This window comes from Onthophagus taurus, chromosome 7, assembly GCF_036711975.1.
Source record: "Onthophagus taurus isolate NC chromosome 7, IU_Otau_3.0, whole genome shotgun sequence".
In the NCBI taxonomy this organism is placed as follows: Eukaryota; Metazoa; Arthropoda; class Insecta; order Coleoptera; family Scarabaeidae; genus Onthophagus; species Onthophagus taurus.
The window spans coordinates 13,660,712-13,732,800 of NC_091972.1; the positions used below are offsets into that span (position 1 = coordinate 13,660,712).

A 72,089-nucleotide genomic window follows, 5' to 3' on the forward strand; every position below is an offset into this window, starting at 1 on the left:
TCGCATGCAGATTTTGTAATACCCAGATATGTTCATTATGGTAATTATTTATACCATCTCGTGTAAAACATGATTCATCTGTCCAGAGAACTAATTTCGTAAATAATTGAAATAGAACATATGTTCATTAAAAATTTTTGTTTGTAATTGGAGTAGCTATCATATGTCAAAGTTTGATTCTGAGTTAATAAATTATCCTGTATTTAACCTTCAATTCGGCAAGATTATGTGTAAAGCAAGAATTTCGAGAAATAATTACTGGGGCTTCAAGGGCATAATGAAACCCCATCAAAACAGAACTGTCAAGACAGTAAAAAAAAATCATTTTCTATTCGTCAATCTGACGAATGTAAAATGATTTAAATGAGTCTGACTGAAAATAGATAATTTTTTCTTTTTGTGTAAATATTAAATATATTAAGCAACTTCTAACTAATTTGTATTAGATTACTCAAAGAATAACTTTAAATAGATAAAAAATACATAGTTCTAATGATCTTTAAATCATACCTACAATGTTATTAATATAAACCAACAATAGTGTACCATACGCAGTAGTATTAACTTTCACATAGTATCGATTGTCCACCATTGAGGTAACCATGAATATATGTGCTTGTAGTTAATTTGCAGGCGTATTCGATTACCAATTATTAATTCCCACGTGCCCGGCCAAACGCTCAATTACTAGTGTTTGGTTCCTAACTCTAACAGGTATACAAATCAGATATTATTGAAGCTTTGGAATTTGCGGGATGAATGTTTGCTCTACATTAGAAATGTTGAGATAACAGTTGAAATATTAAAGAATTGTTTCTGTTATGTACAGAGAGAAAAAGAAATGGTACTCTTCTAGTAATTACGGTAATAAACATTTGCCCTTGTAGTTTAATGCAGCTAGCAGACAGTCATTGCCGGGCGTTTTGTTCGCAGCCACATCGCTTTTATTTCCCTTTATTTATTTTGGTTTGTATACGTGTGTGTGTGTGTGTGTGTCGGGTGCGTCCACCATCGTGTCGACGGTTTGCGCGGACCGTGAAAAATGCAAATGCGACGTGGAATCGGAAAAATAGTGATTTGCATGCTGGTCGTTCGCATTTTAATTCGATATAATTAATTTGCGGAAATGGCATGTCAGCGAGCGGCGTTTATTTATTTTATTTTTTCAATTTCGTATCGGAACCATCCCGCGTCCGGCCGTTTTGCACGTCAAATGCACACGTGTCCGGGTACGTATAAAAAAAAATAACTTTCGGGGTGCGGCTTTGACCTTTATAACTTGAATTCACCATTTACCTTAAATCATACGAGTGCGCACGGCCCTATACGCGGCTTTAAGTTGCACAACACATGCGAACTATTGTATCGGACTATTGTTGTAGCGCCTTAATCTATCGGCAGCAATATATTCTGGGTTACGACACGTTTACTTTGCACCGATAAGTTCACCTTTTTGCCTCGGGCCACCATTATCTCGACATTGCGCAGTGTCTTTTTTCCGAAGTCCATCTGTCCGGACTAAATGTTGTGAAATAACCACTCGTTTATTTTTTTTGTTTCACAAATCGACTAAACGACAATAATCTAAATGGAGATTACGCGGAAATACTGCGAACAGTGGCTTATTTACTGTCGTTAGTGTTGAAAGTCGAAACTGAAATCATCGCGCACACGAGGAGGTGCCATTGACCGATAAAACACCAAAACCAACCATATAAAAGAAATAATAATAACCACAAAATGTGTTGCATTAATTGGAATAAATTAATATAATGATTATGATTATGGATCTTAAAAATTTTATACTGTTTATCGAGACCTAATACTATTATTTTACGATGTTGTAGGTCAGTTTTATAGCATAGATTATTTTTCTTTGAAATCGTAAAAGATAACTGCAAGTTTATAGGTTGCCTCATTAAGCAAAGAATGTTGCTACCATATTATCGTTAATGTTTTCGATTTAAGGAAATCATAATATGTATTTTGTAAGTTTCTTTTTAATTTGAATGAATAATCGATCGAACAGCCCTCTAAGACAAACAAGAGCGAAATTGATCAAACACAAGCACCTACGTGCTTTCCAAGACTACGTTTATATAGGAGAATGTTCGACCCGAAATATTATCCAGGGCTTGGTCGAAATCATCTATATGTATATATGTAATCGCTATGCAAATATGTCATCGGCTGAGTACCGACCGGGTATTCACCGAAAACGGGTAAACTAAATATTTACGCGGCGTACAATTATCAGTAATAATAGAGGTCGTTGATTGATCAATTTTATTTGAATATTTCAACCGTTCGCCGCATAAGTATACACCAAGCGACGACGTCGGCGTCTGGGCGCTGCTGTCCCATTTAAAATGCATGTTAAATTCATGGAGTCATCAGCTTGTCACGTTTGCCGTTTCGCACGGGTCCTAGCCTGGTTTCTATGGCGGTTTGGGTTATTTATGGACGACGTCCTAAGCTAAGTCGCATAATCGGTGTGCTAGTTCCGAATCGGGTGTTCTGTAGCCAGGAAAGACTCAACCGACCATCTGGATTATAAACGATCGACTTCCACCCATACAATCCATCATGATAAATAATTTTAATTCAAATTAATATTAATATTAGTTTTCAGGAGTCGGTAACAATGAAATCGAACGTGGTATCACTCATTTTAAAGTTATATATCGGTGCATTCGTTAAACAAAAAATAATATTCGGTAAAAACTGACTATAACATCCATATATGAAAACATGCAGGCTTTTTATAAGCATTGTTTGGAAATGAAATAAAAAAGTGCCGGTATGGTAGTACTAAATATCTGACGGGATATCGGTTTATCTAGAACAAAACCACAAAAAATTGTCGAATAAAAATTAACGGTAAGCTACCGGAGCGTTATTGAGCTTAATTAGACTTAACCTCAGTCTATTGCGGTGTGCTTATTTATCATTACAGTAGTGGGTGATATAATTGCTACGTAGCCGCAGACGGTAAAATTAACTGTTTTAATGGTAGTGTTAACCGATATTTGATATCTCCACGTCTAGTGTCATAAGGTGAATTGCAATCACGAGATGTATTTTCTATATTATAACGCCATAACGGAACTGTTCTTACAAAGTACTCGATCTCGTAATTGCTTTTCTTGCTCTATCGGTGGACAAATTGAGGTTTTTGTTCTCATTTGTAACCATAAATGATAAGGGAAATCTTCGTTTTCCATTAGGCCGCAGTCCGAAATATCACAATAACGCAACACATCATCCCGAATAGCGCATAATAGCGACTCCTCGTTCCATTACAAGCGATGCAAGGCGGAGGTCGGACAGTAAACCGGGTGCGATGCACCCATTACGGCCAATTCGTCATGAGGATGACGTGGTCTGGGCCGTACGAAACGTCGCCGTGCACGGACTAAACAAGTCTAATGTTGAAAGATTAAAAGATTAACAGTTATTGCCTCGGTACTTCAATAAAACAAACTTTATTGGTCTCGTGCGGTCGTTCGCTTCGGCTGTTTAAAAAGAATCGTGTTTCATTTTTACGACACGGGTATTAATACGACTGCCCTCTGTCGACCACGACCTCGTACTATCGCAAAATTAACGTCTGCGGCAGAATCAGAGTTGTCATTAATACTAAATAACATCGCTTCCTTTTCAGTTTTATTTTCTTTTGGAAGTAAATCCCACCAAGATACAAGTTATAATAATAATAATTCAGGTTAAATATCAGTAATGTTATCATAAGACATGTAAAACTTGTTGAAGTTCTTGACTAATAAATTCACAATAAATCTAACAATAATATGAAACGAAAAAGATATTCCAAACAAAATGATAGAGCTCAGATTATATTTGAACCTCACAAAGGAACTATTTTTTGAACAATTTATTCCACAACTAAAAATCAGTTTTGAAACAGATTGAATATTATAGAATCTAAGTATTCACACTCCATCCTTAGCAGACTTCTTGTATTAACACTTGGGCTTAGCTCGCTTGGGCTTTGCATCCCCACGGAAATGTTATTATCTCTTTTACCTATAGAAAATAAATGTTTCATGCTACTATACAGCATCATGAACATCATTACTTAGTATGTTTAAAACCAGAATAAAGTTACCGACAGATTTCTCCACCGTTCCCTGAGACAATTTGATGCCTATTTGAGTTTCTTACTCCCTAAGCGATCTATTACCATGTCAAATATAATGCCTTAGTACTGTCCTAATTTCATTACCATCAACGGACTCACACGAAACGATTACTACGAAATGAAAGCTTAAAAATGCTTTATCGCAATGATATCCTCATGGTTTACACTACAGTGTCGATCAATGGCATTAGGGACATTTGTTTCGGCAAAGAAGCCATTCCAGTATATGGGGGACAACTTAATTCTTTGGTTCTACAATGTGTGCAAAGTTCAATGACTTCGGCAAGGTCAGCATCCATTGCTATCGTTTTCTCAACCGGTGTGTCTGGCGTATCAAGCCCATCCCTTCTTGTAGATGAAGGACTTGTCAGGAACTTTATCTTGAACAGAAATGGTGTTGATAGCATGTTAAGATTTTCCTATATGTCAATAATAAAGGCGGACGATCCCAGTAGTAGCAACGTGTTTGGTATATTGGACGAACGCAGATAGATATTATTGATGAAGATACATCAACTCCTCTTTCTGACGCTTTTGGTTCCAATTCGTGGTATTAATGTTTTCTAAGCGTTTAACATGTTAAGACATTGCGCACAAGACCTCGCAATAGACTTTAGTGTTGCCGAGTAACATCATGACTTTCTCAGCTATCTTGCATTTAGTTAGTGCCATTTGAAAGGCTTCGATGGCTTCCTTCAATTGATTTTTGATAGCAATAGAAGGAGGATTAAGGTATTTACGGTCTCATATGTAGGGTTTCTTCTCTTTGAAGGGTTGGTAGGAATATTTTTGTCTCCAGTGGTCAAGTTTTTGTTCTTCTTGTTGTATTCTCATGAAGTTTAGTTTTGTAAACAATGATGTTGTAATATTTTCACTAGCACAGGGTTTTCATCGTTGACCCAGCTTTGAACCCCAGTTTGACTACATTCCTTCAGGTTGATGAGCTTTTTCAGGGCTTCGCTGTTGACCTTGAGTAGACTGCCAGAGCATGAGGCATTCCAGAGTACGCATTTGGCTTCTGTCTCCTTAAGAAGCTAATACGGCAAGGATAAATTTGGTTTGGCGCATTTAATGCATTGAGAAGTCGTGTGATAGTTATGTTGTTTGCACATATGACTAGGCACGCCGACTGTGTGATGTCCATCTAGGCTAACCCATCAGCTCCTCTTTCCGTTGCGTTTGCTTCCACAACGCGGTGTTCATGTTGCCGAATATCATTATTCTGACTTCCTCAACTGTCTTGCATTTAGTTAGTGTCATTAGTAAGATTTCGATGATGTTCTTCAGCTGATGTTTGATAGCCATAGGAAGAGAGGAATGAAGGTGGTTCCGGACCCAACAACGCTATTGAGTTTTTATCATACATGGCAGTCTCCCTTTATTTTCTGACTAACAATAAGTGTCTTGATCGATTGCATCAATAGTGTACACTCTATAACTTACAGATTATTCTCACACGCGATATCATCATTGATTTTCACGTCAAGACATTTTTACGGAATAAACAAAGCGTAAAGATTGCTTGTAAAGCTGCGTTTGTAATAGTAAATGCATTCATAATGGATTCTTACCATAATGCGAATATTCCGATCTAATAAAATTGTTTTAAGCTGTTTTATATTTTCTCCTAATAATTGTTTTAATATTACAACGTATTACATTTTGTAATACCTATTATAACAAAAATATCCTCATCAGCATAAAGTATTGAAAACATCCAAAGTAATTTTGCTGATTGTTTCAAAATACTCATCTTAATGCAGTAATACTACCTAGAAATTTTATAGCTCCATTATGTGCTGTGATAACGCAATTTCAATTCTCTGTTTGCACACAATGCATAAATACTTATCTAAAAATGCGTCAACGGGTCTTACGATTGCACGTAATCATCTTGGTTGCTCAACCGACGTAATTGTAATGAGAAAATCGTTATCTAAAGAGTTCTTGTTTGCGTTTGGCTTCCTGAATGCAATTTCTATAAATAAACACGCATTTGGTTAAAACGATAAAATCGAACGGACTACTTACACCAATATCGACACGTGTCTCATAGAAAAAACTCTTCTTATCGCTTGCAAATACAGACTGAGAATTCGCAGTCGCTTGTGCAAATTTACACTACTCGTTGTCTTATCAGTATCGATATTTGCTTTTTTTATTAATCCACACGAAAGAGTATTTTTTTAAGTAAATATATCAGGTTTCGTGTGGGTGATGTGAATCGAAATGTCAATTTGTAAATAATAACTGGTTCAGTTATGTTCATGTATAAATATTATTACAAAATAAACAGTCCCTTATACAACCACAAGAAGCAAAGCAGAATAAACAGATAAACGCAAACGGACGTAGAACAAGATGTTCTACGTCTTTTCAAGCAAATTCAACCACAACTACCTGCTTTTTCGAGGAGAATGCCATCGGGGTTGTTCTTTGCTGACGTTAATATTCTCCTTCAAATAAAAGAGTGACGTCAGAAAATTCTTAGCCACAATTGTGTGTAAATCGGAAGTGGGTATTTATAAATTTCTACCTGAAGTTCTATTATACAGAGCGATTCAAAATGAGTTCCAGATAAATACATGTTATACCTTGTATTATATTTAATATTGACAAAACATTTACAAAAAACAGTGCAAACTCATTACTTATATCTTCTAACCGTTGATGTAACAAAAAAGCTGAGTCTTTAACGAGAGTTTTCAATGTTTATACAGGTGTCGTTTAAACAAATGAGTCACGATAAAGTTGAATACGTACTGATATACTAGCTTTACAGCTGTTAACACTAGATGGATGCATGTACAAATGATTGTGTTTTAAATGTGGGTTTTATCTTGGTCACCTTGGTTAGGTGAGGTATTTATCAACAAACGTAGTTTTTTTTCAACGATTTAGGTGGAACTTTTTGATTGTGAAACGCTGCAAATATTGATGAAGTTACGGGTCACTTCAGTGAAATAAAAAAAGTAGGGTAATGATGCAACGCAATGTCAATTAAGATAGCAATGGAATTTCTGTGTTATTATTGTACAACTACTTTTTAATAATCACTTATAGTAATAAAAAAAATTGTTGTAAAGTTTTGAACCCGGTATCGAGAAAAGGCAGAAGACAAGCGCGACGAAAACGCAATTACCATAATTAGACCCAATTACAAAGTCAAACTAATTCACTCCGCGAACTGAAGGAAAGTTCTAAATCGAATAAAAAGCGTCAAACTAAACGGCTTCCCTTCGAATTTATTCGCACAAATCGCCGATTTCTTTCGACAAGTTCCAAACGACCCGCAATTAGCATACGGTTTCCATTTATTACGCGAATCATTAATACGAACGAAGATTAAACCCTGGTCGGGTGGTTTACACTATTGGCAAAAGCGTACTGAGCGAACCGTGACGGACCAGCCTTTTTTCGTCAAATCAATTTCCTTAATGCTTATTAATGCCTGCCGAAGTGATTGATGATGTTTCCTCCTACCGCCTCCTGCAACGAAAAAAGAAGAGCGTCGCGCGGAGTTATAGTTAGAAGCGGTGCAGCTCTTATACGCGGGGATGCAAATTCGTCGATTGAAAATTGCTGAAAATTGAAGTAGGAGAAGGATATTGATGATACGACATTTCGAAAAGAGATGGAATACATTAGTGCAGGAACTAGGTTGCCATTTATAACGTTTCCGTTGATGTAATACGTGTATGTACATACACGTAATGTAGGTCTGTTGATTTTAGCGAAAGCTTTCAAGAGCTCACCAATTCTACAAAACAAACCATATAATTTACAATTTAACGAATAATTGATTTTGAATTATTAGTTCATTTCACTTTATCATAAATAAATTTCTAAATCAAATACTAATTTAACCAATTAATTAATTACAACAACCAAACAAATTCTTTAACATTAGTGGTTATAATTCCCATTTCCTTTGTTTATAGACGAATGCATATTGTTAAAGTAACTTGGTGTAAATAATGTGTAATAACCATTTAAGGTTTTAGTACTGAGAGTGGAGAGATTTTACGAAGATTATATCCGCTGTAAGGAAAAGGCCAAAAGGTTGGAAGGCTGATTTGGAATAACACTTTGGTTTAACGTCGACGAAATAAACCACGGCACGACGCACCTTTCACGTTCCGTTATTCCCAATTTAGTTTCGGAAAAATCGCGTCATCCGTTTCAGTCGAGCTACGATTTAGAGGCAGTTAAACAAACGACCGCAGAGCGTGCGTTTTCCATCAAATTAAAGCGTCTCGTACAAATTGGAATTGCTTGGGGCCGGAGCGAGACGTTTCCGCAAAAATGGTATTACGTTTGACATCTTTTAACAGACACAGCTCTAGGGACAACGTTATGGTTATTGTAACGGAGTGCTCGAAGGCGTTCCATCCCATAAATTATAAGGAACGAACTGTTAAGTTTTTATTTCATATTTAACTCTCTTTATCTGAAAATCTAATTCAGTCGAAACTAATTTGAAGCAAATTCATGTCATCATTTTAATTTACACGTAGCCATAAATTTTATTAGTAAGACGAGAACATAGCACAAGAACGTTCATTAAACAGTCCCGGGCGTTCACTTGCTCGTTGTCGTCGCGGTGAATCTCGTCGACATTAAGGCAGGTCGGAGTCGAGAAAAAATATTTATTCAAAACGCCGCGCCAGGGAAATATTTACACAAAAATTAGCTTGCTGATAATCTCGACGGAGCAAGACGTTGCCTTTAGAAATATTACCTTGTGCGTGTGACATTGCACACATGGTCCACGAGACGTGAATATAGGAAGATAAAAATATTTATTTTAACAATTTAAATAGCCCACGGGCAATAACCGCGTTTTTGACACAACTCTATATCGCTCTTCGGAGAACTTTTCGTCGATGGCGCAATATTCTAAACAATCTTTTCGTTTTGCGCCTTAAAATATGCTTTGGTTTATTTTTGCAGACATGTAAACTCGAATAGTACCAGATGTTTACTATAAAACGTATCGGGGAAGTATAAAACGCGATAAGAACGTCTCGTACACATTTTATGGCGAAAGGTCCGATAAATATTCTAATCAAGTTGTTTTTAATGCGCCATATGTTTGGGAAGCGTATAGGAAATGTTGCGCAATTTTTTACACTTAAATATCAATTAATTTGATTATTTTAGTTAATTATGTGCTAGGCGAAGGTTATTAGATCAACAGTATATTAATATATTAATACGTACTTGTATATTTTCGCTTTGTATTTAACAACAATGAAATCCTTATTTATTATTAAAAAAATGAAGGTTCAAAAAATATACAATTTTATTCAAATTTAATATCGGGGTTTTAAACCAGTGCATTTCAGCAACAATTGTTTTTCAACCTACATACTTGCTAATATCTCCGTTATCTTTGGAGATAGCGTACTAATAAATTACGCCACTAGAAAACCTGATATGCCCCATATAAAAGAAAGGAGACAAGCTTGCATGTCGAAACTATCGTAGCATTGCGTTGTTATGTACGGGGTATAAACTGCGACCTTTTGCCGAAAACATCATAGGCGAGTACCAAGCAGGATTTAGAAAGGGAAGATCCACCATAGACCACATATTTACCGTTTAGCAGATAATATATAATGGAATAAGATGTCGACGTGTATAATATATTTGTGGACTTTAGACAGCCTTAAGACTCCATTAATAGACAACAGCTGTTCAAGATCATGGAACACTTTGAAATACCAGTAAAGTTGATACAACTTGTTCAGAGCACACTGGCGGGCATCAAAGCGTATGAGCTGGTGGTGGAATATCTAATAAGAAAAATGGGGTTGGAGAGGACAGGCTTGCTAATCAATAAAATCAGTGCAGTTGGCGGCGTATGCGGACGACATGAACATATTGAGCCGAACACAAAGCGCAGCAGCGGGGGCGTATGAAATCCTGAAGGATGGTGCTGAAGCAGTTGGGCTTAGGATCAACACGGAGAAGACAAAGTTACTGCTATAGACGAGGAGAAACATCAGTATCGAGACAGCGACAAATGACAACATAGAAGTGGTGCCTCACTTTATATACCTTGGTGTAGAATTATCTTGGCTGGATACAGAGAAAGAAGAAATCAGAAGGAGATCAGTCCTGGCCAATATATCAGATCTAGGGATATACACCGAAAAACTTCGAGAGAAGGATCATGAGGAGAATATTTGGGCCAGTTCGGGAGTATGAGATTTATAAAGACGATAGGCCGGCCACGTGATCAGAATTGGAGAAGAGAGAGTGCCGGGATGACTGGTCGGTAGAACAATGCAAAGAGTGAGACCGAGGTCCGAGATTGAGATGGGAGGAAGCAGCCGACCCAGGGATGAATGGAGAAAGAGGCTAAGGGAGGCCAAGGTTCGATACGGGCTGTAGAGCCATATATGAATAGAAAGCCTGATCATTCCATCTATTAAAACAGGGTCTTGAATTGTCGATATGTTGATATCAACATCAGCAAAAATAAGGAACTTCGCCTTATAGCGAATACTCCTTAATGTTATCAAAGTTCAAGCTTGTGCGTTATAGAACCTTAACGAACACATTTTGCACTCTCACTCCGCACAAAGCTTTGGTTTTTACACACCACAACAACAACTGAAATAGTTTTGAACCTGAATGAATGAACGTGGAAGATTCATTTCATCTTGGAAGGCTCAACTTAGGCTCCAGAGTCATGCGTAAATATTTTGTGCTGTTTTTCCAACTTTTGTTCAGTTAATAGTCAAAGGTGGAGGGTTAAGTAGTTTTTGTTTGTGTAATTTATATGTGATTCATTCATTTTTATGTTGCATCTTTTGGTCCACGCACATAAATGATCACTAGCTCTCTGCAATGCTTGACTGGAAGTTGTCAGGCTTGGTAAGAGTATGCTGTATCATCTGCGAATATAGTACTATATGGTGTAAATCTGGTTTGCATTTTAATCTTTGTCTTTTATTGTCTCGTATAGCTTTGCCTTTTGGGTCTCAACTCTGTTGCTGGCTTTTCACAGCTTTTGTCTTTGATCCTATCACCTATTTCTAAAAAATATAGGGAAAAGAAAATCAGATTAATAAGCCTATTCAAGAAAACGAAAAAAAAACAAGGTAATAAATGCAATCTTTGCTTCTGAGGTTAAGGTAAATGGACTAGCATATGATGATCGAATTAAATGAACTTCAAATCTGACAAGAATATTTCTAGCGTTAGATTAATATGAATTCTGATAAGATTCCTTTGTAAAAAAATTGTAACCACATTAACATTTTTATTTAAAGTAGTATTATTTATTAAGTTTAAAGGTAAAATTTTTGTAAATTTTGAAAAATATGTTTTATAAGACTAAGATTGTTTGAGTATTTTCCAGTTATAGTTTCTAGTGACCTCCACTTAAACCTAATCTTCAGCATTAAATTTCACGTTTGTCTATTATCGTAATTTGGATAATTAAACTTAAGGAGCATGTAATTCGCGGTGTGCGCTTGGGCGAGATCAGCCGGGAGCGCTCGAAATTGCTCCGGCAAACGCGGCCACGCTGCTTCTTACCCTCGAGTGTTCACGTACTCGACTTTTAGACTAGTTTCCGTTACCAGCAATCGTGACTCTGTGGAACTTTCCACTCCTCGGGATTTGATGGCCTCCGTATCTTCGACCGAGTTTTTATTGACCGTTTGTTTACCGTTTCCGCCGTAGCTAATTCCTCCGCCTCGTTGCAACCACGTGCAATTTCGAGTTGACGCCGAAAAATGACGATAATCGTTTTCCCACGTACCAATTATCTAGTCATCCGACTGGTCCCTTTCAGCTAGTACCGAATAATTATTTAAATCATAGTGTGTTATCTTTCTTTCGCCTCCTATGTTTCTTCTATTCTCGATGACAAGATGAACGTAGACGTTATAGGAGCATTCAATAAGTGTTGTGTAGGCAGGTATCTTTCGTAAAAACAAAAATCGTGTGGCGGTCGTTTACGTCGTCGAAGCAACACTGATAAAAGTCCATATTGAGCGGCCATAAGCGAGAGGCGCGACGGAACGAACGTACGATCGTAAACTAGAAATAAAGATACGTCACCGCGTTCGTATACGTATGCCTCTCGCCCGGGATAAACATGTTTATACATGAGACAGGTCGCAAAATATGTACCGGGACCGTATACGTGATTCGAAAGCGTGGAAGGGGCGAGAGGTGCAAAAAGAAAAAAAAAGTGCGAGCAGATCTTACGCTCCGACGTCGAAAGTTTACGTTCGCTAGGTCCGATATTTCATTTCCATTCGGTTTACGTGAGAATAAGAGGTGTTCACTTTGTACCCTGGTTCGCTAAAGACTTAATAAATATGAATAACCCTGCGAACATTTCAGGGCCGCATCAAGATTACGTACAGGATTCCTTTTTTTATTTAAATTAATTTTACTTTCTAATTAATTACTAAATACATATTACAGGAATGATGGATTAATACATTAATATTATTGGATAATTATGGAATTAGCTAATCGGAGATACATTGATTATGCGTTATATAATCAATGGATTATATGGAGCTTAACAACACCAATATAAGTACGTTGAAAGTTTAAATAGACCTATAGAAGTGTGAATATTATCTAGTATTTCTCATAGTACTTGTCATTCGATTCGTCGTAGCTTCTTCTATCGAAATCTCAATACCCTTTGTTTCCCGTTAACCTTATACAGTCCTCGGAATGACACCGTCTTCAGCTTGTTGTTTAGCCCCTAATAATAAGGAATTAATTCAAGTTAAAACAGTTATAATTAAAACTGTACAACAGATTTTAATGCTTTATATTTCAGTTGAAAGTATCATGCTTAGTGAATATGGACCACTGTGGGCCAACACCAATGTGTAGAGTGATGATGGCCTATAGTTAGCGTAAGTAGTGAATGATGGAAAATGACTCTTCTTCACTATGGCTTATCATGGCCCTCTAGAACGGTGACTATGATGATTACCATTGATTCTGTTTTCAATCACCACCCGAGATCTGAACAATTCTTGATTGAATGTTGACCACTGTGAGCCAACACTAATGTGTAGAGTGATGATGGTCTACAGTTAGCGTAAGTAGTGAATGATGGAGATGGTAAATGGCCCCTCTTCACTAAATAGAAAAAATTAATTAATCGGATTTTCAGTCAGCAGGATTAAAAGTAAAATAACTTTTTTAAAATAGATTTTACAAAGAAAAAACGTAAGTCAAGCAACAATATTTAAGAAGCAAATAACATAACTTACTTGTAACTCGAAGTGGCGTAAAATCTCAAAATTCGTCAAAAGTAAATTGATCAAAAACATGTTAAAATTCAAAAACAATCAAAATTGAGTAATGAACCATTAAAAACTCGAAAAATTTAATATTAAAACGTTACACTTCGAGTTACAAGTAAGTTATATTTTTTGCTTCTTAAATATTTTTGCTTGACTTACGTTTCTTTTTTGTAAAATGTTTTAGCAATAAAATGCTCTGAAGAAGATTGTAATCAACAATCGAAATATTAGTTATTTTAAAAAAGTTGTTTTACTTTTAATCCTGCTGACCGAAAATCCGATTAATTATTTTTTTCTATTTGCTGCTCACGTTGTGGTCGATGATACTTGCTGTAATACCTCTTCACTATGGCTCATCATAGCCCACTAGAATGGTTACCATGACGACCATAGTTGATTCCAAAACGGTTTTTAACCACCACCCCAGATCTGACCAATTCTTGATTGAATGTTCTTTTAGAGGAACCCAAGGCGTGGTGTCCAAGAAAAGGCGTCATAATATGTTTGTTGAGTATAAATGCTTCATCACCCATAAATACATAAGAGATAATGCTATTGCTATCGGAGAGGAAGCAGCGGGTGGTTAGGTTTATACTGTTTGTTAGCGTTACTTCCCTTAAAGTACTTTGGATAATACCCCATCATCCTAATTCGTTGGGAATCTATTTCAGCATACATGAAACAATAAGAATGATCTAGAAGTATAATACTAAATCCTCCTTTGTATTTAAAATACTCAGTTGCACTTGGTTGGCGAGTCGAAACATGTTTCTATCCAAATTGAAATCCAATTGCTTTTGCGAGCCATTCCTCTGTAGTATTAGGGATCTGAAAAAGAAAAAAATAAGTAAACATTTTTTTTAATTTTTTTGTTTTTTAGGTGATACATGGTGGATGACAATGTTTGTCAACATGTTATGTTGGTTGTCGATACCTGACGCCGCACCAGATACAGCACCAGATTATAACCGAACCTCAGAACACATCACTTTTAGGTAGTCATAATTTTGATGATTTTTTTCCAAAAAATGTCAAAGTTACTTTCATATTGGCCATATTTATGATACTGCAACTTACTAACTTATCTGATGTTTGTGACATTTAGTATGCTATGTGAGTTGCACTTGAAGTGAGATTTGCGTTCACTTCTCTTAGCACTGTTCTAAATTGGGTATTTGTAACCCTTTCCGTCGTCAAATGGCTTGTCAATCCTGTGCAGTACGATATTCATCGATTAATTTTTAATTATGTCACAATTTAATGGCAAGGAATCCCAAAAGATGTCTCGCGCTTTATTTACGTAGTCGAAGTATTTTAATGATCCAAGATAATTCATTCTTTTAACGTTAAAAGAGGAGGCATCTAAAGAAATTTAGAATATTAGATAAGAATTATCATAGTCAAAGTAAAATATTTCATTTTAAAATATTTTGTAGTTTAAAATATTTGTTAAGGATGTATACGTTGATAAAGCTTCAATTAACTTTAAGAATGTACTGATCCTTAATGCAACTAATTAGCAATATTAATTCAGACAATCCTGTTTTCATTCTCACGAATTTAAAGCTTAAAACGTAATATAAATGATGAAGGTAAAGTTGTGGTGGGTATTTGGATTGATTAATTGAATCCATAGTTAAACTTGTCAAAGAATGCTGTACCAATGATAGCTCTGTTGCATCAACTTTGATAAAAATAAATGAGTCTTTTATATAAATTCAATAACACTATTACCAGCATAGTCAAAATATATACTTGTACATTCAGGATCTTTTGATTGACATATATGATCTATTCTCTATATTGACGTCGAATCAGAAGTCTAGTGATATCAAAGATGTATTTCTTAGTGATTTGAGTTTAGCTAAGTTGAAACAAGATTGCGTCCTCATGAGTTATTACGGGTATGTTGTATAAAAAAGGTTTGAATCCGTCTCTGACAGTAGCAGGGCCGCTCCTCGCCCCCCGTCGAGTACAAACATGTCTCACGGCCAATATTGCGGAGTGAATATTTTGAGTTATTACGCCGACCACGGCCTCCGTCTTTTTCTGTCTCGTTGCGGCGACCGACGCGGCGTCGCCGTCTCCGTACGCGGACGAGTTGTTTTGCTCCTTAGCATGCGGAGCAGTGAACTGAGCGGACTTTTGCAATCGTACGTGGCATTGAAACATCAATAAAGCTATAAAAATAACTATAATTGCGTTTGGGCATGTTGCGCTTGCCTGTTCGGGTTTATTTACCTCGAGGTAATTCTACCGTCCTCGCGCGCTCTCACTTTATTTTTCCTCGTTGCCCTGCGGTTTTTTCGCGTTTCACATTTTCGTTTTTGGAAGCCGTACGTATACCAGCCAGTCGACGTGTTGTTTCTCGCCCGGAAATTTTATGTGCTCTTTACGGCCGAGCTATAGCCACCGCGCCGTGTCGCTTTTCTCGGAATTGATTCATTTCGACACGTGAAATGATCATTACGACGCGGCAATTACTATCGTTCTTATGTAGTACCTCGAATGGGAAGTTTTGTTGACACGGTATAATAAAAATGAAATTGTAACAAATATCTTGATAAATTGTTAAAACTAAACTTTAGTTCAGTAAAGTTATTTAACAGAAATTATTTTATAGTTTGTTTGTAAATAGAATTATGAATAATGCAAAGTTTGTTTGCCGGCCAGTGAATCCGTTGTATTCCGATAACGTAAGTCGAAAACAAACAAAAGTACATAATCCAAAGCTGTGTGGCATAACGCTATATATACGGATTGGAGCGTGGTATCGACATTAATTAAGAGGCGTCGTAATTTTACTGGCAAACTCGAGCAACTCCTTATCGGGGTAAACAACGTAATTTCGAATAAAAAATAAAGCGTAATACATAATATCGAAACCCAATTATCGGCCGATCAACCCATTTCGAAGCCTACATTTTGATGTACTACCGCAGCACTCGCTCTACACTAAATTTAGACGACCTAACCTAACCTAACTGACCCGAACGGAGCGCGGTTGAGTTCCGTTCGCGTTTTCAATTTACGTAGAGCGCTAAAAATAAACAGCCCTATTGTTTATGTCGGCATTCCGTTGCTGTTAGTGCTTCGTCTAGTCATCAACAAAATTTTGAATCAAACGCAGAAATTAAAGTAATTTTAAAATTACTTAAAGTTTCTACAACAAATATTTTCTCAGATATGTGGCTGATAATTATTAAAAGCTTTACATAAACAATCGTTACGTTTTATTGTTATTACTTTATTATATTAGTTATTACTTTATTTACTGTTTTGTGTTTGTGATAATCAAAAACACTCATTATTATTTTTTTTTGTGTTTGTTGACTGTAATAATATATAATTAATCAATTTAGGTAAATATGTTTACATTATGTGCATCTTAGAGGCATTCATTCTTGAAATCCTGAAATACAGAACTATTAACTGCTATAACACTACATAATGGACTAATACTCCAGAGATTATTTCAAGAATCGAAGATATCAGCTATTTCAATGAAATTGGAGACCTTATTTCTAAGGCTGAGAATAATGTGATATCAAACTAGTTTACCAGGCGATAAAATTATACTAAATAATGCCACACAACAACTAAACAAAGAAATTCAAAAATTAAACTATCTTTGTGAGTATGATGATTGTGAGTATCAGATGACTGATACACTAAATATCTTGAAAAGATTTTCCAGCCAAATCAGGGTGAAGATATTCTCGAATGGGAAAATCTTACTGAAGAGGGAGGTGAGATCAGAAAATCAAAAAAATATTGTCACTAAACTATTGATCAGATTCACCGGATTACAAATAGACTTGCAGACACAGTGGTGTGCAAGGACTTCAATACAAATTAAGATCTTACCTAGTCAGCTTAAAGCAATTGCTAACTTAAAGCAATTAATACTGGAATACCAAGTCAGCTTACTAGGACCAACCCTAGAACCAGCAATATTCTGAATTAGATCATGATACGATAGCCACTTTTAACTGTGGGCAAAAATCATGAAGAAGCAGAAATAAATACAAAATTAGCAATTGGCTCAAGTAATGGAGAATTAAGTTAAATTAGACTATGTCTGCACACATTAATTTTGCAAAAAACGGGACCAACATGTCAGCATAAACAATATTTAAGCACTATATGTCGATAGAACAACATATTTGGATATAACACAAGATGGTAAAGATATCAAAACAAGGTATTAAGAGCATCCCTCAAAACCCCTTAGTATTGCAAAAATAGTGACCAATACCGACTTCTTCATCACATTGATGTCGAATATAACCAAATCACCGACATTGCGAAATGGATCAGAAGACACAAGAGGACGAAACCCTTCGAAATGGCATACTCTGTGTTAGTGCAAAATCAGATCAGAGTAATATTGGTTTAATTATGATATTAGCAAACAATGAGAAACCTTAATGAGTAGGTTCTTGGTCATAAATTTCAAAGCCGTTGTAGATTAGGTTTAAAAGTTGGAGCAACCTCAAAGCCCCTTAGTATTGCAAGAATATTGACCCCAACACCGACTTCTTCATCACATTGATGTCGAATACTACCAAATCACCGACAATACGAACCGGTTCAGAAGACACAAGAGGACCAAACTCTTCGAAATGGCATACTCTGTGTTAGTGCAAAATCAGATCAGAGTAATATTGGTTTAATTATGTTATTAGAAAACAATGAGAAACCTTAGTGAGTAGGTTCTTGGTCATAAATTTCAAAGCCGTTGTAGATTAGGTTTGAAAGTTGGAGCAACCTCAAAGCCCCTTAGTATTGCAAGAATATTGACCCCAATAGCTACTTCTTCATTACGTTGATGTCGAATTCAACCAAATCATCGACAATGCGATCCGGATTAGAAGCCACAAGAGTACCAAACCCTTCGAAATGGCATACTCTGTGTTAGTGCAAAATTAGAGTAATATTGGAGTAATTAAGTTATTAGAAAACAATGAGGAACTTAGTAAGTAGGTTCTTGGTTATAAATAGATCAGATTTGAAAGTTTACTCGTTGATCTATCTGAGTCATGATCAAATGTCTACTAAATCTGACACTAATACCATTTATAAGAAAGTTAGTAGCCCTTACAACACAATACGACTCTTTTCAGAGATTACGGAACTAACCAGCTGTTTGGGATCTCGTCTGAAACTTAATAGTTCCCTTTCATCCATTTCCATGTATTGCAATAATCGACTTAATAATTACTTTTTTTGGAAAGTTACTACGTTAACTCTTCCCACGTACTTTTAATTATTGATTACTGACATCTAATCTACATTTTCTGTCCAGCAACTTTACAAAATCGCATCACAGTGTCTGTACGTTCTATTCAAAGCAAAGTACCCAAACGCCAAGTACCTAATAATTTACCTATTACTACTGCAGTGTTGTCTCTTACTACTTCCAATTCTTTATCTGAGTAGTTAGAACCATCAGAATCCTCTGGAGTAGGCGGTAATATTCATTTCGCCTTCCCATAAACTTTTTTACCTAATAACAGGCATAGATTTATTATCAATATTTCGCCAGAGATTCTAAAAAAGCGTCATCATTATGGGGGATCATATTCCAATCATGCATAAGTAAGATAATAAGTTAGTTAATATCTTGACAATGATTTTCTCCCACTAACACTATTAAATTTTATACTTTACTTACCAATAACAACACCAATTTGTTGCACCGTTTCGCTACTAGTATGCGTTAGTTAATATTGCGTGTAAACAGATCCTGCTAACAGTTCCTAACCCTTAAATGACAATCTATAAACTATTCTCAACTTGAAACTATACTGTTTCCACACAGGCAATGCGCATAATATAAATTTTAAATTCAGACTTACTTTTCTAATCTCTTACTTAGAGAAGATTATTTTTTCTTATGGTTTACGTGTTGTTTGCATTAAAATATAAACAATCTTTATTTACTCATAGCTGCAACTCTGATAATAAATTCTAAGAAAAACCTAATATTAATTGAATACAACTAGATTTAACTTTGATAACTAATTAATTTATGTTGTTTTTTTTATAGTTTCGTTGTTATTTTATTTATTGATCAAACTGATTTTATGGGGACGTCACATAGATGTTTGTGCATTAGTATTTTTAGATACTTTGTATTGGCACGAGTTCTAGATACGCGTTGTAAAAATTATGTACGATATAATCGGACTATTGTAGTCAACAAGGAAGTGTTTATTCGACTCCGATGCTTTACGACTACGACGGTTTCAGCGCATTCACGTCTAACTTAATCGTAATAAAATGTAAGAACGTTCGAGTTTTACGGTTTTGTCGGTTTCCGTTCTTAACAACAAAAATAACTTGGCCATAATAAAACATTGATGATTCGGCTGTATAATAGAAAAGGATTACCTTATTATAAACTACTAATCTATCTTATCAAATGAGCGCGTGCGTGAATTATCAAACAGGAAAAATAGTATTATCATAAAATCTCCTGCTATTTGTTTACAGTGGGGTTAATTAATTTGTTTTTATTTATAAATCAATTACTTTGAATTTTTTATTACGATTTCTTTCAGATGTTTGTCAGTTCGTTCGTAGTTGCCATGTATAAATATACGATAATGTGTGTTTGTCGTGTCTAGAAAGTATTTGTTGGGAATATTTTCGATCGCAACAAGTAAAAAAAAATCACTCGTACATATAATATTTATAATATCTATATCTTACATATGTATAATGATTGTATTTGTTGTAATGACTGACTACAACTAGTTGAATTGATTATTGTTTTTAAAATAGATCATTGTATTATTCAAACATAACGTGTGTTTAGATTATTAAATAAAAATGAGCACGAGTCAATTACAACCTAAAAAAAATTAATTGTAAGTTGACAATAGTTGATAAGTAAATATTTGTGGGCACGAGCTAATCGATAAGATGATTCTCAATCATCTTATTGTTTTTAAGACGATATAATAAATAAAAATGACACGTGCGGAAATGCTTTTGCAAAACGATTATTACAAATTTTAAAAGTATAGATGGATTAAAACTTGTTTGTTTGTGAACAAGTCTATTTTCTTGTCGTGTCACTTCTCGCGGTCCACAATTAGTTCGTGTGATACATCTTGTAACTATATCTTGTATATTATCCTATCGGGAATGCATAACAATCAAAACGGGTTCTGGTCCTGAATTCATGCCGCTAGCCGCCCTCAAAGACAAACACCAGACGCTAAACTGTGGCCAGCTTTCCTCGGCCCTCTTCATTCACCGTCCGCGGAATCTCCAAAGTAAACTAACTTGTTAGGGCGAAGGCGCGTGTTCCGGACGTTTTGCGGCGCTCGGTAGTCGACCGACGGATTTCGCGTTTATTTTTAGGGCAACGTTTTCGTTCATCAACAGTTCATAAAATTCACCGCCAGTTATAAATACCATGGTAGACGTTTCATATCACAAAATAAAATTGTTTTCGAGTTATTTTTTTAATACGAAAACAAATACAATTATAATTTTCTCAAATTTGTGTTAACACAAGTTTGTGTAAATTTGTATCAATACTTGTAAGTAAATTAAACAAGATGAGTTTAAAAGAAAAATTCTTGATATATACATATATAGAAACTACAGATAGAAACTGCTTAGATATGCTATAAAACGCTTTCTATTTAATATTGATATCTCAAACAGTTTTAGACATATGATTTTTTCAATTTTGTATTTCTATTCCTGCTATAAGTAAATTTGACAAGATCAATTTAGAAATATCATAACATCCAAATATGTGGGAGTATAGAAATGATATTTTACTCATCAATTATCAATTAAATTTACTTTAAAACGATTTTTATTACCTATTAATATCTTAATTCACTCTTGAGATACTTGGAACAATGTACAGAATTGAATTAAAAAAATTATATCGTCATGATTTGTAGGAAGGAAAGAATAATTCTTGATATATAGGAACTATATTAGATATGCTATAAATTGCTTTCTGTTTGATATTGAATCTCAATCATTTTTAGGGATATGATTTTTTCAAAATTGTATTTCTATTCTTGCTATAAGTAAATTGGACAAGATGAATTTAGAAAGATCATAACATAGAAATATGTGGGAGTAAAGAAATGATATTTTACTCATCAATTACCAATTAAATTTACATTAAAACGATTTTTATTACATATTGATATCTCAATTCACTCTTGAGATACTTGAAACAATGTATAGAATTGAATTAAAAAAATCATATCGTCATGATTTATAGGAACGAAATATGCTATAAAATGCTTTTTATTTCATATCGATATCTCAGTCATTTTTTGAGATATGATTATTTCAAATTTGCATTTCTATACTTGCTACAGGTTTTACTCATGAATTATCAATTAAATTTACTTTAAAACAGTTTCTATTTCATGTTGATGTCTCAGTTGGCTCTTAACATACGACATTTTAAATGTTTAATAAATACCCCTGTTCAAAAAATACACACAGTTTATATTGGTTTTTGTTATTTATGAAGTCACAAATATTATTCCCATATGTTACATGTTACAAAATATTTATATCAACGATTAAAATGACATTAAAAGGTATTGCACCATTAATATTTATAAGTTCGAATAAAATGATGCGATTAGAGCGTGAAAACCTTGAGCGGTTAGCGTGAATCCAATTGGAATAACAATTAAGACAACAATTTATAGTTACAATAGAACAAAATAGGCAAATAAAGTTGATTATCAAAGTATCAATTTTCTATTTTATTGCAGATGTAACGGTTTACGGTTAGGATTATGGTTCGATTGTATCAATTAATTTGTTTATTATTAATAAAAATATTGCCACGCGCTATCTCTAAATGGCATTATAACTAATCGCGGTATTTAGCGAACTTGTGATAAAGTAATCTCTTTGTTGTGCAAGGCTGAAGTGTGCTATCACAAAAGCACTTCCTTATTGCGTGCGAGAATAGTCCAATTATTATTTTAAAAAATAATAATCGTTACACGCAGTAATAAGATAAATACGAAAAATAAGTCACTTTAATTAGCTTTAATTAAAGGCTACTTTGTTGCTAATTGTACCGTTGGCAAGAAATCTTAAAGCCTATAATCCTTTCTGGAAAATCTAAGAGAGTCGATACGACACCACCCCAAAGATTAATCTAAATTTAGGACCCTCCTGGAAGTTGGCACGTTAGTAATCATTTTGCATTATTAATTAGCGATCTCACTACGATTTATGGTAGAAGGTTCTTGGTGGCCGTGACTAACGCAAAACTGTCTCGACAGTAAGAGACGTCTAAAGGAAGACGCGACTCTCTGGCGACAGAGACTCGCACAATTAAACCCATAGGCGGCTGCACGGATTTTAACTGCCCCCCTTAATGGCCACTTCTAATAATATTCGAGTAAAACGATCCGCGAGCTTTTAACTGCTTAAAAAGTACATCCGTTTCGTTGCAGAAATAACCTTAAAACGATGTTTGAACAACCACTGTCGCAATAAAGTATTTGGAAAACCTAAAAATACGCTTATTTATTTACAAAATTCTTTTCTTGTTGTTGGTTTAATTATAACGAGTTAATTTGGAATCGAAACTGTCGTAAATTTAACGTTATCATAAACAATGATGATCGCGAACCCGGCGTAGTTTATTTACGGGAACGTTTGAGTCTTGTACCACTTCGACCTTATTTCCAAGGCTAGAAGGGGCCGGCGCCCAATAAACAAACTGACATCGCATAATTACTGAAAAGGAGGAAATAAATATAAGGAGAAAGAGAAATAGCATTTCCATAAGGCCGGCGAAACAGTTAATACACATTCAAACTAATCTTTATTGCCATGAATTTGCATTGCTAATGGAGCAGGCCATAGCGCGTTCAGTATAGCAGATTTACACACACAATTATTGTGGTCTGACCTTTCAGACACGTGACAAAAGAAACACTTTTCTCTATTTCTTGTTGAGCTTCACGTAGCGTCTTACTATTTCGATCCTTTAATAAATTCATAACGAAATGTCACTTGATTGTACAGATTTGTACAAAACTTTTTAATAATGCAAGATGACAATGTAGCTTATGATGTAAAACAATTACCACAAATGTCAAAGGCATCACTTATTTGTAAATGTTAACGCGTAATAATTTTTATACATAAATATTTTTAAAGATTATAAATTACTAACATTATTCAGGTAAGTCTTGAAATCATTTTATAAATAACTTTTATAAAGTTAAACATTTCTCGTTGTATTCTGTACATATTACACGTCAAGGTCTTCAATAATATATATTGGCTTTCAGATTAAATCAGCTGGCACGGTAATTGAATTACCCATGTAAAGCCTCGGGGTAAAATAAATCTATCTATTGCGAACGTTAATAATAATAATAATAATAATTGTGCAATGGCTAATTGGTTTTTTATTGTTCACGGTTTATTAATATACGGAGGTTGATACACAGAGTTAAGAGTGATTCGTGCGGTGACGTTATGACTCAGATTTACAGCTTTGAGAACCTATTATGGCACCATCGTGGCTCCTGTTGATAAGAGAGAAGGTCGTTTTGGGTTTGTGTCAACAAACAACCTCTAACTACAGATAAGCTTCGGTTAAAAAAAAAATAAACAATATTGAATATGATTTAAAGAATTTTAAAGTTTTACTAACATGATTATTTTGATTATAAATAATTTTATTTACAATCTCAAATGAAAGAGATCTAAGGAATTTGTTACTATAAACTTTGGGTGGTTTTAATAATTTAATTAAAAAATATTACTTGAAGCATTTTAAGACATAATCGATGGCTTTCCTTCAGTGAGAAGGAGCCTGAACGATACGAAGATGGGTATTGACATGGGCACCAACGGATTACTGTGAAATGATATCATTTCATATACATGTACTTCGCGATTAGCCTAATAACAGCAATAAATGGCATTAAGCCATTTTAAAATAGATACCAAAACAAAGCTGATATCCTTTAAACTAGTTCACTTGAAAGAGTGTGGAATAATCGCAATTAGCAAATACTTCTTATTCGGTCATGTCCTGATGGAAGAGTTTACTCCGGTAACTCTTCCATCAGACTACGTATTCTAGAATTTCAAACTGATTTCTTGAATGAATCCAAGTTTGTGATGGAAAATATGTCAGAATTGAGCATAAGCAAACATTCCTTGATCCAACTCAAGCTCATTTAGAAACACAGTACATGATTGAATAAATAAACAATAGAAGATGTATCAAATTGATAATCAGCTGGGTTGCTACGAATTTTAGAAACTGATTTGTGATTTTGAGAGAACTTAACATTCAATAACTTAAGTTTGAATTTGTAGTAATTTTTTTGTGTTCTTATGAAAACTAAAATTCCTAAAGTTCCCAAGCCTGTGATTGAATGAATCCAAAACGAAGATCAGACCACAATGTGGGCTGAAGTAACTTCATAAGAAAACTTAAATTTGTTGAAAATCCATTACTATGATTGAATGATTCTAGAACAAGTAATGTCTTTAGACAATCAAAGACAACACAATAGCAGAAATATATCAGGTTGACAATCAAGATTTATTAATACGTATAGCATCATGTGCCTATGCTCATTTTCGATTTATTGTTTCGGACGGCGTAATCACTACCATTATGTTCTACATTTATTTTAACTTGCACAGCTGACGATCAATATTTTACGAAATGCAGTCCACACCAGAAAAAAGCTATTTTCTTATTTTTTAGTATTCCACCTTGGGAATAATTACTTATCGCTTTCAGCGTATCGTTACTATATGAAGCCTACTATAAACAACTCTATTGGCTCTCTGTCAAAAGGTGTGTTTTCAGTGCAAAAAACTTCATAAAATAGATTAATTAAGTTAGATAAATTAAGAACTCACAAACATCTTTTCTGCCAAAACCCATTTCTGTTCAATTTCGTTTCCTAGGTGAATTACACACATGACCCAGCGTTAGGTACTCCAGCGTTAGCTGCTTTTGTATTCCAAATCAGTTTGTTTCAGTTGCAGTATGGTGTATTATGTCAGCATCTTTTTGCTGTTTATAAAGTACAATTTAGAGGGATAACAAGGGAAGGGGAGGTCTGGAGGTATCTGAAAAAGAGAAAGAAGGGTAGGGAGAGGATAACCAGCGAAATACATATGACAGAATGGAAGAGTTACTTTATGGGATTATTGGGAGGGGTTGAAACGAGGCTAATGGGTTTGGGAGGCTATGAGGGAGATAGGGGAGAGGAGATAGCAGAAGAGGAGATGGAAGCAGTGCTTAGGGGATTGAAGAAGGGAAAGGCGCCAGGGGAAGATGGCATCCAGAACGAGGCATGGTTGGAAGCATCAAGGGTGGTGAGAGTGAAGTTGTTGGAGGGGATGAATAGCGTATGGAGAGGGGGGCGATTCCGGAGGGATGGAAAGTGGGGGTAATTTGCCCAGTATATAAAAAGGGTAATAAGGGAAGGGTAGAAAGCTACAGAGGAATTAACCTACTAGACGCGGCATACAAGGTATACACGAAGATACTGCTGGGAAGACTGGAGGAGGAGATGGAGTTGGGGGGAATTTTGCCGGATGGGCAGGCGGGCTTTCGGAAGGGAAGGGGAGCAATCGACAACGTGTACGTGTTGAAGCATATGGCAGATAGAGAGCTGGATAAGAAGGGAGGGAAATTGTACGCCCTGTTTATAGATTTGAAGGCGGCTTTTGATAAGGTGGATAGGGGAAAGTTGTGGGAGGAGATGGGGAGGAGGGGGATCACGAAACACCTAATTGCGAGAGTGAAGGAAATATACATGGAGACTATGGCTAGGATAAAAGTGGGAGATAAGCTGAGCGACGTGTTTTGGACGACGAAGGGACTGAGGCAGGGATGTCCGGTGAGCCCAAGTCTGTTTACACTGTATACGGCGGACCTGGAGGATAGATTGGGGAAGGGGCAAATGGGAGGGTTGGTGGTGGGAGGTAGAAAGGTGCATATGTTAGCATACGCGGATGACATCGTGGTCATGGCGAGAGAAGCGGCGGAGATGAAAGATATGATAAAGACATTGGAAAGATATTTTAGGGGGAAGGGACTGGAAGTAAATGTGGGGAAGACAAGGATGATGAAGTTTTGTAAGGGGGGGGAGAAAAAGAACAGAAAACTGGAGATGGGAGGGAAAAGAGATCGAGGAGGTTAGGGAGTATACTTACTTGGGGTATGTGTTCAGGGAGGACAATAGGGAGGGGTCGCATGTGATAGCTATGGCAAAAAAGGCGAATAAGGTGATGGGACAAGTATGGGGTTGGGGGAAGAGAGTCTTTGGAAGGAATGTGGCAGCGAGGAAGACTATGTTTGAAGGTCTGGTTAGCAGTGTGATGATGTATGGAGCAGAGGTATGGGGATGCAGAGAGCAGGCAATGCTGGAGGACGTGCAAGCTAGATACTGGAGATGGGTGCTTGGGGTGGCGAGAGAAACACCGGGGTATATAGTGAGGGAAGAGGTAATGGTGGATAAAGTCAGAGTGGAGGGGGGCAGCAGAGCAGTGAAATATGAAGAAAGAATAGGAGGGAGGCCAAACTGCGGGATCTTGGGGGAGTGTTGGAGGGAAATTAGAGAGGGAAAGATCAAATATGGGAAAGGAGACAGAGACAACTATTATAGACGAGCGGGCTACTCGGTAACTGAGATAAATAGTAGACGAAGGGTGGGTAGGGAGATGTGAAGGGAGTTGAGAGATAGGGACCGAGATGTGCAGAGACAGGAAAGAAGGACACAAATAAAAGAGGGGAGGTATAACGAAAGGTACAGGGACATAATTACGGAGGGGCTGCCTAGATACTTGTTATTGGAAGGAGATGAGGAAGGGAAGAAGTTGGTGGCTAGGTTCCGTTATGGAAACGAGGAGAGAGCGAACAGATACTGGATGGCCGATGAGGAGAGGTGGTGTAGACTATGCAGGGAGGAATGGGAAACGTTGGAACATATGTTGAATGGGTGCAGTGAGTTGAGGGAGGAGGAGTTGGACCGAGGACAGATCTTAGGAGAGGGGGGAGAGGGGAAATGATGGATGAGAATGGTTGTGGGGGTGAGGAGACAAAGGGATGGATGAGGGGAGGATTGGGCCGAGGAGCCGAGGGCATGGAAATGGAGGAAGAGGGTGGAGGGTGAAAATAATATACTAATGACATATATTATATTAGGATGTATTAAGGGGAAAATTGTAATTATCAAAAACAATAAATGCTTATTAATTAAGTACAATTGATAAAGAAATTCCAGAATAATTTATTGACCCTGTAAACAAGAATTTATGTGTACTACACCTGTGTATACAAAACCATAGAGATGACTCACAAAAACAGTTGTCATCAGTCAATAAATTGAGATTTAAGATGAGCACGCAGAAGTAAAAACGATAGCACTCACCACATATTACTTGCTCTTAGAAAGTAATTTATTAGTTTTATGTTAAAATATTTGAGCTAGTGAAAAATAAAAATTAACGTATTTTGACTCATGATGATACCTGGAAACGTTTACTTATTAGATAGGGTGTGGTTACATTGGACGCGCACTGTATTAATAAAGTTTGTTATCTGTTAATGTAGTAACAAGTTTTTAGTAAAAATTGATTAGAAGTTCAACAAGTAACAGAATTGAAATTATTGAGTACGTACATATACATAAAAAGTTAATTTACTATTATAAATATAGTTGAATTTTATTATTTAATCCACTTAATCTTTTAGTACAAGTATAACTATAAAATTTATTATTAAAACCGGTGCGAAGGTAATATATTCAGGCAAGTATCAGATGACAAGTGAACATAGTAAAAGTCATAAAAAGTTCAAATTATAATAAAAATTCCGTATTTACCATGCCTGGTGGAAGGTGGTCGACCTTTTTATTGAGATTTATGTCGACACGATAGACATAGAAAACGCACACGGTAGAATTTGTTTGAGTAAATTCAATTTGAATGTAAATGGTATACAAAATGTTCCCAAAATTGGAGCTTTGATGTTAGTGTAAAATTATATTAAAAAATACGTCATGTTCAACCTAAACAATCAAATCTATTTGCTGATTTATGATCTGCTACGAATGAAAAACGACTCGTTAGAAAAATCGAATAAGAAGACTCGCAAGACTTATGATCGTACGGTAATTGAAATGATTGCAGTAATTCACAAAGCGGCCATTTACAAGGGCCCGGGTCGATATAGCGTCGTCGTCGTCGTCGTTGGTCGTCAATTTTGAAAAGGCGTTCGATCGTAGGGCATTAGCGGCAACGCGGCTCGTTGTATCCGAGTTTCCACAGTAATTTCACCGCTCCGCAGACCTAACAATAAGTGTAATTTGTCAATAAATTGTTCTCATTGTGTCGGACTGTTTACGGTTTTCCTTGGCAACGCCGCCATACCTAATTAATTAATAAGACCTCGTCTATGCGCGGGCTATTGCATTAGTCGGCCATAGCATGGCAATATCGTGATGGCTGACATCAGTGACGTGAACTGACGACAGAGTTGACGCCGTTGCTGTTGTTGCTGACGACGAGCACAACGACGCTGAATGCGAGCGTGAACACGTTAACTGAACGTACGGGGACAATGATTAATAATGACCTAGCGCCTTTTCACACCGGTTCTGAGTTCATTTACGCCAGACACTATATGCCGTTCCTATTAAGGATTAAATGCCATTAATTAACACGGCTACGTTATCAATTATTTATCCGTTTTGACGGCTTTCCCCCGTTTCGTCTCTGTCACAATTCACTCACTCTTAAGCCTAACCCTAAATAAACTGGTTTTAATGAGATACACCTTTACGACGGTGTCGATTCAACGCGTCCATTAGCTTTGACAAACGTACCTGTGCGTAATAGAGAGCGCTTATCATCATTAGTACATTTGCGGTATCTATGATACAGAATTTGTAACTCAATTACAGTCATGGTATATTGCTGTTTCGTAGGGGTTCTATAGATAATAAGCTATTCTTATTATTTTATGAAATCAATAATAATAATAATGAATTCAATTATATTTAGGATTAACTGGAATATTTACATTTCAGTTAAGCCTATAAAAAAGCTATTTATGCAGTGTCAATTGTTAAAACAATAAAATGCGTCTAGACCACGAATAAAACGATCATTAATTTTTTTATAGCAACAACCTACGACGAGCCATTTACAAACAACAGCTGCTTTTACACGCACTACTGTTACAAGTATCAATTATTTGAATAATAACAAAATTTTAACTTTAGCGAACGTTGGCACGTTTCGAACGATGGTTGTTCCATCCAAAAATCACGTACGGATAAGATATATTCGCGAAATTCGAATCCTTGTCCTCAAAGATCTTTGACCCGAGGCACTGTTGTAATAAAAACCAGTCGTAAACCGCTTGACGGAAGCGTGAATCACGAAAATTTTTATCAGCGTTAGAGCGACGCACTAATAACGCTGGCAATAATGCTTCTCACAATAACAGCAACCTTGGATGAAAATAAACAAGGCGTGGTTTATCGTTTACTGCTTTTTTTCCTGCTCTGCAGCTCATAGTGACTAACAACGTACATATTGTATGAGTGGTCACTCCACTTGTCTCTTATCTACTTCAATCTAGTAGTATTTTCTACTTTTTTAGTTCTCGTTATCCGTGAACAATGTGGTAACACTTGCAAATTATTTTGTTTTTTTCCTCTATAGCGGTTCGTTGAACTTTGTCCATTTTTTCATCTGTAGAAAAACAAGCCCAAACTATAACGAAAATGTACAAGCTCGGCAGGATATTTTCATAAATAAGCAATTTCCAAGTCAACGATGTTAACATGTACTTAGCGTTCGAGTGGCCCGCTAAGTGAGTGGACCCGAAGCACGCGCGAGCTTACGTGAGCTTTCGGTCACAATGCGCTTTCGCAGAAGCCGGGCTTTCGCAACTTAAATAATTTAGGGCAGATTTGCATCCGGTGCCCCAACTCCGAGGTAATGACGAGATTATTCCGGGACGCTTCATCGAAATTTTAAAATACTACTGCGACAAAGGGCTGGAGTCCAGATTATGCGGATTTTTCTTTATTATTAAAAAGCTTCCACGTCACATCAACGCTGATTTAATATGCTTCAAGAGTGGAAAAAGGAAAACTGGCTATCGGACTTATTCCCGTGCAAAAATTCTTCGTCCCGTAAGTAAATTAAGAGAGAAGTAGGGATGGAATTTGATAGCTGAGAATACCGCAAATTCTTTTATTAACCCTCCTTAAAATACTTTTACTGCAGCTGGCGTTAACCTGACTCTGTCTAGTTACATTTTTGGGCAATATTTAAACGTTAAAATATTCAGTAATTGTTGAATTATTTATTGAATTTATGTTCTGTGCGTAAATGTTTCATTTCCATAATTTACCAATACATTATTTAATTTTATAAAATATTTAATACTGAAATATTTTTCCACTCTTGGTAATTTTCAATTTGTTTCAATAATGTGATGTCGTTCCTTACCTTCAAATTTTTTTATTTAACGTGATCTTGGAAAAACGTTTGGGGCAAAAACACCCGAATATAAAGTTCCAACACGTAAATTTGTACAAATGTCGATAAATCAAATACAAAAATCGACCAGATAAAGTCTTCCCAGAATGTTTTATGTTTTAAATGAATAAATAATGTATTTGCTCTTATTAAAATTTGTAGAATTTGATTAGTTTTTTATCAAATTGTTAAACATCACGGTAAAACATCAAAAGATGACGCGGTAAGCAATTAACCCATTTAGTCCCACGATGCTTTATATTAAAAAAATCGATTTTTTATAATTTTTCTTAAGATAAGATGGAATGAAAAGTATAAAAATTTACACAGTTGTTTGAAAAAAAATTGTTTTTGAGATATGAGATGGTGCAAAAATGCTCTTAAAAACATGTTAAACTTACTACACATATAATTGATATACTATGTCCATAAACGACTATTTCTAGGGAATTCACCGAATAAATGCGTCTAAACTGGTTTCTGATAATATGAAAGATAATCTAATCCTTATATCTCATCAATCATCCCAATGGTGTGTTTTTTATTTCGCGTTTCAAGATATATATGAGGAAAATATGCACTAAAAACTTGCAAATGTCAAAATTTTAAAGAGTTTTATGTACTAAAAATTGTTTTATTTTTATTCTATATTTTGAACAGAAACAATCAATAGAAAAGAATTGATGCAAATATGGTTTAAATAGCAAGAATTATGAAATATTTTGATATGGCTGGAAAATAATTTTAAAAACGCTGGTGCGTTTTCACACTAGTGGGACTAAATGGGTTAAATGAATGTTTGAAAAAGTTAATTAAAAGCTTTGTAATAAACCTAGACACATCCGAGTTTAACTGGGAAAGCTGAATACTAGGTGATCTGCTCCGAAAAGATCTAGTACCAATGCAACAACCTGGGTCCCCATAAGTTTTAGTATAAACTCATGCCATCTATATCGATCTAATAGAAGGAGTTAGAAAAAAATTTGTGATACCCTGTTCAGGAAAAGCCGCAAAAGCGAATTAGCTTTTGTTCGATTGACACGATGATTTTAGTAATTATCTATCTATTGAAATTTCTACAGACAAATCATAACCTTACGTGGTTAATCAATTAGTAAACACAATCACACCATTTTCAACTGCCAAAATTGAAAGACGGCTTGATGTCAGGTGGTAACGAAAGTCTGTCTTATAACGCCTTATTTCATTTTCGCTTTTATGACAAAGATTAGAATTAAGAATAAATGGACTATACTTAACTCAACGAGATAGTGTACTAGCCAGGTCCTGAAACGTACCTGGGAACTACAACATCTATCAAAAAGCATAGAACAAGACCGGCGAGACGATAGCAACAAACTGCTCAGCAACAAACTTTTTCCTTTATATTTCCACCTACTTCCAGGGCCCATATCTTTGTTATCTAGAAAGATAGCGAAAAACTAAACACACGGTTGGAAAGCTTGGTCTCTTCTCTATCATAAACCGAGTTTCGCCGATATATTAATAATAAGAGCGGAAAAAAATAAGAAGCGACACACTACATTTAAATCACCTGAAAATTGCCCCACTTTAAGGTTTTGTGCAGCCGTTATCAGAAGGAATTTTTACTATTACATATTCAAAAAGAGCTAACCTTGGCCTGTCTTATTTCGAGTTTTCGTCCGGAAATATCTGCCGGCGTCTGTAAAAGAAACGCACCTGAAAGACAACCTACAGGTAGCAGAACGCAATCACTTCTTATCCTAACTTTCTTATTTGATGAAGGAAAAATTAGGACAAAGTTTTACCTGAGAGAGAATCCTAACTTCATTTCATGTTGACTGAGAATTTTTCATTCACTCTTAATTTATTTAAAACCATTTAAATATATATATGTACATAAGTAGGAAGGCTTTCACGGCCGGTGTTAATAAAATGTTTGACGTGTCGGATGCCATGTTGCAACCTTCTTCAGAAAACAAGTTCGAAGCGAACCCGAAAGTTTCTAGTTCTAGGTCTAGTGTTAGTTCTAGTGATAGTGCTAGTGTTAGTTCTAGTTTTAGTTTTACGTTTAGAAACATGTTAAACTGTTCAAAACGGAAAGATTATTTCATGTTACACCTATTTTATCAGAATCTGAAATTGTGTTTTGATAGTTTTGAATCTGGTAACGTTACCAACCTTTGCATTTTAAGTTATTTAGTTTATCAATTTAAAAAACGTGTATGCAAATGCGTAAGCGAAGTGCGTCGCACACCGTTGGAAAGAGCAGAAAATTTCCCATAAGATGAATATAGTTCTAGAGTTTCCTCCCCGTCATATAAGAGAGTTATTGACCCATTTAGCCGCGGCAAAAATTCGTGGCAGCGCGACGTTTCTTATTTTTTCTTGCTCTTATTATCAACATATCGGCGGACGAAAACGGTTTAGGATAGAGAAACGACCAAGCTTTCCAACCGTGTGCTTAGTTTTTCGCTATCTTTCTAGATAACAAAGATATGGGCCCTGGAAGTAGGTGGAAATATAAAGGAAAAAGTTTGTTGCTGAGCGGTTTGTTGCTATCGTCTCGCCGATTAGAACAAGGTATCTCTGCATGTAATTCAAATTCAACCATTATATTTACCCTTATAGATTTTTACATTAAGTTTTGCTAAAATGCAACGCTTCATGCACAATCAAACTAATAGCATATTTCATCCCGATAAATATTTCCGAATTATAAATATTATAAAGTTAACATAAGCATAGAAGTAACGGGATGTAGAGCAATGTTTATATTATGATACTAAAATGCTCGAGTTTTGTTGACTGAGATTGCTTCCCGTACTTGTGTTTTCTTTTTTTTACACCTAATGCACACAATATAGCTGTTAATATAGTCTAGATATTGGCCCCATATAAATTTAATATATCAACTCTAAAACTGGTCCTAAAATAACGTGATTAACTAGATGTAACTAACGTGATTTTCTAGGTACTCTTGTTGGTGGCTAAATCTGTAGTTTGAAATTTAGAAGTAGATCCAATTTACGCGAGTTTCGCTTAATAGCTTAAAAGATTTAGGTGGGTTACTGTTTGTTTTGAAAACATACGTAAAATGTAAACAAAAAATAAACAGAAAGGTTAAAAGGATATCTTTTCCTTTTAGTCTCGCGATTGAATTTGTAAAACCGGATGTATATGTAATAAAAGTGTGGGTTTTTACATCTCGGAATCGAGGTAGTGGCGTTTCTTTTCCAGTTAGTTTGAAAATGGGGCTACGAAATGAAAAGAAACCAATTAATTTTCCGCGTTTGCCGTGTAAAAAGGCGCGCCGCGCGTGCACAGTCGGCTGGCCATATTTAACAACGTCTGGTCGAAGAATGTCGCCCGAAAATAATAATAAAAAAGGGTAATAGGAAAGTGCACCGACTGGGGCAGTTCAATGAACAGGATGAAAGGGAACCTGGCCATTGTACCTAGTTCATTATTTTTGAAAATGCCGTTTGTCATACACGCTCCCGCCTCCTGCCTCATTCCTCTCCAGTATTTTTAGCCTATTCGCAACGAGAAATAAAAGTGTTTACACTCGCGAATGGCGCACGGGCGAGCTTTTTTCTTCGTCCATTTGCGCGTCCCTGGCGAGTTCACTCTTCTCTACCAACGTCGTATTTTTTCTTTACCGCACTTGTCGCCGTCGACGCTGTATCCATGTGGATTTTTATTGTCGAGACATTTGTCGATGAAAAATTTAGACCTTCCTACACGTCCGTTTAATTTCTTATTAAAAAAACGCTACACAACTTTTGTATTTGTAAAAACTATTGCATTCAAATATTTCTAAATATCGTGTCTAGGAGGTCGCCCACCGTCTAGACCGGTATATAAATAACGGTGCCACAGGATGTTGATCAAACCTCCAATAATAAATACTTTAACGAACGGCGAAGTTCGACCCGTCGAGGCCGAGATTCCCGTAAATAATTAAGAACGTTTCGGCGCGTTTCGTGTCGCGGCACGGTCGTAAATTTCTCTCGTAACGAACGCGGTTTCGGCAAGGAGGGTTAAAAGTGAGAGTATTGCCAGGGTCCCGGAAATAGATAACACACGCGTCAATGGCGCGTTTTGGCAGTGCACCTGTAATTTTCTACACGCCGACAACACCAGCTGCCTCTACGCCGATTTCACTTCATCCAATAAACATACGTCGTGGAAATCTGGCGTGTTTATTGCCGCGAGACGCGTTAATGCAGACGAATGCCGCCGTTTGTTAATGACGACGTTTCGACTTCAGAGGAAAAATTATTGCATACACCTTTTCAGAGTTGCTTAAATAAATTTATAGGCTCATTTTAGTGAAATAAGATTAATGAGCAGCATCTTAACACCCAAATTCTATGCTATTAGCTTTAAATCTACCACCCACAAGTTTTTTGTTATTTTTATGTTTTACCATATCTCTAATAATAAATTAAACGTTCAAAACAAATTGTGCAGTGAAAACTTGTGACAAAACATATCCACGTTAAAATGAGACCTATACAATATAACAATCTACGATTAATAACACGTCAGAAAAATTAATGCTGTCTCAGCTTTTAAATAATATTTTGGCGACAAACCTTTCGAAAACAAACTTGGACTACGTTTTCGAAAATTGGAACATTTCCTTGGGAACGTCCGAGATTTTGTGTACGCATTGAGATTGTTCCAAAACAAGTTCAGTAACACGGTTATTGGAACCAAATGCGGTTGCTTGAAGAAATTCGTCGATTATGTCTGGTTTAATGCGTTAAACACAGTATGATAAAATATACAAGTTTTCTCCATACGTATTTTATATATAAATATTTTGCCTGATACGTTGGTCGTTCGCCAACGAAATTCGCGGTTTTATTATTTCAAGGAATACATATTTATTTTTGCAATAGCATTTATTTGCTGCGTATAAATGCAAACGTTCTCTTCGATATTATCGCCAATATATAAACGAGAAGATTCCGCTCAAGAGATCACATAGGTGCAAAATTCCAGATATAAATTCCGATTATAAATAGAATTGTATAAATAAATCGGGATAAGTGACATAAAGTATGTCATAAAGTGCATTCTCATCTGGAAATAAATGCCCGGACCCGGATCGTGCCCACTTTCCCCGCGGTCACTTGGACCTTGGACTATTTACATCTTGGTAGACCAAGACGCCTAACAAACTTTAAAATAGACCAGAAGCTCATGAGGTTGCATCGAAAACAACATTCGCATGGACGGAGCTAACGCAGACCCCGTTTATATTCAATTCCAAACTGACTTCGTTATGTTTTTCACCTCGGTCATTTTCGTTTTAAACTTGTTAAATATTTATAGGTGCGCAAAAAACGCAAAAAGTTTTTGTGGAAGTAATTTTCTCTAAAATTGTATCTATATATAAGTTCATCAGATGTAAAGAAATTTGAATGAAAAACTCGTAACATTATTTGTGAAGTATATAATAAGAAATTTTCTTGAGTATTGGCCACGAAAAGTTTGCAATCTCCAATTTGAAAATCCCATCTCGAGCGGTTCTTTCGCAATTACCGGAGTATTGTGCAATGACTTCGTCGGCTCTACCGCTCTATATACGGTTATTTTCGCAATTGGACCCACTCGCTAATGGCACGTGCAATTTCTACATTGTAAATAAGCCGCCCCCTTAATTCTCGATACGATCATGGTTGGATGATAGAGTTTAAGTCGGTGGTAAATATACAATTATCCATCATCTTAATCTATTTTTAGGAAAGTCTATCTTCTTTCTCGTATCTTTACAATCATATTAGTCACTATCAAAGTCAAAACATTTCAAGATGTAATTCGCGCCATTCTTGGATAAATTACTAGGGTCATATTATGAATCATTTCACGTAGTGCCCCGAATCGTGGCCGTCTGACAACGTTTTCCGCTAGATTTGTTTGTGCCGGCGTCCTGCCATTTTTTCGCCCCTGGCCCGAAACGTAAATTTTTCATGAGCAGAGAAGGACTTTTTGTAGCGACGCGGGCGTGGCGTTTTCATTATATAAATTCCTAGGAATTTACTGCCGCAAAATGGTGCCTTGACAACCGGGCCGAATTCGCCGACGATCAACCATTACGTATATCATGTTGGATGACGTATATGCCTCTTCGAGAATAATGAATTTAAAAACTCTCGGAAAACAAGCATTCTCTCTATGTCGCTACTACCCAAAGAACTAACCAGACGTAAAACATATTTATATGTTTTACACGTACAATTTAGTTCGATCAATGATATTTTAACCGAATAAATTTGATGTAATCATTAAATGTGCTGAAGTTTTTCTTTGTACTTAAATAACACCCGATATATACCACCGTGTCAAAAGGGGCGTAGCAAAACTTAATTAAACATCAATCCGCCTCGATCGAAACCCCAACCGATTTATTAACCTGTTTTTATTAAAGCCCCCGACACGACGACCCTTTGTACCTGTCGCACAATAAACCGCTAATGTTATTAGGGAGAAATAAAAATAACAACGTGCGAGTTTAATAACGCGCGAGATTAAGTTATAACAGGTAGAGAGGGAATTCTCGTTGCTTGGATTTATTATCGGCTTTAATTGTTGCGCCTAAGCATCGAAAAGGTGGGGACACGAACCTTTATAAAATATTCACGTAATAATTTAGTAAAGTTTCCAACGTGAGTCATCGTAATAACAGCGCTATAATTTGAACGGCCATTAACCGGATTAAGGCAAAACACAAACACCACCTCCAATTTTGTTATATTCTGTTAGTTTAACTTGCCTCGTATCCGATGCGGGGAAATTACTCGCGCGTTTAATTTTCCAAACATATTCGTGAATATAACTAAGTACCATAAAACGGCAAGGTAATTGTATATGTAACTACGTTTATGTGAAAATTCACAGGTGGTTCTGCGAAACTACAGCGAGTTTTCCAGTTTAGAAAACCTTCATATAGGTACGTATTCGTATACACTTTACTGAAGGATGTTACTTACTTATGCAGTAAAGATGTTGCGTGATGTATATTTATTTAAATTGCACATATTCAATAATTAAGGTAATAAGTTAGCGTTAGAGACTTGGTATTCCGGAAAATGGTAATCGCAGATAAATCGCTGTTATTAGATTAATGTACTGATGTTTTATTAACTTCTGTTGATGTATGAATGTTTGTTAATTATATAGTGCAAGAAATATAATCTAAAAAAATTCATGGTGTTTTAACTCTTTCTGTGTTCTAAAATCCGACGTGTACGGGATAGACGAGTTTTCTTATTTCTCCTGGAGAATGTTAATATTTACATTTGCCTCAATAAATATTGTTAAACTTGTTATTCAATTACCAATCAAAGGCATTTTTCAAAGATTCTTTATCTCATCGATAATATTAGAAAAGTTAACACAAATTATAACTGCATACCAGATATAAGAACTCTACGAAGGCGTACTAATTCTATGCGTCATGGAAACATTTTAACACTAAACTGTTTAGGTTTAATGTTGTTTCTAAAATAATCTTTAGACGCCTCTTTAACTAATAATATTAATTGACTCTGGTTCTTAAGTTAATTGATTAATACGCTTATTCATATCATACTGAAACCAGCAGAACTCATGAAGAAGTCGTTAATAATCGATAGGAGTGTGTTTAAGGTTCATTATTATGACCTTTGTTATTTATTGTATTTATACAGCTTTTCCTGTGAAATCTAAATTTAGTAAAATAACATATGTAAAGAAGACTTGATAATTAATTGCTTAGAATTTCTTGATACACTTGGAAAAATTATTTGGGGGTGATAAAATGGATGATATGTAGACGAGCAAGTTTAACATCACACTCTTCAATCTTATTTTAATACCCGTCACTGCCTAACCAAGAAATTTGGGTTTTATCACTGAAAATAATTTTAGATGCCGTTGTAATATATCATAGAAATTGCCTTTTGGCAATATGCCTATATTTATGGTCTATTCTTAACTCGTTGCGTTCAAAATAATGTGCTAGGTGTGTCAAGCAATGTGAATGTGTCATAATTTTTGCAAATATTATTGGTTTTGACATTTATGTTGTAAACAAATAGAGAATCAACTGACAACAAACAATAAAACGACACACACCTGAAGATCGCGGAATTATTGTTATTGCTTTCTTCATCAATTTCCGGTCAGCTATTTTAACACAGCGTTAATTTCGTCATCGTTCTACATAATGTGCGCGAATAATTAAACGTTTGGCTGAACGTTTCGTGCAAACTGAGTCCACCAGATATATCACAAGAAGTGGAGGAGTTCTGTTCTGCGTCAGGTGATTGGAAAAAGAATGAGATCCTGCAAGTGCGACGTAAAAGTATGCAACATAGATTTATGGACTGAGGTAAACTCATCAAGTTTATTCAAGAATGTTTGAAGTACTGCCTCTCATCTCAACATCTTCCATGTTGGTGTTTCTAAAGATGGCTCCAATACTGTCGCATCAACTTTGTCGCTGAAAATGTTCCAATTTAGTCTTGTTTGGTTCTGCTTTCTAATCGTTGAGTTAAAAAGAGGAGGAGACCTGATTTTGATCAAATTGCTTATTGTCCTATTTCCTGACTTTAATAATTTAATATCTTCAGTAATACCTTTAAAAGAAGACAGTCTAAGACTAAAGAAGATATTCTTTAGTTTTTTTGTGTCTCGATCCTTATTTGCAGCAACAAGCTCTGATTTTATCCGAGCTTAGAGTTGGTTGGAAGAGATGTTGATAGTAATAATCATTTCAGATAGTCTATATACAATTTTTGTTTTAAGGAAAATGTTAATTAAGTTATAATATATGGAGCAAAGTTGAAGTTCTGTCAAACTATGCAATAGAATAGATTGTGTTAGAAGTCCTGTTTCTGACATAATGGGTTGGGTTGAATTGGGATTAACTTAGACTCAGAGAATGAACATTTGGAACTGAGACATAAACCTAGAGATTCCGACTTTTTGATTTTCGTTTGAGTTCTAGAGGAGTTTGATAATCTGCATCAAAGACGCAAATTGAAAATGATATAAAAATTGTTGCCAAAGTAGTTTCTTATTTATATATTTAAGCCTGCACCTTAATTATTAAATAATAAAACTTCTAATTTGCTCCTAGAGAATGTTGTAGAATTCGGCTGAATCATCCTGATTTTTTTCAATTAGAATTTTGTCATTTTGACACTTACTACTAATGTAATCTTTATTATTTAGAATCGTCTATCAAAAAACACCGGATACAAATAATACAATGGTATTCTAACGATGAATATAAATAAAGTGGTGACCAAGAATTATTTACAAACTCATTTGCAATGCGTCGTCGAATGCGCTCGGCAAAGATGTGAATGTATTTCCTGTCCATGTTATTTAATTCTCTAAAAACAGAAAATGATGTGTCCTTCTAATAAATCTAATCTAGTTCATAAAGTAACTACGCACATTTAGAATTTCATTTGAAGATAAAAAGTAAATGCGTATTGAACAAAATGGGTAGGTAAATATATAAATCGATCGTTACATATTTTACATATTATGCTCGGTGTTTGAAATTTAGTTAGACAAATATGTGATTTTTATTTTGCACGTGGAACGGCATTTGCATATTTTTCATAACTATGTAAGGTATCTAGGCAATTTGTGCGTTCGAATTGAACAAATCAATTCTAAACCCGTTTGAATTTTGTAATTTAATTCTGGAGAGGCGATGAAGTTGCAGAAACCTTCAATCGAATATAGATAAATCCAAATGAAGTTTGTACATAAGAAACGAAATAGTTTTTAAACGCGTTTCGACCGAATGTTCCCCGTGCACCCGAAATTTAAATCGTGCTTAGCATACGCTTCTTCTTTCTTGTATCCTTGGAAAATGTACCCGTTTGGGTAAGAATTCAGACACTTTATTCAAACTCAGTTGGCATGCACCCTCGACTACGAACCTTCTCTCCATCGAAAATTGAAACAACTAAACCCAATAAGGCCGTATGTGTTCCGACGAAGGCATCTAACTTTTCTATAAGTGAACGAAAAAAGGACATTGAAGAAGTACGATTGATTTTTTTATTTTATATATATAATTTTCACATTTTTTGTTCTATTTAAATAGTGTAAAAGCTCTAATAATAATATCAAATGATATTATATGTAAACAACATAAGCGGATCTTGTTAGGATTCATTATGATTCTATAGTGAAATTTACGATACGTTTTGAAACCATCCATTTATAGAGATAGTTTATGGTTTATACCGCAAATTATCCGGTCTTTGGTTAGAAACAGTGCGCTGCATCGTTTAAACTTAAAACATATAATTTTCGTGAACTGGTGTATATTTTGATTCTGCCGGACGTGTTGAGCTGGCGCAAGCTGGCTGCTGTTTATTTTCGATTTTATCTTATTTACTATTTTCACTTCTAAGCTGCTACGACTACCTTTCGTATATCTCACGGTTCACTTTCATCTACTACAAACATCTATATATATATTTCTATATATTTTTCTATTGACGTAGGATCGTAGCTACCGGATATCATCCCGCGTTTTCTTTTTGGATCTCGTCCCGAAATCTCAGATATATTTATGTATTTGGCAATTGGGATATACTGTGTTCGTTGAAAACGAACAAAATTTTTTTAGGAGGTTTTTGATCTCCGCCAGGTGCTTGATCGGGGACAATTTCTTCCACTCACTTCCTCCTCTTTTTCACATCGGTCGACAAGGACGTAGATTTTCGATGCAACCCAATAAATCAAGAGCCGTTCTAAAAGAAGTCACTTCCCGCTTGCCTAATACGGCGTTACCGGCAAACGCGTACTCCGTAACGAATCGTTAAGAGTTCGGTATCATCAGAACCGAAGCAGCACAGTCAGCAACCAACGAGTACCTATGCGTGAACGGATCTTTAATGAACTAAAAACCGAGTGCCGTATACCCAAGTTATAAATCAATTAGACACAGAACGTGCACGGAGATAAAAAATAATACGATTTGTCAACGAATCACTTTAGACAATCATTTTTCATGATAAATTTAGTTATTTTTCTTCCCCTAGATACCCTTCACGCTTCAATATTCAAGGAATATATGTTATATCAATTATTTGAAGTAATAAATCATTTATTTGTTATTAAAATTGTTTTTACTACTCTGATCTAATACATACAATATAATATCCAATTATATCCAATTGAGGATATTAATTAATTGGAAGCGAACCCTATATACAAGAGCATTAACATTAAATTAGCACTGTAATATTGACGGCATTAAACCCAATTAAACCGAGAATGGATACGGCAAGACAAAATGGAATATAATCATTGGTTAACTCTGTATAAGTAAAACGAATATGCTTCGTATATCAAGACTAATATGGTTACACGTTTATTTATAATAAATTAAATAAAGATTAATTAAATGTTTATGTAACTTGTTCTCGACAGGTGATGTTCCGTAAATTAAGGCCTATATTGCACATTTCAACATATAAAAAATGTTCAGCTAATAACTTGTTCAATATTTTCTTAATTAAACTACAGATCTACATATTTTTTTAGCATTTTTAAGCATTAACACATTTGATAAATGTACTGAATTTCTACAATTTGCCATTAATTAATTTGGTACATTAACCTAAATTACTTAATTATTAATTAACACCATTTTGGTTTCTTTAAAACCAAAACGATATTGCCATCCTTTGGTATTTTAACTGAAATAATGTAGATGCTATTAGAAACCAAGAAATTTACTTTTAGGAGATCTTTATTTGGTATGACACAGTTTAGAAAAGAGCTTGGGATGTAGAATAGGTTGATATTTTTGCAACTCTTTTTGCCACATTGTTGACGTCTTCTTAACGGTGTACTTAGTTTCTTAACTTTTTTGTTTTGCTAACGAATCCATCATAGAAAGTCAAATAGTTACTATTTGCTTGCATGCTTTAATTTTTCTATATGTAAACACTCCGAAAAGCTCAATTTTAGAATAATACTCCTTCAAGATCCGATGTTATAGCTGGAGTACTCAATATTTTCATAAAATTTTGCAGTCATAATGTTATGTTCAGAATAAGGATAAGTAATTTTGCAAAGTCGAGTATGTCCGCTTTCAGATTTGAGTTTCTTACAGCTTTTTTAGCTTTACATGGTTATTATAATTAAAGGGAAATAAATTTTGGGTATATAGTTTGAGTAATTTTCTATGGGACGTTGACGTTTATGGGAACGTTCCGTTCTGGATACGCAACGGTCTAAGGAACAGCTCAAAAGGCTGGCTTAGAGGCTGGAATAACAATATATAACTAGCTATAACAATGCGGATATGGCAGCTAAAACGGAAAATCTGGCAAGATTTCGCAGTATGTCATAATGATCCTAAATCGCACCAAAGGAGGACTAAGGAACAAATTTTCTCAACTCACAAAATAGCTTCAAAAGTAAAACACATAACTAACGAATCTAATAAGAAAAGTATGGAAAGTATGTTGAGATGGTCAACATAGAAAATTACTTATTTGAACGAATCCAAATATTCATATATTTGCAATAAATGCTACTGTACCTACAAATACGTATTGCCAAGCAAAATACGAGGCAGAAATCGAAACTCAATATCTATCTTAGTACTGTAAGACCAAGAAAACATATATATGAGAAGCATGGACCATGTCGACCGGAGATGAAAACAATATAATAGTAATAGGTACATAAAGCTCTTTCAAAGCTAGGGCAAATGTCACATTGATTCCTTGGGCATACTTATTTGGTAGTTCCGATAATTGTTGATACAAGGCAAACAAATTATTTGCAATGTTGAATATTACTAAATAATTTACACTTATATTCAACTCTTATGCATTTTCCAGATATTTAGTCATATTTAGTGCATCACGCTACTATAAGTTGAATACCAGACTACAATGAATTGAGGGCATACCCTACTCGTCACCAAGCATTTCAGCATTCGATTACTTTTTGCAATATATTTACTATTACTATTTTGTGAGTCTAACTTGTGAATTTGGAATACTTGAAACAATCAAGTATTCGTAACTGTCAATCAATCTGTCTTATAATGAATGGTAAAACCCTGTTTTTAGTTCTTTATAGCACTTTTAGTAGCCCCTATGACTATTATAATCTGTTATTTCTTACCCTCACCACCTTTCTGCTCTTAAGTCAAGATTTAGTTTTAGGTTATACCGTATAGAGCTTACTTATGACCATACGCATATACAATCGTACGACCATTTTTGTATAATATAAACATGTTAAGGAACAGTATTTATTTGCTTGCACAACTAGGTAGTGTTGTTTTTGGCAATAGATATGTTTTAGACATAGTTAAAAAACTAAAGTACTGATTCACAAGCAACCATAACTTAACCTACACCATGTTTAATAAAGTTGGTAACATATTTTTGGTGTTTTTTCCAAAAACTTCAATCTTAGTCTCACCAGTAAACGCTGTTTTTCCAGGAACTTAGAGCTTCTGTTTGATACTTTTTTTACGAATTCCATATGCTTTAAGAGCTCCAAAGGTGCTCTTCGTATGGTACTGCAACTTACCGATTTGCCTGCTATTTATGATGTTTCGTTTGCTGTTTGAGTTGATTTACATCTTTTATTTAATTCTATTACAGTTTTCCAAGTTTAAATGGCGGCTTACACTTGCATGATGTTCTTTGATATATTTAAGCAGTTTTTGCTTTGGAGGTGTTGTCGATAGAAAATTGTTGTGCTACCCCGAAATATAAAATTTTGAAGGCACATGGTAACGCGTAAAAATCGAGGTATTTTTGGTGTAAAAGGGATTTTAGTATATTTGCTTATTTATTTTTTACGAATGACAATTTCTTCCATGTAATATCTGGTATATTAATATTTATTGTTCACAGAATATTGAAAATTTATTTTAATTTTTGCAAAACTTAAATTTTCCACCAAAAGTTCCAAATAAATGTTTATTTATAACACGTGCACATTAATTGGAACATATTAAAGACGGAGGTTGTCAAAAACATGGCTCTCTTCCCAGAATTCGAGCGATTACGCAAAATCAAGTGCAAACGTTCGGTAATGGCGTAAATTTTGTCAAAGTGGTCCACCACGTGGCCGAGAAATTATCGCCCTGGCTGTGAATAAATAAACAATTTCGCACTTTGGGCTCAAAAACGCCTACGCTCGTCGTCATCCGCACACACAAACCGGAGTGTGAAAGCAAATATGGGCTACACAAGAGCTGTGTGTGTATCGCGAACTGTGTAAACAAGTCCTCGCCGATTTGGGAATAATCGAGCCCTGTTTGTTTTTCACATAGGTATTCACATTGGGCAAATAAATGAAGGGGGACGTATTGATAAACAGAGAAGCGTGTCAATACTATACTTAATATTTTTATAAATGATTACTAAAAACGAAAATAAAAGAAATGAAATGTATGCTTGGAAAAAAGATTATTTAGTGACATTAAAATACACGTGGTCACAACGACCAATGTTTCGAGTCAACTCATCCCAAACGAAACTATCTGCGCACACGAACGTATAATTAAACATCAAAAAGCCATCAGCGAAGACGTTATATTCGGTAGTCGGAGATCGAAGGGAATAAAACCGCTGGTGAAACCGCGACGAAGGAAGAGAAAAAGGAATGGAAAGAATAGGGCCGCACGGGAAGGATCGGCGAAACCAGTTACAGCAGTTTTATAAATATCCCATCGTCGTACCACCGGTCTTTATCGATTCTTTTTTTGCGTTTGTTTCCTTCGCTTATTTCTCCTCTCTTCGGATACGTTGGTGAAAATATTGGATTGGGGTTTTGTGGTTTTTGCGCACGATAAGACAACTTCATTCGTTTTCTTCGAAATATTACGAGTTGATCAATTTATAAATAACTTGAGACTACCACTGACTAATATGAAAAAAATGCTATAAACTATTTTGGTATCAAATTTTATAGCCAATTAATTATTCCTATATTACATAAGAAACTTCAAACAAAAATCAACACAAAGACATTAACTATACGTATTAACTCTCATTAAAACTTCGACTTGAGTATGCCTCCCTTATAAAGATATTAAACGAACGCTGCGATCCAAAATGCAAGAATGTTGAAAATTTCCGCGCTGGAACTCGTCTGACATATTAACTGCGCGAAAAGTTGGTCGTAACCCGACGAAGGCGCCGCTTTGCCGAATTATATTCTAATTAAAGTTCACGAAGTCGTGCTACATATGTGACTCGACGAGCTTTCTCAAACTATTCCGGTCCGAGCCGGTCGCGATTGTATTACGCGCGATTCAGCAAGTTTTCGTTTTCAGCGGTGACTTTTAATTAAGTTCTCGTGGAGTTTGGGACTTTTTCCGCGATAAGGAAAAATGATCGATAATTGGCCAGTCGTCCAAGAAATTATGTTAATTCAGCTGCGGCGACAAGTATTAATAAAGTCGCTGTCATTTTGGCGTCGACAGATCATTTCGAAATCGACGCAACAAGTAAAAACACGGGTACAGGAGCAGCCGGAACGCTCGTCTCCTGTCCGAGATGTCAGTCGCCGACGTCGAGGACAAAAAAAGGGACGTGAAGGTGAGACGAACAGGTCCGGACTAAATCTTAGATCTGAAAAATTCATTTTTAATGAATATTGTATATTTTAAGTGTTATCTATATTTAATTTCCTGTTACAATTTTTATTTTGTTTAATTTATTATGATTATTAATGTTAAAAGCTTATATATGCGATCTAATATTAAAATATTGATTTGATATAAAAAATACATTCATCATATTAATTGAGTATCTTTATTTAAAGTTTATATGAAAAATGTTCGATGTATGTGTATGTTACGTGTTATTTGTGGCTAACGGATTTAACCCAAAAGATGATACATATCTACGATTTAGTGTAATAGCCATATACCAAATTCTGTTACCGCAGCTAATTGTGTTTGTGAATTATGGTGTTTACACACATAGATACATTAATAAATACCTTGTACCTCCGAAACCAGTAACATTAGTATAAGGCATGTTGCATTAATTCATTATAATTTGATATCAAGCATCTTCAGTTCTAGAATTTTCCATTCTTTTTAATTCACTTTGTATATTAGACGTACACAAATATCCACCAAAACCACGAGATCGATTTTTTCCACGATTACAATCATCATTCTTTATTTACTTAATTAAGAAGCAATGAAGAAAAATACTTTGCACATAGCTTAGATTATTAGGCTGCATTCTGGTTATAAAACGGAAACCCCCAACATATTATATTTGATTTTTTTATTAAGACTAATATGTTGGCAGTAAATTGTTTATAATCAATCAACAAGACATAATCCGTAACTATTTCTATCCTCAATAATTTTTGATATCAATGACAGTCAGTATTATTAAGAATATAATTCACAATACTGACGTAGGGAAATGTTCATAAAATAGTTCATGTTGAAGTATTGGGCCAATAATGTAATAAACACTCGAATTTGGGATTCTATACAAACAGTATTGTTATCAAAATACTAATAGCATGTATATTTTCACAAAATTATGTCACACATAAAGAAAATTATGACAAAAAGTCAACAAATATGCAATAAATTAGAAATGGTTAGTAAACCATATGATCACGTAAAAACGTTACAAAACTGTAGCGACGAATGAAATGAAGATGACGAGATGAATGCTAACTATGGAAGATAACATAAGAGATTAAAGAGGATTTAAAATTTCAATTGTATTTGGAAATAATTGGATACACAAAAATTAAAAGAAAATTCTTTAAAAATTAATAAATCAACAATGACGGAACATAACAGAAGATAACATAGGACAAAGGAATGCTCATCGAGTTCTGCGCGGAGAATCAACTATATATATCTAATTTTCATTTCCAACATCATATCAGGAGGCAAATTGATCGTCAAGAGTGAATGGAAAAGCTTTATTAGTGACGTAAAGACCTACCCTGGTTTAGGCTGTGGAATTAACCATAATGCTTTTGTCACAGAAAAGCCCTCCAAAAGCCAATCCGTATTATAGTGATATAAATGAGGCTTTTCAATATGCAGTTAGAGATAATCTTAACAAAACATCGTAAAAATCAACCAAATTAACTTTGATGATGAAACACGCTATTGAGCTCGCTGCCGCATCAGTAAATCCCGAGAAAGCCAAACCAAATAAATCATGGATAGCACAAAAAACTTGGGAAATGATCTCCGAGCGAAACTAATTACAAAATAAAAGGATTACAGCAGAAGGAAGATCAGGAGTCATATAAAATACTGAGCTAAAACATTAGCAGAAGACTTACGATTGACAGAAATGCACACGTGGCTTCAATATGCGAGGAAATAGAAGACACTGCAACTGTATGTATTTCATTATACAAAAAAGAAGGCCAAAAGAAGAATGCAGTACCTATAGAATTATTACACTAACAAATCACGCATGCAAAAGAAATAAAGAGAAGAATCAGAATGGAAAAGGAGGGTTTAGGGGGGACTGATTAAAATCTAGGAAGACCACCGTATCTGCAAAGAAACTAAAATAAGTCTTCTGAAATCTTTTGTGTTTACTATAATTAGTCAACATTATTACTGTGATCAGTAATGTCTCTAACAAAGTAATCCATTAAACTAAAACTAGAACTAACACTAACACTATCACTAGAATTAACACTAAACCTAGAAACTTTCGGGTTATGCCGTGCGTTTAAAAAGAAATATTTAACGAAGTTACATCCGAAACGTTAAACAGTTTTTCAAAAAACGCACGGCTTAACACGAAAGTTTCTACGTATAGTGTTAGTTCTAGTTTTAGTTTAATTAACACCGGTCGTAAAAGCCTTCTTACCTATATCAAAGTAATCCATATCCAATTAATCCATTATTGCATTAATTTTTTAATAAAACACACTCACTCCTACTCATATCTAGAAGTAACAAAGTCTACTAAAACAAAAAATTATGATACGATGAATTCTGCAATCTCTCTAAAACCTTTCAAGACCTAAAAAGAATCAAAAACAACACGTAAACTAGATCTTTCTTGCCTTTAATAGCATTTTAAACTTTTATAAATAAATTGTTTAACTATATCGTTACCTAAATGAATATAAAATTAATACTGAGAATTTGTTTAATAAAAGCAAAAATAAGCATAATAATGTTAAACCTCTTAACAGATTTAAAGAAGATAGAAAATTTACTAAATACACAAGAACATCTGCGTGACTTTTCGCACATACGATCCCTCGTTAACCTTCACATTTTATGTCTTTACATATTTTTCTCAATTTTGTTTTAATTTGATAACGTGACTTAACATCAATTTGGAATTGAGTTAAGTCTAGTATCGTTAATCTAAAATTATTCTTTTTCTTATCATTTGATGTAGATAAAACAATAATTTGCAATAATTACTTTATAAGATTATTCTGAACTTAGAATTTTAATTCACATATTGTTCTTAATTATATCTGTAAATATAATTGTGTATTCATCATGTGAATACGTTTTCTTTATAACGATCAGCACGTCTACGTGCATGAACCAAAACAAATTCCTTGTGAATCCTGCATGTAAAATCCCAAGTTGTGTACATAATTACCATTTTCAGAATGTATAGTATAAACCGTAATAGTAGTTGTGTAATGATAAATCTGATGAAAGGGTATATACCACGATATCGCTTTGAAAAAGATGGAACCTATGGAAATGGTTTCATAAGAATTATTATCAAATAGAGTATAATTGATATGAAATTAAAGTTGCGACCATCGACTTACAATTGCAATAGAAATTGGTAATAATTTTCAAAAGTTGTTTGTTCGAAAAGTTCACCATGATTGAAAACTCGTTAATCTTAATCAGGAAACGAGATTCACTAAAAATTCTGCAAGGATCAATATTAAGTTGTTTTCTGTTTGCTGATGAATTTAGTGCAGTTGCAAAAATAGAGCAGCAAATGTTAGTTCAGATATAAAGCAATCTTATTGTTAGTAAAAGAACAAACATTATGATGAATGGGAATGGAGCAACTAATATTGAAATGGATCTAAAATTTAATAAGAAAGAACATTCCTTCAATGAATATCTCACCGAAATAGTACATTAATAATCTAGCTCTCAGGATAAATTGTGTGTTGTACGTTGCGATCAATTTCGTGATTAGTGTCGGTCAGAGCAACTGGTTACTTACAAATGTATTGCGTAACGAGCGCAGGACGAGACTATTTTCGTAGTTAAAAAGAGGCAGTTATTTTGGAATTTTTTCCTGATAAGGCCTATTCTTTCTGTTATGGTTCTGAAGTTGTATTTTTGTTTCTGAATTCGTCAACATTAGAGAATTAATTCGTATAGTGTTACAAGAAATTTTGCCATTTTTTTGATAGATGTGGATTTAATTGTGTCAAAATTGTATGTTAATACTGTATGGTAGAAAGTAAAAGGCTAATCCGTCCCTGTGGACAGGAATCGAGAGATACAAGCGTAATATATGCCCAGTCAGTCCCGGTCTGGTCCAACCTTGTACCGGGGCATAGTGGGCAACGGCAGCGGCCACTTAAAACCAGCTCTAGATGCCACGATACGACGGAAAGGCGCAGTTTGTATTTTAACGTCAGGGACGGTTGTTCGGAAATGAAAAATTTATTTGTGGCGATTGTATTCAAATTTTTCTTCTTCCCGCTTCACGTTGCTCCGCTAATGAGATGCGTCACTTTTTACGGCGGAGGCGCTCCGATCTTCCGACTACACGACCTCTACCTGTACAACGAGCCAACTAATCAAAAGAAATGCGCCTTGTCAGCTGCATTCAGAGGGCTTCTTTTCGAGGATTCAGTATTAAAAGACGACGATCGTCTTGCTTTTCAATCCGGCTCTCCTTTTTCGTAGAATTCGACTTTCGAATGACGGCGACATTAATTTCTTACGGCACGACCCATAAAATAACGATTTGACGACTGACCCTACTTTATTATACGTATTATTTTTCATCATAAATCTTGACGTTTCGACACGAAAAACTTAATACCAGAAAATAATCCAACACGAAAATATTATTGTCGAACAGAGTCAAGGTGAAAGAAAAAAATTCTTGTAAAACAGGAAAAACGATACGGCAGGTTAATTACGGTCAAAGTGGTTTCAAAATAAGGTTGGGGTAATAAACGAATCCAGTGTCGATGGACTCATTACGGTGCGATCGCCTGGCAACGGTACAATGCGGTTTCGTCTGAAATATTATTTTGGTCAGAGATCAAGGGGCCCGACGCACGCGACAGAAAACGGCTAAATCATCGTTCCAATGAAACGTTGTTTAAACACGTCGTAAATGGATTTATTATCGCCGGTAAACTGTGTCTCTTAGCACGACTGAAAATTAACCAGACAAACATTACCAACACCAAGATCAATCCATGTTCACTTTATTTATATCTTTCGAAAATATTTCTACCTCACAGTACCTACACACATATATCGCAATTACAGTTGATTACAACCTACCATGCTTATGTCGAAAAGTTTTTGAATAGTTAATGTTCTCAGGACGAGACGAAGGAGGGTATCGTACAACCCTTACAAAGCCAGACACGTGAAATTCATATCCCCGGAAATTCTGATCGAACAGGAGCGAGGGAGACGTTTCAAGTGCTACGCCAACGTAATAAGATTGGGCCGCAATACATCAGGTCCGCAGGTTGAACTGAGAATTACGCTGCAACTGTATTAAAGTTTGATTCCGTGAAACCGTCCCGACGCCAACGCCGCGGCGCGCTTCCCACACCTGAAATTGTGTACATTGCTTAAATGAAGTCGAATAATGGACCGGGAGGACTGAAATTCATCAAAGTTGGAACTTTGGGTATTCGGGTTGTGCCGTGATGCGCCGAGATACGCTCTCCTAATGCCGCGTCCCGTTTTACTGCCGAAAAGATTACACTGTTACAGACCCGGGGGCTCTCATGGCAAGCGAATTTCGAGTTATCGCCACTCAGTTTAATATCGTCGAAGACAAACGACCGAATTTCAGTTTAACGAAGGGATTTAACTGCGTTAAGATGGATCCTTACTTTGTAATGCGCCGGAACCAAACAAAATTTAATCCCTCCCTCATTCTCCTCGTCCGTTGCATTTATCACGCTACGAGAATTCAAATTAGCGAACTTGCAAATTATTTCGGACGCCGACTTTCTTATTCGGTTGTAACGCTAGGTGTGAAAACCATTGTTGACGGCTGGTAAAGTTAATACGACGTTGATTTAAAAATTTTCAGAAAAAAACACGGTATTGTCTGCGGTTGGTTCACGACCAAAAAAGTAATGTTTTGTGTCAGTTGCGGTTAGCAGTTTAATAATTCATTACCGTATGTTTCTTCTCGCAAGTAATGGCGAACCGTTACGCATGGCGCATCATAAACCGATTAAAAATCTCTCCCCGAGACCGAAAAACAAACAGTGGAAATGTAATGGGATAGTCAGTCAACTTTACAGTTACAGCGGATGTTTTAGTACCGTCACTTTCCAAGAATCAGATAAACTCTTCGTCACACCCTCGGAATGTTTAAAGGCAATTTATTCTTATGTTTTTAACTAACAAATTGAGCGATTGAATTATATCTATGTTTTAAAACCAAAATCTTTTGCTGATTTTAATCAAAACATCGCCCACCGAGTTGCGGCCGCGTTCCCTTGATCTTTGACGACCTCGCCCAAAAATACAGTATCCTTGGAACTCATCTGGATGTGTTACTCTCTCTTTCTTTTGGTTCGAACCTCAGAGAACGGTTGCCAAGAGAAAGGTCGGCAAACGGAGGTGCATCGCCACCGCAGACCTCGAGGCACATCAAAAGGTTTGTTTTTAATATCGGTTAGCGAATCGCAACAGGATCCTGCGGCTGTTTCTCCGAAGTCGAGCCGAATGTTTTTTCTTCACCTTTTGGTGACGAGTGCTATAAATATGGTGGTGTTATTTTTACGACCGTGCGCGCGTTATTTGGCGAATTTTACAGGTAACAGCTATAGATTCAAAAGTCACGCGAACCTCGTGTTCGTAGGGGAAACCGTAAGAGGTCCTACGAGTGCACTTTAAAGATAGTAATAGCAGACGTTTTCATCGCCTGTCGTAGTAAAAAATGTGTACTTAGGAATAGTTTACGCAATTGCGCCTTTCTCCCATTGCGTGACGACTCTCAAGAAAACCTCGCGTAATTGAAAAGTTCAATATCGCATATCACGAAGAGAGATGGCGTCATAAATATAAATCAAAACAGTCTAGTACAACATTGACATACATCGAGGAGTTTTGCGGCATATTAAAGTACACCGATTCGTTTTGCATAATTTAAGGTTTTCATGTCTCGGTAGCCACCACGTTCCTAACTCAAACTTCAAATGCTCGCTCATTCTCGCCAGTTAAACACCGTATGGCGCCTATCGTTTCGCATTTTTCAACCACATTATAATAATTTATAGGCGAAAATTTCCCGTAGCCTGTTTTGTGGACGACGTACGCTTTGAAGCGTGATAATATGCATAATAGGTGATGTAATTCAAAATTGCCTCACTAACAAAATCACGTAAGTTTCATACACTATCGATCAGATTATTCGCATAATTTTTATTTCTCTTATAAAATCAATAGTAAATAGAAAACTACTTTATTATCTCTACATACACCAAATAATTGTACCTATTGTTGTTATTTTGAAAGTAATTTGAATTGTTTTTATGTATTTATAAAAAAAATATGTTGTTGCAAATATGCGACATCATAAAAGGCATACATAAAACTGAAATACTTTGAAATAGTTTTTGTTTTTGTTGAACATGAATTAACAGTTTTTACACTTGAAAACTTTACATTTTTGTTGTCATAAGTGATCCAGTATGAGCTTTATCCTTGCTTTGAACCTTTGCTTGGTCTTCCTTTCCACTTCTCTCTCTTTATATTAGCCGCTATGAGGATCCCCTAGTTCTTTTTATTGTTCCTAAAATAAAGAACTCTTCTTGGGCAATGTACAAATAATGATATTGAAGTGTAGTTATTGTCACCGTATATGTGATGATTTATATTTGTTGTTACAACACGTGCCAGTCCTATAATTATTTTAGCACTTGTTCCTACATCAGGATTCATCGATGTTCAATTTGCTAACAAAATTATTGGAACTTTAATAGATTTCAACAGCATAAGAAAACACATCAGTTTTGCGAAGCATGAATAACGTGATGCTCCACGTTTGAGTTTTCATGAGATTGTATTATTTGGATGGCGATTTGGAAGCTTTTATTACATAGATATCAGAGAAAATCTTCTAGATGATCATATTATTGGTTCCTTTTTTAGGTCCTAACGTCACATTTTTGGGTAGAGTAGTGCTCCTAAATTCTTGATAACATTGTGCTGAATAACTGTAGGAAGGTATCAGTTTCATCACCATCATTTTCGATTTTAAGTTCAGGTATTGTCTCTACTCTTTGTTTCAAAATCTCTAACAATAGCAAAGGATCCACGTTCTTGCAAATTGGGAGTATATAACAAGCCTATAGAACAGGTAATGAGTTTTAAATATCTTGACATCAATATTACGAAGAACGGGAATCTCTAAAAAGAAGTTATAACTCAAACCAAGAAAGGAACTTTGATACCTGAAGTACATAATATGGCAAAACCAGTATATGTCCCTAGAAAGCAAGGTTCGCATATATAAGACCTGTGTGAGACCTGTTATGACATGCGCGATAGACACAAGAGCAGAAAATGCTACTACAAAAAGGATTCTCTGAACAGTGGGGGTGAAGACGCTAAAGTCATTAATAAAACACACTTTATGAAATGGGACCGTAGAAAAAGCCTGGAATGGAGAGACCATATTTAACGTTTGGAAGCTTCAAAAATGCCAAGTATAGTCAAAGACAGACTCTTGACAGTAAGCAGATCTCGAAAGACCTCCTATACCATGGTATGACTACTAGAAATCAACTTCCCAGGTTATGGTAAGAATAATTAAGAAATAAGCCAAGTTTCTTAAAGTAAGGGGATCAAGAAGAATACAATCACTAATGCTTTCATCTGCCATAGAAAAATTGGAAGAAGCAAAGTGGAATAGTGTTCATTAAATAATTGAAATGTTAAATGGCAAAAGCCTTCGAAAGCATAAAAAGAAAAGTCATAATGGAAATTTGGAATGGTAGAAACGTCTTGAAAATTTTTGACGTTTTGAATAAACTTGATAAAACTTTAGTAAAAAAACAAAAACAAAAGCTAGACAAAAATGCAGGTATAGTGATCATTCATAAACAAGAATACATAAGAAAAACGGAAATTTTTTTTAATGACAACTGTTTCAAAATATCATTAAAGAACCCTTTAACAACTTTTCACAAACAAGTCAACAAAATTATAAAAGATTCTGAAGATACAATCTTAAAACTGACCATTATATACATATTTGGAAACTCCTTACACCCCTTCTCGACAATCACTAGATGAAAAATTGTCTCATATCACGGTTGATAATGGCAATATTCTGGGTCCCTTGGAATATTCCTCTCACCCCACATAACCATTTTTATTTCAAAAACATTTACGTGAAAGTTCTTTTAAATCAACAGAAATTTTAAGAGATTTCAATTTGAAAACTAACTTCAATACATAATTAACATAACCTCAAAATAAGACAACAATATTAACGTGGTGACCATTACGAATATAGAAATATAATAACAACGTTTTAGAAAAGTAAAAGGTTTTTTTTAAAGAAGAAGAATAAACTTGAAACTCGAATAGTTTGTTTTTTAAAAAGTGTGGTTTTCGAAATATATAACATGACGTAAGTTTTAACAAACACATATTTTTATATGTAAACAAAATTGTTTAAAAAAAAATGTTTTAATGTTTTGAGTTTTATTTTATCTAATTAAATAAATGTAGTACTTTCCATATTGTAATAGGCGGCATACTCCTGAAGATGATTCAAAATATTAATCGAAACCGGTAGAGCCGAAAATAAAAACTATCCAATAAAAACACACATAGTTTTATTTTAATTTCACTCGAACTAAAATATATAAAGATGATAATGATAACAATAATTTAATAAAAACGTTTAGTTCTTATTTTTTTTTGTTATTATAACTTCTCTTTTCAATAAAAACCTAATTAGAAACCATTTAATAACTTTTTTAAATTAATAACATCATGATTAAAAATAAAATTCATAAATTAAGTTCAGTTACCACATGAGAGTGAAATTTTTATGTGATTTTAGAAGTTAAAATGAGTTAACGTGGAAGGAAGAGAACAACATGCGACGAATACATAAAAGAACGGAAGAGTATGACAAATCATAGGACGACTTAGATTTCAGATTCTCTGCACTTGAATATTTAATAAACATAGAATTGGCAAACATAGACATCACGTGCACAATGCGAATTCCATCAATATATATTCACACTTCATACTCGTGTCACAAGATCGTTTCAAGTAGCTACTCACATCCGTTTGTGTGATATCAACCTAAAAAATTGACTTGAATACCAAAGAACCTGCTAGATATAATTTAGAGGCAATGTTGCACTTTCATGGTAAGGTTTGTATCAAACATGTGGTATCATCAACATAAGTACGCTGTGGGGCAATCACTCCGTACAGTTTTATGACTGGGATCATGTGTGGTCATTTAGAATGGACCAACACACGATGTTTTATTACAAATTGAACTATGCACATAAAATTATTATTATCTACACCAAAAAATTGCAACAAATTTAAATCTTTAGAACCGTTTATAATAATTTTATCGCCTACTTCCTACTTTACGGATGCACTCTATATCTAATAATAATAAAATTTTAGATCACATTAATGTATACTCCGAACTAATATTAGTAATACAACCAATACTTTTAAAAACATAAACTTTTAATAGGTTGGTTTTATATTTCATGATAGGATTAACTTGAAAAATCGTAAACATAATCAGTACTAGTAACAAGCGTTGAAGTGGACGTCGCTGTAAAAATAGCTGAGGCAGTTTCAAAAACCGACACGTAAATTTGAATTCGAACTATTTGTGTACCGTATCGGGGCACTTTAAGGTCCATAAAAATTCCCTGTAAACATAACAGCCGTAAAAACCGAAAAGGCCCGTGCACCGACCTTGTTTATTCTCGTTTCCCGATTTATTGCGCGGATCGGGCACTTAATTCCGGTCGGAACGTTCGTTTTTTCGCGAGAGTACAAAGCGAGCAATCGTGTAGATTGTCATTGACAATTCGTTCCGTTCGGTGTGCGAACACCCTAAATATTATTGCCGATAACGCATGTACGTATCGGAACCGTGTGTGCTCTAATAACACAAATACTGCACACGCTTTGTACCTCTGTAAATGGCGTTTGTTGTTGTTTCGGCTATAAATGCAATAATGAATTCAAAGGTTTATAAACTTGTGTATTCGAGCTATTTCAGCTGTAACCATGCGTGAATTTTAATTCGTTTTAACAAAGGAATTTTAAATGCTCCTTCGTTTTTAAAATAGAAAATAAAATAATGCGAGTTATAAAAGAGGATTTGGATAATTACTATCTGGTTGTAGGGTTGACAGTCAAATTGGAACTGGTGGTCAAAGCAGAACGCAATGGAACGGGGTAAGACTTATTTTTTTATGGGCACGATAAATCTTTAACCTCGGCTTGCCGTGTTGGAGGACAATGGCACTGTTGTGTTTGTGGGTTGCCCAGCCGGGACCATAAACATGCGACCCCATTCGGCGGGGCCCGACCGAATTTTTCGGATAACACCCTTCCGGCGCTGATTTAAATGCCCCTTTCGCTCGAACGGAAAAATTCCAATCATGGTAGGCAATTAAAAACACGTAACCCACAGAGATTTAAACTCATTTCTAAAGTATTTCTCAATTCACTAGAAAAATTACGAAACATTACTCCTCCAAGGACTCCTTCAGCAAGACCTTTAACACCTTCCTACGAAATCGTTATCCAAGCTGCACGTGCACGCGCTCCGCAGCCGTAACAGAGTAATCTCGAGCATCGCGCGTATAGAGGAGCCCAAGCACGTTGAAAACGCACAGGTGCTGCATCTCGAGGACGAAGAATTAATGTCCATCTCGATACAATACTAAAAACACCACACATCCCGGTCTGCAGCACAGCGGGGTCCTGCGCCTGATTTCTAGCCCACAAGAAAACCGGTTCTTCGGCCAGGACGTAGCACGGTAGCTTAGACCACGGCGACGCCGAACAATATTTCGTCCGCATTTTGACGTGTTCCTTTTTGGACCGCCTTCCTTCGTCTCCTCGCCTTCCCTCTCGTCCGTAGATTGTAGATACGAACTCGTAATTCGAACTCTCCAACTGGCCAGAACTTGTACAACGACCGCTTCGTCCTATAACTGCCTGGATGCTCGTCTATCTACGCTAACGGGTGAATGGTTTACCCTTGCAATCATTAGGTTTCAACCATCAAAAGCTTTTTTATTTTTTTTTAAGTACATAAATCCAAGCTTTTGCTCGTACGTTTTATTAAAATAAATAAACTTTCATGAAATAAATAAAGAAAGTTGTAAACGTTTAATATCAAATTGATCAACTAGTCATCAAATTAAATGATTATAAGCTTATTAAACATTATTAGGAAAAATGAAAATAGCTCAACTTCTCTCACTCGCTTGTTTTTATTTGCTCGGAACTAGTTTCGGCTTATAAAACCATCATCAGCCGAATAGTCTGGCAAAATCTTCTTAAAACGTAAAATGTCATATAAATATTTATAAAACTAGTACAAGGTATAACATGTATACAGAATCACTAGAATACAAGCGAGTAAGAGAAGTTGATCTATTTTCATTTTTCCTAATATTTCAAATAATCTCGCAACATGAATTCCTACATCTAATATTAAATATTATGTAATTTAACATTTATTGAAGTAGATAGTGGTGTTTCAGAGAACGTTGCAATACTTAAATTTTAAAATTTAGTTTCAGAAATGCATGTGGAACGTTCTTACTACGACTGTTGTTTTGACGTTATTTCCATGTCGTCGTTACGCGTCATCGTGCAACCTCCAGCATGGAGGTCGAGAAACCTAAAATAACGTCTCAAAAACAAAGGTAATACATTAAACGCCGCGATACATTACGATACCGATACGTATGAATCACGAGCGGTTCCGAACAATGCACCAGAGCGTTATGATGCACGAGAACAACCTTGGGATGAAAGCGTGACCTCGGCGTTTCTGCCGATTTAAGCGATTTAAGTCCTTGCACAAAAGACAATGCGTTTTGGCCCTGTAATTTATCGTCGCTTGGGAAATTTGCTTTTACAAAGTCCAATGTAAACACGAACGCACCAGAAGCCGTTGTCTGATCGTTTTTTTAATTTCTTAGTTGTCTTTGATTTTGTACACGTTGAGTACAAAAGTTGTTTTAAGGGAATAAGATAATTATTTTGGTTTTTTGAACTTTATTGAAAAAGTGTTCATCGAAGCAGTGTTGTGAAATTATCACGTAAAAATTGAGCTTAATTTAAATCGGTAATGCTGCTAAATTAACAATTAAACGATGGCGCCATTATAGCGATCATTATAATAATTAGTGTCATAAATATGCTAATTTGCACACGATCTGATTCTGAAATGGAGTTAATTGATAGATCTACTTTAGCTGCATCATAAGTATGTGACTTAATACTCTTAATAGGGTGTATAATCCTAATCTTTAATTATAATCTTTTATGTCAAACGCGCAACAGTAGCTGTTCTTAAGATATTTCCAGTCCAATATAACATTGGGATAACATCCTTTTTTTGAATAGTCTGCGTTGATTTTGAATCTCAAAGATTAGCTTTATATCATCGCGGTAATCATCATTTTTTGATCGAGTTATTACGTAATTTATATTCACTATTTCAGTGTTTTAAAATGTTAACATTATTAATCTCAAACAATATTTGGAAAATAAACTCATTTGCATTTAAATTCTTGACTTTTTTAATTGATCGACTTAAGCTTAAGTTACATTAATTAATTCCTTTAGTTATCTCGACATCCTACATCAACTCCAATTTGTAGTGGTAGAGGACAATTAATTATAAAATGCGAAACTAGACATCAAATATACACCAAGTATTAATAATGCAATCTGTAAAGAACGTAATAATTAATAAATGAGTTGGCAACAAACAACTATTTCTCGTGAAATCGTAATCCACATGACTGAACTTTCCCGTGAAGTCTCTTCCGATCGTAAATTCAGTATTTAAACGTCTTAGCACCAGACTCTATCGACTAAAGTTGTATTACGACATATCACGTCGTATCACAAATCTCACGCGTGTATATTTTTAATTCACTTTAATACGTGTTTATGTATTTAATTTTTGTTATAATTGAAAATATGTTTATAAAAACAGTCAATTTAAGAATTTAAAAGCAATTTTACAATTATGGGTCGAGTAATTCCTTATGTAGAAAAAAGTGTTTAATTTCCGTTAGTATTTAACGTCCCTATTTGTTATTTATGTTTGAATAGCAAAAAATTTAAATTTAGCATCAACTAAAACTAAACGTGTCTAGAATGAACACAAATTAATGTATTTCCTCTGTGGGTGGAGGCAGAACAAGTAGGCCCAGCCTTGCCCATATAGCACTACAAAGTTCTTTAAGAATTTTTAGTAAATCTAAATTAATTGACTTTCTGTATCAATATTAGAGTTTGGCAAACGCATTTCTCATATAAATATAGTAGAATAACTATCAATAAACATGTATTAACATTGAAATTATCTAACCCTTTTTATTAAGAAGAGATTTAACCTAACATGTCTTATACAAATGTCGGTAGTTTTCAAGGCACAAGGTGTTGAAAGTTAAATTCTTATTTCGAAATTTCTTAATAATTTTGAAGCTTTTTGTATTAACACAAAATTTGGCAGTTTTATGTTTTCGAGCATGAGAAATACGAATTTGAAACTTGTTTTGTTATTGCTCGTAGAGGGCGCTCATTTCTGTGCCTCGAAAACCACTGACATTTGTATCATAGATGTTAATCATCATATTTTGATGTCTAGTATCTCCGGTATTCGGATTTCCCATCCTTTCTGACTCACCCTGTATAAGACCTTGTTTGTTATTTATGATAAATAACCTTGTCAATACACACTTCCAAATATCCTTCATATCTCCAATACTCGTATACCCAATGAACTAATATTCTATAGTGTTTCTTGGTTCTTGGTTTCGACATTTTTTTTCTTTAATGTGATTCATAATATCTGACACCCGTTGCATCGTCTGTGTGGTTGATAGCCTTTTCAGAAATCTGTATTATCCATTAATTCGTTAAAGTTAACCCAAGTCAAAATAAAAAATAATTCTGAAAAAGTACATAATTTTTGCATGATTTACCTTAACAAGCTGTAGAAGTAAAAAGAAATTTGCCTTCTTTTTGCCATCTATTTGGACTCAATTGGCCTGAAAGAAAGAAGGCAAAACAACAAATAGAAGGAAAAATTAATAGGTTTAAACATTTGTGATAATGTTGGAAATAAGGCAAATAAATAATGTTTAACGCTCTATGTGGATTAATAATACAATAAAGAAGACAAGAAGAAAGCACGAGTATGCCCAAGAGACGCAAGAGAAAATGAAATATGAGTAAATGAAGCTGACCACATTTTACATTTTTTCTGGCTCTTCCTAATTTCTTTCTGCCTTCCTAAATTAATAAATAAACCTTTTACTGTCTTTAGAATTTGATTTGTGAAATGCTAATATACGCTTTTACAGGTTTATAGCACTAGATGAACAGAAGTGGTCTATTGTTGATCCTTCAGCCCGGAATCCTGCCTGCTTCGGATCACGGACCTCTTCTGTTGGGGATGATGATGTGAACATGCCTGTAAATACCTGTTGGTATGGGTCTTCTTCCGGTATACACCAAGTTCTATATCTCCATTTGTCGTCCTGGTGACCAACACATCTAGGAAAGGTAGTTTTTTGGCAGTTTCTGTTTCCATGGTGAACTTAATCATAGGATGTTGAGAGTTCAAGTGATCCAAGAACTCTTGGAGCCGTTTTTGACCATGTTGCCATATCACAAACGTGTCATCCACATATCGGAGCCATAGTTTTGGTTTCCACTGGCTCTTCTTCAAAGCGTCCTCTTCGAATAATTCCATGTAGAAATTAGCTAAACTGGCGATAGTGGAGATCCCATGGCTGTCCCTTCGAACTGCTTGTAAAATTCTCCTTTCCAGCTGAAATACGTCGACGATAAGCAATACTCCACCAGATCTGGCAAGTATCCTGGTAAACCCTCCGGAATGAGTTTTCGGCGAAGACCCTCTACAGCATCCTTAACTGGTACCCTAGTAAAAAGGGATTCCACATCGAAACATACCAACATATCCCCAGCATCCAGCTTTACACCTTTTACCGATTCCACAAAATGTGTAGAATCCCTGACATACGATTCCGTGTTACCTGTAAAGGGGGACAGAATCTTTGCAAGATGTTTAGCCAGCTGGTATGTTGGGGAGTTGATGGCGCTAACGATAGGGCGGAGGGGGACGTCTGGTTTGTGAATCTTCGGTAGTCCGTAGATTCTTGGTGGTACCGGCGCCTGCACAAACAACCCTTTCTGCTGTTCTTTCTGTGGATTTTATCAGTTCCTTCATTTTTCTAACGATTTTGTCTGTGGGGTCCTTCTTGATCTTCCTGTAGGTGGCTGGGTCCAGTAAGTTCATCATTTTGTCGTCGTATTCTTTCCTGTGCATAACAACGGTAGCATTCCCCTTGTCTGCTGGTAACACGACGATTTCTGATTTTTCTTTTATAGATCGGAGTTAGTGGAGCTAGTGTTAGTTCTAGTTTTAGTTCTAATCTTAGTTTAATTCACACCGGCCGTGAAAGCCTTCGTACTTATAAGGCGAATTAAGTTCTTGAATGCGGAGTGGTAAAGAAGCCTTCTATAGTAAAACGTCTTTATTAAAAACTAGGTTTTTATTTTTCCATATTAACAATTAAATTAATCTATTTTAGACCTTTGATACCATTAAATTTGTTATTCTGTTCTAAATCAATTCTCCGAGGTTAGTGTTTTTATAGTTATATACAACATAGGCAACATTTTTATCAGCTTTGCTAGGCTCAAGTTCTTCCATTTCTTGAAGGTTTAGTTTTTTCTCATTTTACAGTAAATATTCTAAAAGTTCACAGTAATTGTGGAACTTTAAACTCAGGATATTAATTTTCTGTTATAAATGCATAAATAAAATAAAATACTTGAATTTACTCAAATTTAAAGTTGAATGTAAAGTTCTAAAGGTATTAAACATTTCTGTTTATCTTCAATGATATCATCAGTTGAACTGTCATGAAAGACAATTAATCTTATCTAATTATAATGTATAATAACGTTCATTACGTTCGTATTAATTCTATTTAAGAGTCAAAACATTCGACCTCGGATCTAAAATATTATAACGTATATTACCGAAACGGGCGACATAAAAGGTACATAAATTCGGCTACATTTTGACAGTCGTGTACGCAATTAGTGAACAGCTGCTGTACATATGCTACTCTCCCGCAAGAAAGGAGACACCGAAAAAGAGACCGTCTCTCTCGCGGCGATAGCCTCGTCCCGTTTTAAAATCTTTTGGTCGGCAACTTTTTTTTTGCTCCCCGAGTTCACGCAGTACAGGGTGACACGTGTAGGGATCGTCAGGGGATTTATTTACAGGACCACCTTAGCGTAGAAACTGCCCCCGGTATTGTTTATTATGTGTGAAAATGTCGCACGAGGGCGACACGGGATTGTAAACAGTCGTCTGTTGTAAACGAGGGGTTGAAGATTAACAATCAGGTTAAGCCAACCTTGTGGTGTTTGTAATAATTAAAAAAAATATATATATTAATTAACAATAACAATATAAAGTGGTTATTAAAGTATTAAGCTATAAATCGATAATTAAACTTTTATTGTTATCCATCCAAAATTAATCTGTTGATGGGCAATTAACGAAACCCATGTTATAATGTAATCCTATTATTATAAATTTGATAATACAGTGTTATATAGTATTGGAAATAATGAAATTGAATTTAGCGTTAATGGGTTAAAATGTTTTATTTAATATTGTAAAAATAATCATAATAATATGAGCTACATAAATTCGATTTGTTAGATGAATTGTGTATATTTCTGATAGTGTTTGTATGCAGTTTGGAAAATTGCTGTCGTAGATAGTGTGTTTTCGATTATTCAAGAGAAGTGAAAAGTACCGCTCGGACAAGAATAGGAAATAGGAGTTTATTTATTCAATTCTGCCGCACGAAAACGATAGGTCCTGTGATACCACTTAAAACCGTGCATTGCGGTACGGCATGAACAAAGGTGGGCTCAGGCTTATTTTACGTTTTGTGTTGCAACGACACTATTATGTGTAGTCAGTCACGAACTGTGAAAACTAATGAGTTTCGTCCGTCTCTCGTCCGGCAAGGGAATAAAACAAAACTTGTGACGTTTAAATCTACATATATGGTAATCGTTGTGGAAAGTAAAATGTGTGCCACGGCTAAAGCCGGATTATAAATTATAAATTCAATTCGAGGGGTTAAAACTAGTTTTAGTTTACCAATCGCCCGCCGCGGCAAACAAATTTAGAAAAAAAGGTTGACTGGAAAAGCATGTACTGCCTTTAACAGTTCAACAAGTGTCGTAATTCAAACTCTTGATGCATGCTTCTCTTTGACATGATACAGTGCCTGTCACTCCCCTCCATAGCGTTCTCGCTTCTATTTCGGTTCTTAAGCCTAAGCGTGATTTCCACTCGCGCGGTGATTCACAGAAAAATACAGATGACTTAAGCTAAGCGACTGACTGTCGTAATCGTTATCTAAGAATAATCCAAAGCACACACTTGCGTACGCTACTCCCCTTTATATGAAGGCCTTTGTCCGTGACGAACCGTGGAAAATTTATTGAGTATTAACGCGTAACTAGGAAGTAAAACGTTATAGCCAATCTAATTTAAGTCTTCAGATGTTTCTGTTACGTCGTCCATAAAGAATTGTAAAAATATAAATGACAAATTATTTCTGTGTGGCGCTCTAGCTTGTTGCCGCATTGGTTGAGGATGTGGTTTTATTGAGTCGTAATTTACGAATTCGGGGATGTAGCACTAAACGTCCGACATATGGGCAACTGGTTAAAACAACGTCAATAAAAATGATACTTAACTTTAAATACTACACAAAAACAGAATACGGTATTACTGTCCAGTTTTAGCGTATAGAACACCATAAACCCTTCTTGATTTACACCGCCTGTGATCGTTGATTATTTCCAGTGCGTCTCTTTCGGTTTCTTTTGAACCAGGAACCCTCTCCGTGTATTATCTCGAGTCGAAATATCTCACCCGGATGACTTGAGGGTTGATTACAACCCGCTCCCCTGACACCACACGAAGAGAGATGTGTTTATTTTACTCTCCGTGATTTACAGCGTTTCAGTATAACATCCTGCGGCTTAAGATAATTGATATTAATTCACGGCCGCGCAGTAAATTAACTACTCTTGGACGCGTAATTTAAAAATAATCCCCCAAGTTTTTCTTCGCTTGATTTATCTCCAATTAAAACGACGTAATTATTACTTCAGACGTTTTCAAAACACTCGCTTAATAAAAGCGTTCTATCCGTCACAGCGCAATTATTGTGCAAGCAACAAAAAATAAACCTGCCGGTGGTGGAACGCTTAAAACAGCAACTGGGGAAGATAAAATGTACGTAAAAGTAGTAAAGTATCGAGTAAGCGGTCAGTGCCAATGTCGAGAACCGTAAAACATCGTCTAGGGCCATATATTCTTCCTAATTACAGGGGAAATTACAATTTTAAAACGCAAGAGAAGGACCGAGACTGGGTGGATGCACGCACGATCGGGTCTCCGCCCGGGAGAGATAAATAACACCGTCATTGTGACCTTGAATGAGTGCCAGCACATATTTTCAATTATCTTATTTGTTGTACCGCCCGTGTCAGATTAAAGAGCAGTTTTAATGCTTCGCGTTTCGTTGGAAGCTTGTAAATTACGCCAAAATCGCCTTAAAACAGTACGTTCTGAAATGATTACCAACTACGCCGAGCAGGACCGGATTGAACCATCACAGTCATCTACAAGCGAAAATTATTTACTCACAACTTCTAGTAACGCAACATAATAAGTACTTTAAATTGATAATTTTATTCTCCTTTTATTTGAAAAAGCTAAGTGATTGTGTGAATCCGGCTTCTCCTCACCGGAATTTTCTCAGAGTGGTAGTTATTCTGAGCCCGATCCTGAAACGAGTGAAGTTTTAGTTTTATTTCCTTCGCCACTTTCGCGCAGCGATTCCCTCTAATAATTGCTTACCGTTTTCGTGCCAAAATAATCCCGCAGGTTCAATGCTTTCCTTCCATTAGAAATAGAAATGATTCTCCGCGTTCTGTTTAGTTTTGTTTGGTTTCGTCGTAGCTTGGGGATCGCGTTTCGATTTACGAATGCCTGAATGCAAATCCGGCGCCACTTCGCGACGTAGTCGTCGTTTTTGAGGGCTCTGCATTTAAAATGAGGACCAAAAAGCCGAGATAATTACCGAAGAAAGCCCGGACAAAAGATGACTTCTATAAAATGATCCCGAGAATCTTTACGAGCAATAGAAAACAATCGTGTTGGCCCATTCCATTGGCACTTATCGCGCGTCCCGATAAACGAATCATAACTAATTTTATGGGTCGTTGTCGGCGCATAAAAACAGCGGAGTCGACGTCATCTTGGACGGCCGAAACGCAGGTGTTCAAATGAAGAAGGAATGCTTAGGAGGATACCCGTCAATGCGTCCCGTCAGGTTCTAGTATGTTAGGATCGCCGACCGTCTTGTTTTCTTCCGTTGGCGAAGAGACCGATAGATATTTTATGTGCTGGATTTTTATTGCGTCGTCGCCGGTCCGACGATGTGGTAGAATGATAGTCATTTGTGACTATTACACATTGTTTAACGGCGGCTTTTACTACATATTTATAAATCTGTTCCACTCGAATTGGCTTTTACTGTCGGCGCGCCGCCGAAGCACCAAAACGCCCAATGGGAACTCGTACGACCCGTTATCCTCATAAAATCCTATTTATTTTAATCACTTCTGCTTTATGGCAAGGGGAAGCGTTTTCGGTCTACCAATTTAATTCAATGCTGCCAGAACGGTTTTAGATGGAAAGACCTTCGCAATACTTTGCAAATGCATTCTCAGGTTCGTTCAAAATACCTCGCCAAATATACTTTTCTCTACAACTCTATTTACAAACATCATGCTCAAGGACCATCGCCTGTATCGGCATTCGTTTGTTTCTCGGTGAGAATGTGTTACTTGGCTCGGTTCCAGATGAAGTCGGTAGCAATGTGTGGGACTAAAGAAGAAAGTAACAAACCGTCATGACCTGGGTCAAACTTAAAAAATATTGAAAAAAACAATGATTACTCTAATATTAGATTTTCCGTAAAAAAAACCTCGATATAACCGAGAAGGTGGTGTCCGTTATATGAAACATTTTTAATTTACATTTTAAACTGTATCAATGAATAATTTTAATGCATACGAATTCACACAGTTATCCACACCGTTGCGTTCTTTATTAGTAAGTTCTAGTTTTACTTCAATAAAAAAATTACAACAACCTAGCGCTGAATAACAACTAAAACTACAGATAACACTAGCACTAGAAGTAACACTAGATCTAGAACTAGAAATATTCGGGTTTAGCCGTTTGAAGAGACGTGTGGCTAGTTCCAGTTCTAGTTCTAGACGTAGAACTGGAAACATTCCCCTGCTTAAGCTGTTTTCATTCCAAAATGAAGAGCAGTACATTTCAAGGCAGTTTCAACAGTTTTGTAAATCTCTAAAATACCAACTAAACGAAAAAACCTCCAATGAAGAACTTGTTGAAATTCTCAAAGATTGGGCCTTTAACGTGCGAAAAAACGGTGGTACCGAGTACAAAGAAGGAATTGTAAAATCTATTTAGAATGCTACTGCAAGAATGGTTCTCAAGGAAGGTTAATCCCTTCAAGGATATTGTTTCTTGAGATGTAATAAGGTTACATGAGGATGAGGACGTTAGATGAGGATACACCCATGGGATTGCAACGTAAATTTTACCACATTGCAGCTGTGAAGCTTGCTTGGCGAGGAGGTGAGGTTGCGTCACGTCTTGTGGACCATTTTGGTGAGAACATGGATAATTCTGGAGCAAAAGCGGAGCGTATTATACAGAATCCCATTTTTTCCAAAACGACGCAAGGGAGAAATAAACGAACGATGGAAGCAAAAGGATTGACCGTAACTACACATAGATCCTATTCTGTTAGATTATGGATAAAAGTGATGTCGAAATGAACTGAACATATAGAAACTAAACGCTTATTTCTAAATGTGAATAAGGGCTGGCAAAAGTAACCAAACAGCAGCTGGTATAAAAAATTGCCACTTGGAATAAACGAAATCGTGGGCAAAAGTATTCAAGAAATCATTAAAATTACGTGTTACACAGCAGGAAGTTCCATCCAATCTTATTTACAACTAACATAAGTGCAGAACATCACCACAACATTACTTCCAACTTAAAAAGTTGTTCTTCAAGTAATCCCACTTCGACCGCCAATAATGAGCCACAAATAAATTTACAATAATTGTACCTTTAATATAAATACTGAATATATGATTGTTAAAATTCTTAATATAATCATGGTACGATCAAAATAATATATAAAATGCTAAAAATATATTGTTTATTCATGAATTAGTCTAGCCATTTACAACACGACAATCTAAAATACTGGAATCTCGACGTATTGCCTTAAAAACAACGTATTGCCTCGGGTAATACGTCTCGTATTATAGAGTATTTTCGATCGGATTGGTGTATAATATATGATAATATTATTAGTATGACTTAAAAATGTTTTGGTCCATTATACCAAGGTTTTACAGTATAAACAATATATCATTTTAAATGTCGTTAAAAAATGTCACAAATTTTTTATAATCTAATAATGTGTTATTATCATTGTACCATTTTTATATCATTAACCATCAAAACTATTCTCAAAAAAACCTTATATGCGTTCATTTAAATGCGGTTTTTATTATCTTTAGTTATAGTTTCTCAAATGTCTCTAGTTGTTCGCGCTGGGAATATCTCTGAAGATTTACTCAGAAACATTGCAATGTTAGGTGAGCTCACTCGTCGAAATGAAACAAATAATACCGGTTATGTGTCGCTTATGGTCCCTTGGGTTTGCAGTCGAAGAGAACAGTAACGGCAAAGCGATTTCAGGGGATTTTGAAAACCGTTTCTTGAGCAAACGGGCGGGAATTTAATAAACATAAAGTGCACTTAAAACTCCGTTTCTATTAAATTTAATAAGGGTGTTTGGGGGCTGGCCGCGGAACGCTTTCATTGCATACGTGCTCGAATTGGGCGCAGTTTTCGGGCGGCGAAATTGTAGTGTGGCGGCGACCTTAACTTTTCCGGCTTTTCCACTTGCTGCCGAAACTTTCCCATTACGGCTTCGCTCTAAATTTCCTCCCCCGGGAATATTTAGAGCTCTGTTAATTATCCGTGCATTTCGTTGGAAAGTGAACTGCAATTTTATATATTCCCTTGCGGATTTTTTTTGTTTATACATTTCGACACGCGCGTTAAGTGTAGTGACCTTTCCTCATTCTGCGGCGATAAATGATGATAAAGTATGCTCGTTAAAGGTCGGTTATGGTGAAAAACCAAAAACGTCGATCCGTTATCACGTCGCGTCGTCCAGTTTCGCCATACTGTAGCGAGGGGCAAATTGTTCGCGAAGATCGGAGTCACGTATTAGGAAGTGATAGTCATAAATAAAACGCCACAATAGACAATGGACTGATATACGGGAGATAATGCCGTTTTCGTGTAGTGTGCGTCGCGGGGACACGTGTTCTATTGCATTAGCGGTGCTGTGGGAATTAAAAAGGCGCCTAATAAACGAATCTATCAAAAACGTCGCTATGCCTTCGAACAATGGACACTTTGTTTTGACGAAGCTCTCGGAAATAGTACAGAGTGTGCCGATCAATGGACCCTCTGTGTTCGCGTTTTTTGTATGAGGCAATAATTAGCAAAGAACTAACGGGACATTTTGTATGAGTTATTACGGCCATCTCTATGTCATACGCTAAAAAATTATATTCTTTGGCCCCGTTGTGCGCACTTAGCGTAGGTGAATGGATATTTATTACAACAGAGAACTTTTAAAATTTGCTAATTGGAAAATAAACAAGAAGGGAACAATATATGGTTGTCGTACAGCAGGAAGTGAATTGCTCGAAACGCTGCTGTCCGAGTTTCCAATTAACATGTTCGACCTTCGAGCTCGACTTTGAACTTGATCAGCCTATACTGCTTCCGGCGATCACTTCTCGAGATCGGTTGTGTAATAATTTATTTATATTTATTGTAAATTATTCAAACGTAGCGGTCAATAACGATTATAAGAAAAAACGGAACAAATTAAAATTTATAAGACATAATTTTATGATAATAACATTGTACACGAAGAAACTATAATAAATTAGTTGTTTTTCTTTTCTGACAGATTCAAAAAATTTACTGTAACGTTAAAGGTGAATAATATAAATAAATTCAATCCAATAATTTAAATGTAAAGGAATATAGTAATTACAATTCGGCCGACAAAAGTTATTATAAACAGGATGCCAGGAAATGAACCAGGCATACCATCCGTCCTTGCCCTACTGTTAGAGCGGGCACAAGCCGTTCGTTTCCTGTTTATTTCGATGAAATTGAAAGGATGCTTGGATTCGCAGCGTATCGCAACCCCAACACAAATTGCGAGGAAATTATAGCCTGAGTTAGGGTGACGTTTGCAACGAACCTTTTCGACTTTACGTTCACATGCACATAGAATTGCTTTACTACACGAACTTTATACCCGCAATTTAATGTTATTGGCGGCGCCACAATTAGCGTTGAAGGATCGAACAAAAAAGTGCAAATTATCGATGCTTCGCCGCTGGGGATTTAATTAACGCACGAACGTTTCCACGCATATTATCGATTGTGAAGACGTTATAATATTTTATTTATAATTACAATATTATTTATGATAACGTGGTGTATTATACAGTATTTGAAAGAATTTGTATAAGAATTTAATTCAATTAAACTTGCGTAAAAGTTTCACCTTGGAGGGTAAATTTTCCATTTTGTCGGTACACTATTCAGTTTGTCGCCACATTATCTTTATGTCGCTTTCGTCTGCTGCCGTTTTATTACACCCCGTGCGCCTCTAGATAAGCAAAGTAATCAATACGCAAATGAAATCGCATCCCTCATAGAGATAACCGACTTGCAGGTCGCATGCGGTACAATGAATACACCCTAAAGCTTTTTATTGCTAGGCGTTATATAAACGTGGTCATAAATTCAACGGTGCAATAAGCGAAATTAAAAATACAGACGCGGTAATTAACGACTGACGATTTGAAGCCCAGATAGACGGTTCTGGCTGCCCTCCACAATATTATTCAATTCGTTTCGATCGAACCGCTGACCTGAAATAATGAGGCTATAAAAAATGCACGCCAGTGTCGCTGGATCGAGTTTCCAACGTGTGCGTTCGCTGGCGAATTCGTGCATCCGCTCGACAGCAAATCACGCCTACACAGGACCGGCTTCGGCAATTATCATTCCAATTTTTTTTTATTAAACCACTCTTGTGCTTTATCAGAAAAAATTGAAAATCATAAAAAAATCGTATAATCAATGTTATTGCATGTTATTTTCAGTAATCAATTTGCGCTGATTATCTGGAGAGAGCTTTCCGCCCGCATATCAAATAACAAAAGCATTCACTTCACCAACAGAATCCGGTAATTCAATGAATCATATCCTAATTATCTCGACTACCGTAACTGATACGATCTCAAAACACCAGATAAA

At 35.6% G+C, this 72,089-nt stretch overlaps 1 long non-coding RNA gene across 1 annotated transcript; it reads right to left on the bottom strand.

Moving 5' to 3' along the window:
- Positions 1-12,955: 12,955 nt before the first annotated feature.
- Positions 12,956-25,415, bottom strand: LOC139430679 (uncharacterized). Its single transcript, XR_011641065.1, has 2 exons — positions 25,366-25,415; positions 12,956-14,283 (listed from the first exon to the last, which is right to left on the bottom strand). It is a non-coding gene; the product is annotated as an uncharacterized lncRNA (long non-coding RNA).
- Between the last annotated feature and the right edge of the window lie 46,674 nt (positions 25,416-72,089).